Raw genomic sequence first — 60,948 nt, 5'->3', positions numbered from 1 at the left:
GGCAATGAGCAGGTGGACTTCTGCACGGTCAGCAGTATATGACCTTTCAGTCTCAGAGGTATTCCATTCTCAGATTATTTAGCTGTAATCTCTGCCTTTGCAACTGTTGGCAACACCGTTGGTCTGATATGACTCGAAAGAAATTATATTCCATCAAGCCAAGTTTGTTTCTGACCTTATCAATGCTGAGAATGGGAGACTGCGCTCTGTCTTAGCATCGGGCACACCAGTCTTACTCATGGGTAATTTGTGGAGAGGCAGAGTCCCACTCTGAGAACTGTCAGGTTCCAATTTCAGTTTCCCCTATTCTGTTTGATTGTCCTGTCTTTCAACGAGCACACAGAATTTACCTCATGTCATCACCCCTCTAGCACCCTTACTTTATCTTCCCTAAATAACAAAAAGGCACAATACCGTGACTGGAACAATACACAAATAACCCGCACATAGAAGAGAGGAGCTTATTTATTTGTTTCCCCCCCCCCTCGGTGTTCTTGCTCATACCCTCTGTGGGCACCTAGCTCCCTTGCAGTGCTTCTCCTTCTTAGTATTTGACTGGCCCCTCCTTCTCTTACCATCTCCCCACTACTACCTTCCACCTCTACTACTACTTCCTTCCATCTCCACTATTACTACCACCTCCTGCCTATATATACCCATCCTGCTCGCCTTTTCGTTAGTGTGACTTTGTAAATGGTCCAAGTCGGACTGAAACGTCGTCGTAAGCCCCTCTCTTCTATGTGCGGGTTATTTGTGTATTTATCTTCCCCCCTTCCTGATGGCCCCACCTTTGACACAGACTCCCTCTTTGACTTTTTGACAGCAACAGATTTATTACACAAACTTTGATCATAATTTAGCTCTCCTCACAGTCCTTTCTAACTCTACCCTGTTATCCTCTTCACCCCCGGCTACTCTGTTCAGCAACACCCCTTCTCCCCTGCCCTGCAGCACTGTATGACCCTAGTGGTTTTGATTATAATTTGCATTTTTGCAAGAGGCTGCCAGGGTATTTTTTCAAAATGGTTGATATACCAATGTGGATAAAATACTTTGACATTTCTTCAACATTCGTGAGCAGGTTCTATGTAGTCGACAATTTTATCACACTAATGCACATAATGATACAATGTGAAAATAGTCCCTCTGGCAAAATTTAAATTTGGTTTTCATGCTGGTGATGTGACGCAACTTCCCATATATTATATTTGTAACCCAGCCAAGCCGAGCGGTAGTGATATCAGGGTCGGCTTATTTTGTTGGATGCACCATAGACATGGTAAGTGGATTGACTGGGTGTTAATCTCCCTCAGTCTCCAGTCTAAGTTCAGTCAGCATCACAAACTTACCCTCAAATTTGTGTAATATCATTGGCCAGAAAATGAATGTTGACCAGTGAGCTAAATCTGTGATGTGACGTAAATCCGGTGACTTGCATTTTAACAACAGCTATTGTACACCTGTTCTTCTATAGGGGGCCTTGATCAGTGGTATGTTGAAATGAGCGCTCTATGACCCTTGTGAATTTAGCGCTTGGTTATGATTATAATATAATAATGGAATATGAAGTATAATTACCTTTTCTGTTTTCATAATTCAATTTTGAAGTGTGTGAACATACTGGAGTACTCATTTGTTCTAATTTTTCATATTAATAGCGTCCCTTTAAAGGGGAGGGGGATCCTTGATGGCAGTGAAGGGCTCTTGATCCAAGGGAAACGTGGCTATCCTCTCCTTATATCGAGCCTCCCTTATTTATTTGCCATTTTCAAGGCACTACGTTCCCTATAAGTTTAGCAGTCTCATGAATATAACAGGAATGTCTGCCTGTTTTTAATGTCACGGGTAAAGCCACAAAAAAAAAAAGAAAAAATCCCACGCCTCAGAGGCCCCCTCAGTACAATAAAGATAAATGGAGTATAGGATATACTTTATCAGCGAATGTAGAAATCACAGATGGTAAAAAATACACTTAAGTTATAATTATCGTACCTTAATAAGCCATCTTGTGTTGAGCGCGTGATGTGATGTAGTGTGAGAGGTGACATCATACGAGTAGGTTTGTATTACACCGTGTCTTGTAGATGTAGCTGTGTATTGCACTGCCTCTAGCAGTGTAGCTTTGTATACTCTACACAGTGAGTGTAGGTCTTCTGCTCAGCCTCTACACATTACATAACTTCGTGTTCTCCGCCTCAACACGTCTGTCACCTAGCTTCTACAACTTGGTGCTCCTGGTAACATTATTCTTAAAGGTAAGTATGAATCTTGTTTTTCTTGTCATCATGTCAAGCGTATTAGTTATGCTGAGAGAGACTGTGCGTTTATGATACTGTATCTGACTTAACACGAAAGCGATAGGAATTTCCTTGTGTGCAAAATTGCGTGAAGAATCTGAACTTGAATTACGGTACTGTTGTTTGGAAATATGGCATTTCAAAATAGAGGGGTCCTCGCTGTTGTTTGATGAAGACACAAAAACAAACAAACACGGGCCAAGAGCTATGAATTGACTCCTGCAACGACAATTAGGCGAGGGGAGGGGCAAAGAAGACCGCAGACAGTATAGGCTAGGTGGACAAAGACTACAGACCTCACTCAGGGAGAAAGATCTTGGGGTGACCATAACACCGAGCACGTCACCGGAGGCACACATCAACCAAATAACTGCTGCAGCATATGGGCGCCTGGCAAACCTGAGAATAGCGTTTCGACACCTTAATAAGGAATCGTACAAGACACTGTACACTGTGTATGTTAGGCCCATACTGGAGTATGCAGCACCAGTCTGGAACCCACACCTGGTCAAGCACGTCAAGAAGTTAGGGAAAGTACAAAGGTCTGCAACAAGGCTAGTCCCAGAGCTCAAGGGAATGTCCTACGATGAAAGGTTGAGGGAAATCGGACTGACGACACTGGAGGACAGAAGGGTCAGGGGAGACATGATAACGACATACAAGATACTGCGGGGAATAGACAAGGTGGACAGAGACAGGATGTTCCAGAGAGGGGACACAGAAACAAGGGGTCACAATTGGAAGCTGAAGACTCGGACGAGTCACAGGGACGTTAGGAAGTCATAGAGTCGTCAGGAAGTGGAATAGCCTAGCAAGTGAAGTAGTGGAGGCAGGAACCATACATAGTTTTAAGAAGAGGTATGGCAAAGCTCAGGAAGCAAAGAGGGAGAGGACCTAGTAGCGATCAGTGAAGAGGCGGGGTCAGGAGCTGAGTATCGACCCCTGCAACCACAATTAGGTGAGTACACCCCTGCAACCACAATTAGGCGAGTACTACACACACCCCTGCAACCACAATTAGGTGAGTACACACACACACACACACACACACAGCACGCGTGCGTACGTACGTACGTGTTTCATTTGGAGACTGATAATTTTTGATACTGACAAAAACACTGGGTCTGCTGCTTCCTTCAATACTTTTTTTTTCCTCGCTACTTTTACGTCAAGATCATTTTGTAGTTTTAATTTTTTTTTCTTGTGTTGATGGTGTCCAGGTTCTGTTTGTACTGGCTTCCCTGGTTTTAGGCAGAATAGCTTCCCTCTCCTGTGAAGACCTCGAATATTTTGCAGAGGTCTTTGTCAGTCAGTCCGCCACCGTTACTTCCCTTCCCATATTATTCAGCCTTTAACCCAGTACTTTACTGCAGTTTTCATTTTTACTGGATTGGATTAACTTTGGTTATCTTACCTCTGAAACGATAATATTTTCAAGGTCTTCTTTCATTCCTGTTTTCCTGCATTCGATCCTAGCTCTTCTGCTTATTTCCCATTTTTTTTTTGTATTTTTCTTGTGCTTTGTATTTCTTGCAAGTCCTCTTGTATTTCCCCATAACTTTGTACTTCTCCTTGTCACGTGCTCATTTTTTCCTTGGCAGTTTATATCTGTTAATAGTTCCCTTCTCTGTGTTCTGATATGCTGCTGCTTATTTCCATCTCCATCTCCCTTAAGGGAGATGATTCTGGTGAAGAGCTTTTGATCTAAGAAATTGGATCTGTCTTTTCGGATCGAACTCGATTGCCTCCAATTCGCCAAGTGTTGTATGGCGCCCTCCAGGTACAGCGCTTCTCTATAAACAATTCTTTCCAGCTCCGTTTTCATTTAAGTATTCAAAATTTAGGATGTCAGGATCACTGGTTCACACTACTAGATTTTTTTTTTTTTTTGTGTGTGTACAGTATTAGTTATTGTCAAAGGCCTTTGTTAGAGACTTGGTCTGTTAAATGTGTGTGTTTGTCGGTCTCACTCTCACCCTTCTTCCTCAGGTAGCAGACTGCGTACCCCTTAAGAGTCAGTCAGGATGAGTGACTCACCCCCACGTGAAGCTTACTGCTGGGACGCTCTCATCAGGCAGGTGAGTCAAGGTCCGTTAACACACTGGTCATCAGCTGACCTCTGAGGTGTCTACCGCGATGAAGAGTGATGAAGGTGTGGTGGTGGTGATGCATCTCCCACTTTCCAGCACCTGATGAGGCACACCATTTTCTTAGGCGAACTTTTCTTCCCCTCACGTCTCAGGAAATTTCGCTCCTTTAATGTCGCCTTTTATTTACACTGTTCAAGTTTTTGTTAGGTAGTTGACAGTCAGTACGCAGTGATCACTACCCCAGTAGCTGTAATACAATATTATTTCTTTGACACGGGTAGTAAATGATCCTGTGTATTTGATGTATGCTGCCTTGCGTGCAGGTGTTTCATCACCAATATATGGTTACATATATGTAACTAGCGAACAGACTTATGCTCGTTGTGTCCTGCATTCATCGTTTAATCTATTAAATAATCAAAGTTTTCACTGATATATGCGCTTGCTACTTTCTCCTGTCTCCCATTTCATTGTTCTATCACTGTGGAAACAGTTGCGTAGAGGTAAATGATGCCTGGGGACAAAAATTTGAACAATATTCATCACCATCCTTGATGATATTGCACCAGTTAGAGGTTAGGATAACTGGAGATATTGGAAAAGATTTAGGGCAAACAAACAGGATGTTGCAGTGCTTAATGAATTTCACAGGGGGTAAGGAACAGAACGCGGAAGCTTATAATAGGGGCAAAGACATAGCATTATTGCTCAAAAATAGAAGAATACAAGAAAAATCATAGAAAGCTATGACAACAACTAAAAGCATTGGGGAATAACTCTCAACCTGTATTTCAATTGTACAAGGTGCTAAATACTGATAGCGAAGTATGCCACGAAACAACTAATGTGGCAAGTTGTGTCAGTTCATTGTACACAGTTACTGCATCATCAGTCAGTAAACTGCTACATCAAGTACCTTCAGTACAGACTCCAATAATTTTAAACCTTACTACAGTAATAAAACCGTGACCCTCAAAAACAGTTTCCAATTATTAGGTATATCTTATGACTTCTTACGGAAAGAAGTTAGTTTAGTTTAATATGTTTATTATGCACCCGATACCCATCCTGTGGGCGGTAGTCAAAAGATTACAGAGGTACATAATGGGTCCAGGGACTGGACCCCAAAGTTTTGATAGCTGAGCAAGTTACAAAGGTAATGAACTCCAGGTAGAGAAGTTAAACTAAACATCGGACCAGCCAGATTCCTAAAAGTTGGTGCCTCCGAATTGTCAGTCCACATATCATAATACATTTATCCAATATCACCAGTAGAGTACCGGAAGAGTTAAAGGAGGCCAGAAGCCTCACACCTGCTATCAGCAGGTGTGAGGTCAGCAATTATAGGCTTGTTGGATATTCAGCATGTCCAAGATTCTAGTGAAAGCGGTGTATTGTCAGGTACATAGTTAGGTAGCTTTATTGACAAAATTATACTCCATCGTTACCAGCCAGGTTTCAGGAAATCTTACTCGACTGATACGTCCCTAATTAATCTGATGGAGTACTTTAGAACTCATAGTTTGTTCAGCATTTTTGCAGACTTCCACCAGTCAAGGGAGGTTCCTTGACGCTAGTGAGGGGCTCTTGATCTAGAGAACTGGATCTGTGCTCCAGTTCCCTGAATGGAGCCTGAATACTTTCCATCTCCCATCCCCCACAGGCGCTGTATAATCCCTGCGGGATTATACAGCGTCTGTAGGGGGGGGGATTATGATAAAATAATTTGCAGACTTCCTCGTTATCTTCCGTGGTTTCTCCTCCTCTAGTTGACTTACCTGGTCTTTCACAGTTGTTTTTCTTCTGACGTGACAAGCAGTTTTGGTTCAGACTGAGCCTTGGTTGCTGTCATTCTCAAATTATTGTTCACAGTCTTTCTCCTCAACCTTACATATTCATTTCTGATTAAGCTGCTCACTTTTCTCTTCTCATTTGTCTTTGGCTTCCTTCAGTTTTTCCATGTTCGTACACTTTTTTGTTTGCTATTGCATCTTTGGTTGAACTACGGTCTCTCTTTGTCTTTTCTAAGTATGAAGTTTTCCTGTGCCTCCCGGCACTTTCCAACCATCCACTCCATCTCATCCACTAATTACCCCTCTAGTGTGTGTGTGTCTGTGTGTACTCACTTATTTGTGGTTGCAGGGGTCGATTCATAGCTCCTGGCCTCGTCTCCATGCTGGTTGCTGCTAGGTCCACACATTCCCTGCTCCATGAGCTTTATGGTACTTTTTCGTAACTTTATGTATGGATTCTGTCTAAATAATTCCTAACATCTATGTGACTCATCTGCGTTTTCAACTTCTAGTTGTGACCCCTTGTTGCTGTGTTCCATCTCTGAAACATTGTCCCTATCTATCTTGTCAATTCCTCTCAGTATTTTATATGTCGTTTTCATGCCCTCCCCCCTCCCCATCCCTCTTGTTCTCTAGTGTAGTCAGGTTGATTTTCCTAACCTCTCCTCGTAGGATATACCCCTTAGCGCCGGGACTAGTCTTATTGCAAACCTTTCCACTTTCTCTAATTTTTCAACGTGTTTGGCCAGGCGTGGGTTCCATACTGGTGCTGCATACTCCAATATGGGCCTGACGTACACGGTGTGCAGTGTCTTGAATGACTCCTTACTCAGGTGTACTCACCTATTTGTGGTTGCAGGTGTGTGTGTGTGTGTGTGTGTGTGTGTGTGTGTGTGTGTGTGTGTGTGTGTGTGTGTGTGTGTGTGTGTGTGTGTGGATGGGGTACACCAGCAGTAGCGGTGAGGATAAGAACAGGTCACACAGCCACCGACGCGTTACCCGACACCACCACCATCACCACTACCGTTTCTGCTCATGTTGTACCACCATGTACGCCCAGCCTATTATGCATTACGAACGCGGCTCATACACCACGCATGCCATGTAAACAGCACGCACGTGGTGTATACACATGTATATATCATAACCGTAATGGGGATTACCAATAGACCCCTGGCTGTCTTTAAGCAAGCACTGGACAGGCACCTAAAGTCGGTACCTGACCAGCCGGGCTGTGGCTCGTGCGTTGGATTGCGTGCAGCCAGCAGTAACAGCCTAGTTGATCAGGCCCTGTTCCACCATGAGGCCTGGTCACAGACCGGGCCGCGGGGGCGTTGACCCCCGGAACTCTCTCCAGGTAAACTCCAGGTATACCACGTACCTGTATGCACATGCATTACGTATACACGTAAAGATTAAAAATTTCTCGGATTTTTAACCCGGAGGGGGTTAGCCACCCAGGATAACCCAAGAAAGTCAGTGCGTCATCGAGGACTGTGATCTTTCAATCTTGTCCCCCAGGATGCCACCCACACCAGTCAACTAACACCCAGGTACCAACTTACTACTACGTACCAAGGTACCAACTTCCTTACAGCACGTGTAAGGAAACATGCTCAGCGTTTCCACCCATGACGCGGATTGAACCACGGGACATACATGCCACGTCCCGTGGCGCGGTTGGCAACGCTCTCATGGGGGGTTTAATCTCCGACATGGGTAGAAACGTTGGACATGTTTCCTTACACCTGCTGTTCCTGCTCATGTAGTAAGTAGGTATCTGGGTGTTAGTAGATTGGTGTGGGTGGCATCCTGGGGAGACAAGAATGAAGGACCACAATGGAAATACAGCACAGTCCCTCGATGACGCGCTGACTTTCTTGGGTTGTCCTGGGTGGCTAACACTTTCCTGGGTAAAAAATTCAAACAAATCTTGTCTTACATACGGCAAACAGTAACAGCCTGGTTGATCAGGCTCTGATTCACCACGAGGCCTGGTCACAGACAGGGCCGCGGGGGCGTTGACCCCCGAAACCCTCTCCAGGTATACATGACATAAACTACGTACATGACATATAAACTACGTACATGACGTATACACCACAAACGTGACATACACCACTTACGCGACTTGTATGCAATGTACGCTGCTTATATTACGTACGGTGCTTATATTACGTACGGTGCTTATATTACGTACGGTGCTTATATTACGTACGCTGCTTATATTACGTACGGTGCTTATATTACGTACGGTGCTTATATTCTACGGACACTGCACATATACCGTGTGCAAAATAATAATAATAGAACTTTTCTTTGTCAGAGGAAAGAAAGTCTCCCTGATAACATTGTGTATACATAGTGTATAGTGTATACTACAGTGGCTCCCTAGTATATAGATGATAAAGGCTAAAGTGTCATTTGAAAACAGGTGAATTTGTAAATGAAGTGATAAGCCTATAGAGGCAGGTGCCAGAAGTCGCCAGAATCTTACCACAGGTCAGCTGTTCTGATAATCTTCCTGGCCTGCTAGTGTTCTCGCATATAATCTAGTGATACCAGTGAATAGCAGAATACAGTGTTGTAGTAGCAACTAACCAGTATTATAATGGTACTTTGTGGAGTGGAGTGACTTTCATTAGTTTCTTTTTTCTTGAAATACCAGACGTATACTATGAATCTCATATAACCTGTAGTTACCAGCGGTCGCAATATACACAGCGAGAAGCAATTATTACTACAGAAAAAGCGTCCTTCCTCCAAAATTTCCACCAGTCAACTATAGTGATAATATAGCATTTATTGTGGTGGAGACGAAGAAAAAAACTAGAAAAGCTAGATACAGCGATTGATAAACAAGGGTTGAGGCTCGACCGTTCGTTTAAGGGTGATGGACTGATTACATCGTCTTCAAGTATCTTCTGCTTCTATCAACTTTTCTGTACTCGACTGAAGAAGCCTACTGTGTAGGCGAAACGTTTCGAAATAAAGATACCTAACTGTTGCATATGTGTCTTACCTAACAACCTGTCGGTATTTTATACCATTTTAATGTTCGAAGCTGGAGGTGCTGTCCTGGGAGACAGTAATGGTGAAGCTGGAGGTGCTGTCCTGGGAGACAGTAATGGTGAAACTGGAGGTGCTGTCCTGGGAGACAGTAATGGTGAAGCTGGAGATTTTGTCCAGGTAGTCGGGAATTATACGCAGGAAGGAATACATATAAATGACCTCATAGGGGACAGGAGCCATAGTGGGGAAACAAGTGTAGTCAAAGATAAGATAAAACCAATATTGCAAACTAGAAATACCACAGGAAATAGCAAACAAGAGGACTCCACTAACAATAGTTAGGATATATTACCAAAAACAACTGGTGGGAGCTCCATTGTTGGTGCTAGGGAGGATAGGAATAAGACAGGGAAACATGCACCAACAGAGAATACAGTCACAGAAACCCAAGGCAAACGGAAACCAAGCCTGTGCACATACTATGCACTTGGTATCTGCAGACATGGGAAATCTGGAAAAACAGACGGGACGTGCAACTATGACCACCCTAGAAAATGCCGTGCCCATATGACAACAGGAAAATGCAAACTCCCTTCCTGTAAGCTTTTTCACCCTGAAATGTGTACCTCTTCAGTACAGGAAAGACTGTGCTATAACTTAAATTGCCAGGCACACCATCTAAAGGGGACAAAAAGATACAAAACATCCAGGCCATGGGAAAACCTGGGTAGCCACAGCCACTCAAGAGGGAGAGGTTTTTTAGTGCCAGGAAGGAAAAAAACTGGCAGGAAATGGCAGAAATCGTACACCAAATCCAATCATTCCTGGAGTGGAACCACATTCGATGGCCTCCACTCCAAACCAACAGATACAGATACTAATGCCGGAAAAAAAATCCCCCCAGTACCAACAATACCACCAGTCCGATGACATTCTTCTTTGCAAATATACAGGGTCTAAAGCCAGCAACAAACAACAAAATACCTTTCATCCGTGGACTGCTTGCAGAGGCAAAGGCAATGTTCGTGGCTTTCACTGAGACCCACATAAAGGATCACTTGGACAACGAAATATGGATCCCAGGTTACAACCTATACAGATGTGACAGAGTGAACAGGCAAAAGGGGGGGGGGGGGTTGGCTTGTACATTGCAGAGTCACTTGTTTGCACAGAACTGCTTAATGCCTCAAATGATGTAGTGGAAGTTTTAGCAGTAAAGGTCGAGGACCAAAACCTAGTCATTGTGATAGTCTACAAGCCTCCGGATGCAACATCCCAGCAATTCCAGGAACAGCTGTTAAAAATTGACCACTGTCTGGAAAATCTTCCAGCTCCTGCACCCAACATCTTGCTCCTGGGGGATTTCAACTTAAGGCACCTAAAATGGAGGAATATAGCAAATAATATTGTTGCAGTAATAACACCAGGAGGCAGCTCTGATGAAAACTCACACTCACACGAGCTTTTAAATCTCTGCACAAAATTCAATTTAAACCAGCAAATAATAGAGCCTACTAGACTGGAGAATACACTAGACCTCATCTTCACTAACAATGATGATCTGATAAGAAATGTCACCATATCAAAAACAATATACTCAGATCACAACATAATTGAGGTTCAGACATGTATGCGTGAAGCCCCAGACCGACATAATGAGACTAGTCACGATGGAGCATTCACCAAATTCAACTTCAATAACGAAAACATAAAGTGGGACCAAGTAAACCAAGTCCTAACCGATATAAGCTGGGAAGATATATTAAGCAACACAGACCCCAACTTATGCCTAGAACAGATTAACTTGGTGGCACTCGATGTATGCACAAGGCTTATTCCTCTAAGAAAAAGGAGGAGTAGATGTAAAATAGAAAGAGACAGGCGCTCCCTTTACAGGCGACGGAAAAGAATAACAGAGCGGCTAAAAGAGGTCAATATATCTGAAATGCGTAGGGAGACACTGGTCAGAAAAATAGCAAGCATCGAACTTAAGCTAAAGGAATCTTATAGGAGTCAGGAATCGCGGGAAGAACTAAAAGCCATAAATGAAATCAAAAGAAACCCAAAGTATTTCTTCTCCTATGCCAAATCAAAGTCGAGAACAACGTCCAGTATTGGGCCCCTACTTAAACAAGATGGGTCCTACACAGATGACAGCAAGGAAATGAGTGAGCTACTCAAGTCCCAATATGACTCAGTTTTTAGCAAGCCGCTAACCAGACTGAGAGTCGAAGATCAAAATTAATTTTTTATGAGAGAGCCACAAAATTTGTGGCTCTCTCATAAATTTGTGGCGATAAATGACATGCCCATGCACTCTGCCCCAGGGCCAGACTCATAGAACTCCGTGTTCATCAAGAACTGCAAGAAGCCCCTATCACGAGCCTTTTTCATCCTATGGAGAGGGAGCATGGACACGGGGGTCGTCCCACAGTTACTAAAAACAACAGACATAGCCCCACTCCACAAAGGGGGCAGTAAAGCAACAGCAAAGAACTACAGACCGATAGCACTAACATCCCATATCATAAAAATCTTTGAAAGAGTCCTAAGAAGCAAGATCACCACCCATCTAGAAACCCATCAGTTACACAACCCAGGGCAACATGGGTTTAGAACAGGTCGCTCCTGTCTGTCTAAACTATTGTATCACTACGACAAGGTCCTAAATGCACTAGAAGACAAAAAGACTGCAGATGTAATATATACAGACTTTGCAAAAGCCTTCAACAAGTGTGACCATGGCGTAATAGCGCACAAAACAGAAATTGGTATTGATGAAGACGGGTGTGGATGGAAGAGGAGAGGAGCTGTGGCAGAGACAACAAGAGAAAAAAAGAAACTTATATTGCAGCAAAGAAAGTTGCAAGGTGGGTAAAATAAATAAGAGGAAAAAGCAAAAAGAAAGCAAAGATGAAGAGGTAACTCCTCAAGAAGTGAAGAGCTCTTGATCCAAGGAACTAGACTTAGCCTCCCGTTCTTCGGGTGGAACCCGAAAGCCTCCCAGAGGCTGCATAACCCCCTTGCGGGTTTCGCGCTTCCATATGATTAAAATGATAACAAACGAAGGAAGATGCATTTTTTAAATCTACTTCACTACTAGTTGTAGCTCTAGGAACAAGATAAACAAATTAAGACTAAGTGAGTGTACACAAAACTTATATTGTAATTACGAAAATGTGGTTTAATTTTTGATATCGCGACACTACTGCCAAATGCAGCATAACAGAAGTTAACTCATTGAGCACGTTTCACCACCGATGGATTTTAAAATTACCAGTAGTGAAACGTGTCTGCAACAGTTTTAACAGGAGGGTTGATGTGTTATGTAACTCCTGCAGCAGCCTTGTTAACAGAGGGGTTTTGTTATGCAACTTCCCTAACAGCTTTGCTAACATTAGGGGTTGTGTTATACAACCTCCGTAACAGCCTTGCTAACAAAGGGGTTGTGTGTTACAGGTACTGGTAGCAGTGGTGGTATCAGCAACAATGCTACAAGTGGGGCTGGTGCTGGGCTGGCCAGCAGTTCTTCCTGACCTGCAAGCAGACAACTCTACCTCTTTCAATCTCACCGACAACGACATCAAGTGGCTGGGTAAGTAATCGAAGGTATAGCAGACGAAGTTACTCTCACGCGCTACACTGCAAGAGCATTCCTGGGGCCAGATAAGAGGTAATATTCTGTTCGGATTTTTATCCCTGCAGGGTTATCACTCGAGGTAATTCAAGAGAGGCACCGAAGGACTATCTTATTTCTAGTGGGGTCCTCAATCTTGTCCCCCAGGATGCAACCCATACCAGTCGACTAACACCCAGGTACCTACTTGCTTGCTAGATGAACGGGACAGCAGGTGTAAGGAAACACGCCCAATTTTTCCGCCCGTGTCGGTGATCGAACCTCGGACACAGCGTGTGAAACGAGAGCGCTGCCTACCTGGCCACAGGCCATTGCCTTAACATGTGATGTATCCATTGCTCCCTCATTATAGGGAATAGATGGTGAGGTGGCTCGACCCACCGTAATTCTAATAATGGCCTGGCTGTGAGGTGAGGAGTGTGGGTTTGAGACTTGGATACATTACTTATAAGGGTCCCAATTTTAAATGTTAAAATAAATTAATAAATTTAAATATATTTAAATAAATTTAAACAAATTCAAATTAAATTAAATTTAAATAAATTAAATAATTTTAATAAATTGAAATAAATTAATAAATTTAAATAAATAAATTAAATGAATAAATCAAATCAAATGAAATATAAAAATTAAATGAAATTTTTGAAAAAAATAAAATATAAATTAAATTTTATACTCTGACTATAAAACTTGACGTTAGTTTCTCACCCATACAGGGTGACCCCAAAGAAAACACAATTATCACCATACAAGGGGCTGACAGCACAATTCAAATTACCCCCTACTGTTACATCCTCTCTCATCCTTCAGAGGGAGGCTGTGATGTAGCCTTGTCTAACTGCATTAGTATCACACATAGGAACTACCAGTGGGTTGTATAATTCACCTTGTCATTCCTATAATTATTCTTTTGTGTGTGTGTGTGTGTGTGTGTGTGTGTGTGTGTGTGTGTGTGTGTGTGTGTGTGTGTTGTGTGTGTGTGTGTGTGTGAAGGGATTGTAAGAACACACAAGATTTGCTTGGTCACGTATAATGGGGGTGGGTGGGTGTTTGTGTGTGTGTGTGTGGGTGGGTGTGTGTTTGTGTGTGGGTGGGTGGGTGTGGGCGGGTGTTTGTGTACTCACCTAATTGTGGTTGCAGGGGTCGAGCTCTGCTCCTGGCCCCGCCTCTTCACTGATCGCTACTAGGTCCTCTCTCTCTCTCTCTGCTTCCTGAGCTTTGTCATACCTCGTCTTAAAGCTACGTATGGTTCCTACCTCCACTACGTCACTTGCTAGGCTATTCCATTTCCTGACAATTCTATGACTGAAGAAATACTTCCTAACATCCCTGTGACTCGTCTGAGTCTTCAGCTTTCAATTGTGACCCCTTGTTTCTGTGTCCTCTCTCTGGAACATCCTGTATCTGTCCACCTTATCTATTCCACACAGTATCTTGTATGTCGTTATCATGTCTCCCCTGACCCTTCTGTCTTCCAGTGTCGTCAGTCTGATTTCCCTCAACCTTTCATCGTAGGACATTCCCCTGAGATCTGGAACTAGCCTTGTTGCAAACCTTTGTACTTTCTCTAACTTCTTGACGTGCTTGACCAGGTGTGGGTTCCAGACAGGTGCTGCATACTCCAGCATGGACCTGACGTACACAGTGTACAGTGTCTTGAATGATTCCTCATTAAGGTACCGGAACGCTATTCTCAGGTTTGCCAGGCGTCCATATGCTGCAGCAGCTATCTGGTTGATGTGTGCCTCCGGAGACATGCTCGGTGTTATGGTCACCCCAAGATCTTTCTCCTTGAGTGAGGTTTGCAGCCTTTGTCCACCTAGTCTATACTCTGTCTGCGGTCTTCTTTGCCCTTCCCCAATCTTCATGACTTTGTGTGTGGGTGGGTGTGTGAACTAACACATTTCTAGGCTTCATAGCTGTATATTTAGAATAGCAACTAACATGAACAACATGAAACACTTGAAAGTCTTCGCTTTTTATTACATTGGTCTATTTTTTCCCAAGATTACAGATATTTAATAACAAATTATTATTATAATCAAAAAGAAGCGCTAAGCCACAAGGACTATACAGATTTAATAACAAAGATAAACAAGAGAGGGCAACGAACCTCGTATCTCAGTAACAAATCTTAAGAGACTAAGAAGCGGTGGATTTGTTTATTGTGGTCGAGAGATACTAGTCAACTGAGGCTGGAACTTCTGACATTTTGCTGCGCCTAGTACACTAGGATTTTGCTTTTCACATAAAAGATAAAGTTTATCTGTTATTTTTTAGAAGTAGTAACGAAAGACAACTATTATTTTGAAAGCTTTGTTTCAGTTTTCATAAAAAAGTATTAAAATGTTCCTAAATAAACCCATTTCGACTGTTTGTAATATATTTTGGGTCAAAGGAAAAAAATGCTCCAAATAAGTTTCAGTTTTGTGGAATATTTGGAATTAGAAAAGCAAGTTTATCCAGAAAAATTAGTTTTTTCCAAAACATTTTGGAATTATATTTATAGTGTGCTAAACCCGTAGGGGTTATACAGCACATTTAAGAAAGCAAAGATAAAGAAACATTAACAAAAAAAATTTCTTTAACTGTAGTGTCTGGCATTGACTGTTTTATTCAGATTAAAATTTATAAATGTATTAACTTTCAACAATGGGTCCATTAAGTAGTATTTTTATATACAATGGGAACAAGAAATGCATATTTAAATCAGAGATAAAGAAAAAACTGTAATTTATTTTCATCTTGGTCCTTATGAATCTCAGTTGTGCACATCTATTCCGCAATTATGTTCAAGGCCCATATTCTTACCTCAACTCTTATCCCGACAACGTATTTCCACACACCTGCAATTTCCTCTCACATAAAACCCTCTCACACTCATAGAACTACATACAACTAACTCACAACTTCTCTATTCCTTCCAGTATCTAGCATCGGCCTGGCGGGGATGCTTGGAAACCTATCTGCTGGATCGCTGATGGAGGTTGTGGGTCCCAGACGACTGTTGACACTACTACTGGTACCTGCTTCACTGTTCTGGTTGGTGCAGGCCTTCACACCCCTCCTTCCCGTGGTATACATGAGTCGCCTAGGCGGGGCACTACTCGCTAACGTCATCACAACTATCACCTGTCCCCTTCTAGCAGAGTTACTCGAGCCGGACTATCGCGGCCTGTTCTGCTGCCTGCCGGAACTGATGGTGTCCATAGGCCTGCTTGTGGCCTACGTACAGGCTCATCGCCTCTCCTGGCAACTAGCGACTGCTGTCTGTGCTGTACCTATTTTGCCTCTCTGCTTATTTACGCTGGCAGTTCCAGAGGTGAGTGTATAGGGATGCTGAAGATGTTAACAGCTGCGTATTCACTAGTTACCTACAAACTAGGGACTAAACCAAACGAGCTATTGTTCCGTTGCTAGTGACTTGAAAATATGAGGGCTTGTAACGTCTGATTACATTTCTGATTTGTGGATTACCACAACTACGGTATTTTGACTTAAGAGTATAACAGTGGATAAATGCATATATAAATACATTTCAGCATGGCGGAGGTTAATTGTGAATGTTCATGAACCTATGGGTATATACATGTACCCGTTTGAGTATTACTCAAGCTAATTTGATGGTGTGCCATCCCAAATGCCCCTGCATTTGTTTAACTGATACATCTTAACCTAAGATGACAGAGGACAGAGTTGTATTAATCCCCTCTTATCTCTTTACCGTAAAAATAAAAGCTGGTTTGTGTAAAATATCTCGTATGTAATAGGACAGGTGTTGAAATAGGTATATTCCTGCGTGTGGACAGGAAGGTGTGCACATGAGAGAGACCCTGCTGGAGTGATCAGAAAACTGATGTTGTGTTCACAGTCTCCGTTCTGGCTGGTGCGCCGAGGCCGTCTTCAGGAGGCTGACATGTCCCTGCTAATGCTTAGAGGACCCGAGAGACACAGCCAGAAAGATGAGCTCCCGCACATTCGCAGAAGCATCGAGGAGCATCCCCAGTCCACAGTCAAAGATCAGGTAATGTCGAGGAACTCCCAACAACAGTGTTGTTTTCCCAGATCACTATCACAAGGAGGGAGAGTCAAATACCTCAGACAACCATCAATAAGATATTGTTAAGGACCGCACCCGTACCTCTATCACATTTATTGTTCTGGCCATAATAAATTAATAATTTAGCTTAAAATGGTGTATAATTTTGTAAAGGTGATGAACATCCATTGTCTGACACTGACCCCTAAATATCCCTGACATTTGACGCTGACACACCTCAGCTGCTTTTAGATATGAGAGAGCCCAAAACACATACAAAAAAGTGTAAAATTTACACTAAGAAAGTAATAAGTTCTCGGAGGAAAAAGTACGAGGATTGTCATCACAGAACTGCTGAAGATGCAGTTACTTCTGTGTGTAGTCAAATGTACAGAATAACATTGTTAAACGGAATTATTACATTTATGGGAAGCGCTAAACCGGCAGGAGTCATAGAGCGCCTGGGGAATGTCCAGTTTCTTTGGTCAGAATATTTGTAATTTTTTAAAAGTGAATTGGAGCCTTAATGATGTGCAGTTCATAAGTTTTAAACTTTACAAAGTAAGCAAGCTACAGAAAAGTGTTAATCAGTATTGTATTTTTCAGATGAAACAGCTTCGTATGGTGCAGTACCTGCAGCCAGTAGCAGTACTAGTGGCTGTGTTTGTGCTGCGGGAGCTGGGAGGACAGTACGCCGTCTTCTCCTACACGGTTTACCTCTTCCACCACGCCGGACTCTACCTTAATGCCTTTACCTGCACCATCCTAGTGGGAGTCGCTCGTCTCATTGCTACGTTCGTGTCTTCTGTACTGTTAGATAGAGTCGGGCGACGACCGCTGCTCTTAAGTACCTCCATCGTGAGCGCTGTCGCAGTGGCTTTCGGTGGTTTCTTTCTCCTGGTAGATATCCCAGGCTCTTCTTGGGTGCCGCTAGCTGCTGTTCTGGTGTTTGTTCTTGCTTACGGACTGGGTGTGGGTCCCATACCGTGGGTCCTACTGGGAGAATTTCTTCCTACGCCAGTTAGGTCCATTGGAGCTTCTATCACCACTTCCTTCTTTGCCTTAACTTTATTTGTAGTTGGCTTCGTCTTCCCAGAGCTGATGAGGGTGATTGGCACAGGAGGAAGCCTCCTAATTTTCGCCTTCTTCAACGTGGTCCTGGCGGCAGTGGTATGGGCATTCCTGCCAGAGACGGGGGGTCGAACCCTGCACCAGCTGCAAGAGGTGTTTACCACTAGGCCAGTTGCTCGCCCTCTGCTTGATGTGGCTGCCAACACAGACTCGCAGGAAGATTCACTTGACCAATCTTCTCCTTGCAGCCCGTCTGCATAATACAGCGTTTTTTCTAACGTGTTTACGTATCTCTGGTCACCTGAAGATCCCCTTCCCTTCTAACTCTAGGTAAAACAGTTAAATATACCTATACAAATTCTTAGGTAAACTATGGGATATTTTTCGTAAATTTTAGCTGTCATGTAGTAAATGTGATGCTAAATATTGGGTATAAAAATCTGCACACCAATAATTTAACTATTTTATCTGAGATAGAAGGAAAATGAGACGAATTTTAGGTGTAATCCTTCGTCTATTTGTGAACGATCTATGTAGTGGGACTTTCCTGTAAAGTAACTCGTCCTTATAAAGTTGGTTAAATTTTGTTAGTATTCTTCGCTGGTGGTGAAGAGTTTATATGCAGCCTTAACCCTCAAATATTTTATAGGCTTTAAACCCTATTAACCTAGTGAACCAAGAGCCTGTGTTAAGGCACCTCCTTAGAGAAAGTTTATTGTTGTAAACACCAAACCATTTGTATTTTAGGAGAAAATCTAGCTGGGGTAAACCAGCCGATGCTTCACCATTTATTGGGTCATCGTTTGACATGCTCATTGGAGAAGCCAGATATAGATACTCAAAAATCCAGGAAAAAAGGAATTAATGTATAACTGTTATGGATTCCAACACATTAGATTGCTCCTTCACGATAAAGTTGATAAGTTAAACCAAAAAGAGTACCCTGAAGACAAATGTAGAATATAACTTTGGTGTCTGTCTAGCATTAGGAATAATATTAACAGGCAAGTAAATAATGAAACAATTTTATAAGAATGTAGTTAGAAGCCTGAGCAGATCTATCGTCCATTATGGTAACATGAACGTAGATCAGTATGTTTATGGAGCAACTTGCAATGTGAAGAGATTGATGCTAGTCTTGGCTTAAGGTTCTGGCAGTTTGGCAGACGTATGTAACGTATGCGGCCAGCCTTTTGGTCACTACCTTTAACTCTATTTGCTTTATTAATCATTTATTAAGGAATATAGTATAATCTGTGATATGTCAAGATATTGTTGAAAATAAGATACCAGATATATTATGCAAATTTCCCAAATTTGCTTGCAACAAATAAGTCAACACTAGATATAAATCCAGATGTGCTCCTGTTAACCCTCATGGGACCTAGTTCCTAGGCCTTTTGTGTATCCATATGCTCTTGTGCTACCGTCCACAGGATTGATATGGAGTGCACAGTAAACTAGCCACTTCGGTGGTAAAAACAAAATAAAATCTAACAACCCCTTCCCCCACCCTCCTGGTCAGAAGACACTTGTGAAATAGTACAAGTATCTGCTGACGGGCGTCTTTTTTTCAGACTATGAACCTTTCGATGGTGAAGCACTCGCTGGCTGCTGGCTACCCTAGCTAGGCTTCCGCAACACCCGACCTCCCCCCTCCCCTCCCCATTTCAAACAAGAAGGATCGCCCAAGATGGTGTTGACGGCAGTAAATTTCTCAAGGGAAAGTGCCCTGACACCGATAAAAGGCTCATGCTCCACCAAGTTAATAGGGTTTAAAGTCTATCGACTACCTGAGGGTCATATAATCTGTTCACCACAGGTCAAGAATACTTTACTCCCTAAAATAGGGATTAAGCCTGAAATGATTTCAGTGGCATAGGGCTATATAGAACGAGAGGTGATTGTCTGTATCTATCCTTGTGCCACTAAAGTTAGGTTAGGTTTATCAGAAAACAGAACAAGTGTTTCCTGACGCGGGTCTTAGTCATATATGATAACCCGCAGCTGGAGCTGTTGGTCATTTGACAGAGAGCTTCAGCTGGCTTATCGGCCCACCCTTTCACAAATTATAGTTATAATTATAACTATTTATTACTAAAGTTACCTTTTAAGTCAGTTATTCCCGAGATGCAGCCCTGATATCCTCTGGAAATAAAGCTAATGAAAGTAAACTCAAGCTTGTCACGTCTTTACTGTCTCTAACAAAAACTACTTATTTTTACTTTTAATTTCCAACATAATTTTCCTTCCTTACAAACAGCACTTGTAGCTTTGCAAATAAAGTTCTGTTTTTGTCTTTGTTTTTGTGTAATGTACTTCGCGAGTCATACAACCTGATAAACGTGTGAAGTTGTGATTTTTTTTTTTGGCACCATGTTTTCTTTGACAAAATTGTATTTATGTCTAAATTTTAAGATTCATTCAGCGCTGTATGACCATTGTGGGTTTAGCGCTTAGTTTTGATTGTGGTAATAAATTTGGCCTACAAGATTAATATGACATTATTGGGGCTATTGGAAAATGATCTGAGCTAATGTAATATAATCTGATATACTGTAATATGGCTGGTGTTACTTTAAGATAATCTGAACTTCCTGTGACAATAATCAGAGGCACTGTAATATAGTTTGAGATACTGTCGGATGACTTGTGGTGTTGTCACATGACCTGGGTATGAAAGAAAAGACAAATTCCCTCTAAGAGAAAAACTGTCTGGGTTCATCTTGAGGAGAGGGATTTTCACAGGAGGATTTTTTTTAAAATCCCTGCTGCAACAAGTTGTACCCTCCCACAGAAGAAAAAAAAACTTTTTTATAGGTCTTCCTGCAACGCTGTATGACCCTTATGGGTTTAGCGCTTAGTTATGATTATAATAATAATATAGGTCTTCCTTTATGTCACTGAGGTCGCACAGGAACCTTATTGTATGATTGTGTTATGACGAACAGCAGCGAGCGTCCTCACGAAGGGAAAAAATATAAATGTGGTGTATTAAAGCCGAGCATCAGAAGTGTGGTGGGAGCAGTAAGGATGGAAGACAAAACAGGCAGGTGGAAATAATAGATATCAACGAGATTTATCTTGTATGACCTTTACACGTCATGTCAGGGATCCCAATAGAAAAAGTCAGATTGTTTTACTTTATTGGGTTATCCTGGATTAAATTTACATAATGTACTCATTACATATGTGTACCCTCATAGAAAGTCATTGTAAATTTTGTTTTAACCCCAAATGTAGATAAAAAAATTAATTGCTTCCCAATGAATAATAACTCAGTGTACACGACAACGTCTGTTCACCTACATATGTATTCTGAATATATGCAAAAGGTAATTAGATACGAATTTACCTACACATTTATAAATACTTGTTTATGAAGCTCACGAATAAATAAAAGAAATAGATATTGTATTCTTATCCTAGGTAGCACTGTATGACTTGTAGGTTTAGCGCTTCTTTTTGATTACAATAATAATTATCCTAGGTTATATACTCGTTACTATACGAGATAATTATAAAAATGGAAACTTGTGTAAGGAACCTGAATAAAGTTAACCGATTTAAAAATTCCTTCATAGTAAATAACGAAGATCTACAAGGGATAACTAGTAGTATATATTTAGTAAATGTGAAAGCAATAAAACGAAAATTTAAAGGACGTACACAGAGTTGCAGAGCTTAAATAATTTTGAACATAGAATGAGCTTTTTCAAATAAAATGAAAGGTATACATGATTATATATCGTCACAGCGGGAGATGAGGGACGGTATGACACTCAGAATACACCAGGAGCTAGACGCCTACCTCGTGTTGCTCTGGTGTGACGACCCTAGACGCAAGGTTGCTGGACATAGTTAAGACAGAAGCCACGATTGTTAAGTTCTGGAGGACTGGCGCTTCCCTCAGTGGCATCAGTATGATACACCAGGAAGAACGGCTTCACATAACCTACAGGAGAGGAACAGGCTACAGTCACATAATTTGCAAAACAGATGAAGCGACCTCAGAGAAAAGGACGCCATAAGGACTGGAACAATACACAAATAACCCGGACATAGGAGAGAGAAGCTTACGACGACGTTTCGGTCCAAGTTGGACCATTTACTAGGTCACACTAACAGAAAAGAGGCATGTAGCCAGTATATATAGGACAGCTGGCGGGGACGGGACAAGAGAGGTGGGAGTAGTGGTAGTGGTAAGGCAGGTGATGGAAACAGTAGTAGTAGTGGTGGTAAGGGAAAGACTGGTAGTGGAATTAGTAGTAGAAGTAGTAGTGGTAGTGTAAAGTAGGCAGAGTGGCTGGTGGGACAAGAATAGATAGGGGAAGTGAATGGTGAAGGGAGTCTAAAGCGAAGGTAGGGGACAAAGAAATTAGTAGTGGGGTCAGTCAAAGGTCAAGAAAGAGGAACACTGCAGAACTAAGGGCCCACAAGAAGGGCTAAGTCCAAAAACACAAGAAAGGAGGAAGTGAAGAACAGGACACCCAAGGCAGAAAAAAGGAAACCCAAAACGAGAAAAAGAAAATATGGAAAAAAAAGAGGTAGAGAGAGGAGGAGGAAAAAGAATCAGGTTAAATCACGCATGTTCTGAGTTTGGAGCATTTGACAATGTAATGGGAAAGGAAGGCATCTACAGAGACAAAGCCAGGACTAAGATTTATACAAGGAAAGTTGTTTATAAGGGATGATTTAACAAGACGGCGACTGTGAAAGTTAGAAGCAGAGTAGACAGTTTTAGCAGATCAGTCAGTAGGATGACTGTGATCTCTAACATTATATAAAAGAGCATTATCGGTGTCGGCAAGACTAACACTACTTTTGTGCTCCTTGAGTCTGTCAGAAACAGAGCGGCCAGTTTCTCCAAAGTACTGAAGAGGACAAGAGGAGCATGAAATAGATTAGGCACTAGGGGCACCTAAAGCGGGAGGAGAGGTACGAACTAGATTACTGCGAAGGGTGTTAGTCTGGGAAAAAAGTAAGTTTGTATGAATCTTAATCCTGGCTTTGTCTCTGTAGACAGTGAGAGTGTTTCCTCTTTTTCGGGCCGCTCTGCCTCGATGAGACAGCCATTGCATTAAAATTTAAGGAAAAATAAGTTCATGGGAAACACACACACACACACACACACACACACACACACACACACACACAGGACAAAATGCTAACACACACACACATACAGGCAGTGTTACTACCGGTTGTTATTAGCAGTAAGAATACTTAGGAAGCTAGGAAGTCCTCTCTCAATATGAACAAGGAAAATGATAATAACCAGCAACAATTAATACGTAAATCCAGAAAGGGCAATAAGTGGAGAGAGTAGCATAATTGGGAAAGATTGAACATTAAAATGGTATAAAATACCGACAGGTTGTTAGGTAAGACACATATGCAACAGTTAGGTATCTTTATTTCGAAACGTTTCGCCTACACAGTAGGCTTCTTCAGTCGAGTACAGAAAAGTTGATAGAAGCAGAAGATACTTGAAGACGATGTAATCAGTCCATCACCCTTAAAGTTTTGAGGTGGTCAGTCCCTCAGTCTGGAGAAGAGCATTGTTCCATAGCATGAAACAATATGTAGATGAAGTGACAGGATGGAGCCTTATATAGCGCCAACAGGTGAGACAGATGGAAATTCGAGAAAATGGAAGGCATAGATGAGACGGGAGAAAGGGACTACATAGCAGGTACACTTCAGTCTGGGGAACACAAAGTGGTCATTGCAGTGATGTATAATCCACCACAGAACTGCAGGAGGCCAAGAGAGGAATATGAAGAGAGCAACAGAGCAATGGTGCACACACTTGCTGAGGTGGCAAGAAGAGCTCATTCCAGCAGAGCAAAGTTGCTGGTTATGGGGGATTTCAACCACAGGGAGATCGACTGGGAAAACCTGGAGCCACATGGGGGTCCCGAAACATGGAGAGCCAGGATGCTGGACGTGGTGCTGGAAAACCTCATGCACCAACATGTTAAGGACACTACCAGAGTGAGAGGGGAGGATGAACCAGCAAGATTGGACCTTGTGTTCACCCTGGGCAGCTCAGACATTGAGGACATCAAGTATGAGAGTCCCCTAGGAGCTAGCGACCACGTGGTTCTGTGCTTTGAATACATAGTAGAGCTGCAAGTGGAGAGAATAACAGGAGTTGAATGGGAAAAGCCTGACTATAAAAGAGGGGACTACATAGGGTTGAAGAACTTCCTGTGGGAGGTCCAGTGGGACAGAGAACTGGCAGGAAAGCCAGTAAATGAAATGATGGAATATGTAACAACAAAATGCAAGGAGGCAGTGGAAAAGTTTATTCCCAAGGGCAACGGTAACAACGGGAAGACCAGAACGAGCCCCTGGTTTACCCGACGGTGTAAGGAGGCAAAAACAAAGTGCAATAGAGAATGGAAAAAGTACAGAAGGCAGAGAACACACGAAAATAGGGAGATCAGTCGCAGAGCCAGGAATGAGTATGCACAGGTAAGGAGGGAGGCCCAGCGACAGTATGAAAATGACATAGCATCGAGAATCAAGACTGACCCGAAACTGTTGTATAGCCACATCAGGAGGAAGACAACAGTCAAAGACCAGGTGATCAGATTAAGGACAGAAGGTGGAGAACTCACAAGAAATGATCAGGAGGTATGTGAGGAGCTGAACAGGAGATTTAAGGAAGTTTTTACAGTAGAGACAGGAAGGGCTGTGGGAAGACAGCACAGAAGGGAACATCAAGAGGGAATATACCAACAAGTGTTGGATGACATACGAACAACCGAGGAGGAGGTGAAGAAGCTCTTAAGTGATCTTGACACCTCAAAGGCGATGGGACCAGACAACATCTCCCCATGGGTCCTTAGAGAAGGAGCAGAGATGCTGTGCGTGCCTCTAACCACAATCTTCAACACATCCCTTGAAACTGGGCAACTACCCGAGAAATAGAAGACAGCTAATGTAGTCCCCATATTTAAGAAAGGAAACAGAAACGAGGCATTAAACTACAGACCTGTGTCTCTGACATGTATTGTGTGCAAAGTCATGGAGAAGATTATCAGGAGGAGAGTGGTCGAACACCTGGAAAGGAACAAGATTATAAATGAAAACCAGCATGGGTTCATGGAAGGCAAATCCTGTATCACAAACCTCCTGGAGTTTTATGACAAGGTAACAGAAGTAAGACACGAGAGAGAGGGGTGGGTAGATTGCGTTTTCCTAGACTGCAGGAAGGCCTTTGACACAGTTCCCCACAAGAGATTAGTGCAGAAGCTGGAGGACCAGGCGCATGTAAAAGGGAGGGCACTGCAATGGATAAGGGAATACCTGACAGGGAGGCAGCAATGAGTCATGGTACGTGAAGAGGTATCACAGTGGGCGCCTGTTACGAGCGGGGTCTCACAGGGGTCAGTTCTAGGACCAGTGCTATTTTTGATATATGTGAACGACATGATGGAAGGAATAGACTCTGAAGTGTCCCTGTTCGCAGATGACGTGAAGTTAATGAGAAGAATTAAATCGGATGAGGATGAGGCAGGACTGCAAAGAGACCTGGACAGGCTGGACATGTGGTCCAGTAACTGGCTTCTCGAATTCAATCCAGCCAAATGCAAAGTCATGAAGATTGGGGAGGGGCAAAGAAGACCGCAGACAGAGTATAGGCTAGGTGGACAAAGACTACAGACCTCACTCAGGGAGAAAGACCTTGGGGTGACCATAACACCGAGCACATCACCGGAGGCACACATCAACCAAATAACTGCTGCAGCATACGGGCGCCTGGCAAACCTGAGAATAGCGTTCCGATACCTTAATACGGAATCGTTCAAGACACTGTACACTGTATGTTAGGCCCATACTGGAGTATGCAGCACCAGTCTGGAACCCACACCTGGTCAAGCACGTCAAGAAGTTAGAGAAAGTACAAAGGTTTGCAACAAGGCTAGTCCCAGAGCTCAAGGGAATGTCGTACGAGGAAAGGTTAAGGGAAATCGGACTGACGACACTGGAGGACAGAAGGGTCAGGGGAGACATGATAACGACATACAAGATACTGCGGGGAATAGACAAGGTGGACAGAGATAGGATGTTCCAGAGAGGGGACACAGGGACAAGGGATCACAACTGGAAGCTGAAGACTCGGACGAGTCACAGGGACGTTAGGAAGTATTTCTTCAGTCACAGAGTTGTCAGCAAGTGGAATAGCCTAGTAAGTGAAGTAGTGGAGGCAGGAAGCATACATAGTTTTAAGAAGAGGTATGACAAAGCTCAGGAAGCAGAGAGAGAGAGGACCCAGTAGCGATCAGTGAAGAGGCGGGGCCAGGAGCCGAGTCTCGACCCCTGCAACCACAATTAGGTGAGTACAATTAGGTGAGTACACACACGTGCGTTGCAAGAGTTGGAGGGGCTAAAGTTGTGGTTCGACTCCATCAAATACAATCATGAGAGAACACATGCACACACTTACTGTACACCCTCACGTTGCCTCCGGTGGTGGAGGCGATGACGTTGAGGTTGTCACCACACAAACGGTCCTGGCAGTTGGAAGACGGGTTCCTCGAGTTGTCTGAGACGCATGGGATAGTTAACCAGTCCTTACTGCATTCGGTAGCCCCAACAATACTACCCACAGGTGAGGCAGTGCTGCCGGTGATGGTGAACGACTGCGGGCTTGTGTTCACTGAGAGGAGAAAGTAAATGGGAGTACACGAAAAGGACACGAAGTTATTTTCTAAAGATTAAATTACCATCTTACCATAACTATATCTGTCTAGACAGAAGATATCAGGATAGTAGAATGGATGTCTGTTCACTTCCTATGGTCTGACTACTGGCATATTATTATTATAATCAAAACTCACAAGGGATATTGGCATAAATAATGTAAATTAATTAACTTTGAAGAATTTAAAGCATGTGCATGGACCTTAAACAGAGAAGGAAAAAGTAGATATTGGACTTGAAAATGTTACTACTACGAATACTCCCGCTACCATTACTACCACCACTGCTCATATTTATATTAATATTCCTAATACGACAAATAATTCACCAAAAACCCACACGTTCAACAGCTAATATTATAAATACAATCACTGGGCAGGCTAGTCTGACTTAAGAGCTGAGGAAAGAGCTTCTTACACTCTGGGATTGATCCATATTTCTCGGGGCTCCTACTGAAGCTACTTTGTTTCACAACTAGTAACTCAAAATTTGTAGTGGAAACTTTAGGTGACATTACGTTCCGCCTGGCCAGGACGGGTGAAACGTCGACTAACGCTTTCTCTCCAAATTTAGGGTTAGTTTTGGATTGTTCCAGTCGCGGTATTGTATTTATATAAATCCCCATGTGAGTTGCCCGCAAAATTAGATAAGAACCAAAATACGGTCTAGTATCAACATAAGTTTTGATAATTATCCAAAGCATTGGTTTTATCTACTGCTGTTTTCATTATCACCTCATCTGCCTCGTCATCTCATCTGCCCCATCGCCCCCTTATCTGTCTCATCATCTCACCTGTCCCACTACCCCTTATCTGTCTCATCATCTCACTTGTCCCACTACCCCTTAACTGTCTCATCATCTCACCTGTCCCACTACCCCTTATCTGCCATCATCTCACCTGTCCCACTACCCCTTATCTGTCTCATCATCTCACCTGTCCCACTACCCCTTATCTGTCTCATCATCTCATCTGTCCCACTACCCCTTATCTGTCATCATCTCACCTGTCCCACCACCCCTTACCTGTGTCAGAACAAGCCATGTACTGGATGCCACAGAAGTTCTTCTCTGGTCTGATGCATATCGTGTAATCTTGGTTGGAGAGCTGCAAGCCTGTGCTCACGTCGTAGTTGAAGGACTTGATCTGCCCAGTCACCCCCGTCAGGTACTGCAGGCAGTCCGTAGGTGCTACAAGGAGGAACATTAAGTAAGTTTATTCAGGTAAACACAAATACAGTTACATAAATTATCATACATAGCAGCATATGTGTAAAGTTGTTGAATAAGATGTGAAGATGAGGTCAAGAAGAAAGAGAAGCAGCAGCAGAATGAACAGAAAAAATGAGGATAACAAATAAAAGAAAGACTAGTAGTGTCACTAACATGCCGATGCATGAGGTTTTCCAGTACCTTCATCATCTGAGCTCTCCACGTTTCTGGTCCCTCATGTGCCTCCAGGTTTTCCCAGTCAATCTCCTTGTGACTGAAATCACCAACAACTAGTAACTTTGCCTTGCCCATGTGGGCCCTTCTGGCAACCTCAGCTAGTGTATCAACCATTGTTTTGCTGCCCTCATCGTACTCTTGTTTTGGCCTCCTTCTATTCAGTGGCGGGTTGTACAACACTGCAATCACCATCTAGGGACTCCCAGTCTAAAATGTTCCTACTATGTAGTCCTTTGCTTCCCTTTTGTTCACTTTTTCCAGCTCCTCAATACTCCACTGATTTTTGATGAGCAATGCAACTCCTCCTGTTGTCATTCATATGAGCTTGGTTTCCGTGAGTGCTATGATGTCTGGGGATGCCTCAATGATTCTTTCGTGCCGCTCCTTACACCTATTCGTTATTCCGTCTGCGTTGGTGTACCATACCTTCAGTTTCTTTTCCAAGACTGTATTCTGGGGGTTTGTGGGGGCTGGTAGAATGGGAGACCTGGCAGAATAATATGGGAGGCTGCTGTATAGGCGGAGGTTTATGCTGCGGGAGGGTTTGTTCCATAGTCTGAAACATTGTTCCAGAATATGGAACAAAGCTCTTCTCCACGCTGAGGGACTGACCACCTCAAAACTACATCTTTAAGTGTGATGGACTGATTACATCGTCTTCACATCTCTACTGCTTCTGTAAATTCCTCTGTACTCGACTGAAGAAGCCTACTGTGTAGGCGAAACGTTTCGGAATAAAGATACCTAACGTATCGGTATTGTATACCATTGTTCTATTCAAGAACCAATAAATATGTTTTTTCTCAGAAAATTTAGTTTAAATATTTGGAGTAATGTTAGTGCCTGTGGTTTAGTGTCCCTTGACGCTGCTGTGTGTGTTGTATAAGAAAAGTTTGGTATGGAATGTTTAAGGTCATCTTGAAGTGGCAAAAAAAAAAAAAGCCATGAAATGAAAGAAAAACACATGGAATAAAATAATGTAATTTAGGAATTAGATTGTCCAGCATTGGAATGTTTAAGAGTAAAAAAAGCTAATTCCAGGAATTCTATCAACTCCCTGTCCAGAGTGGGAAGTAACTAAGATGCATGGAATTCTCGCCGTCAAAAACAGGAGAGTCGTTGAAGGCAGCTGTGGAATGAAATCTTTTCAGAGTAAGAGAGTGGGAGAACAGCAACATACGTGGAGAAAGTGGAGGGTCAAAGCAGGGGTGAGCTAAATGGGAAAGTTTCTTTGAGGATAACTGAACGGTAAAGAGCTGGAAAAGAGAAAAAACAATTGGCTGACGAGTAAGATGGATACGATGGTTTTCTCAGACCCCAGGGAAGGTGGTGGTGTGAAGTATACTGAGTTATGTTTTCTGGCTGGCTTTGAATCTCAGTCTCTCTCTCTCTCTCTCTCTCTCTCTCTCAAAGCAGTTAAATCGAAAGTAATCAGACAATACACACACACACACACACACACACACACACACACACACCAAAAAAAAAAAAGAGGAAGGGCCAAGTTTCTACTGGTACGAGCCTTTGGCAAGTGACAATTTATTCACACCTTAACTCACCTGAATAATCAGTATTGCAGGGGATCTGGCTAACCTTCACCTTCCACTTGCGGTCAAAGGCGGGACCCATAGTGATGAAGGTCAACACGGTGGGCGTAGTGGCTCCAGGGCCTAGGTCAACGTACACTGAGGGGGGGGGGTAACAATGGTCAAGCTTAATGACAGGAAGACTTTATTCATATTAGTATCTCCCGGGTGTTAATAACTCAGGACACCAAACAGTGTAACCTATTTCCACAGTGGTCTTCATGTCCTCCCCAGTGTGCGACCAGCAATAGTCAATTAACCCATAGGTTTACTGATAGTCAACAGGATATAATGGCTGTTATGAGACTTAACACTACATCCCACCTCAACCAGGACTCGACCCAAATTTTTTTCATTTTTGAACTTAAATGAGCTACCACCGCGCTACGAGGTCAGTTAATAGCGTCAGTCACGAGATGGTCCATAAGCTAAGAAGGACACGCTAGATATTGGTCCGGTTAAGATAAGGCAAGTAAGGGAAGAGGAGCCACTGTCAAGGGTAAAAGGAAGGAGAGTGAGGTGAGAAGGTTCCTCTCAGAGAAGCAGAGAAAACAGAAGCGTCTCAGGAGTTGGTGTCACCCGGGTGAGAATCTCTGGTGTTACCCGGGGCAGCATCTTTGGTGTCACCCCATGAAATTCAAGGCCGGGGGGGAGGGGGTTAAACTCCAGTTATGTCACTACTGCATGACCAGTGACAAATGTTTAGCAATGAGAACGTTTAAGGGCCATAAACTGAACAGGAGAATACGTTTCTGTCCAAGTCGGACCGAAACGTCGTCGTAAGCTCCTCTCTTCTATGTGCGGGTTATTTGTGTATTGTTCCAGTCACGGTATTGTGCCTTTTTGTTATTTATACAGGAGAATACTTCTTAACTTTATTAATGATAAAATAAATAATCGTAGTAATATTGAGTAAACATAAACTCAAATACCACTTGAAGTACAGTCAACACATCCTACATTTATTAATCTTCAACAATGCCAAAAAAAAAAAGAAAACTTGAAAAATAGAGAAAAACATTGCAATATCAGAGAAACACTAGTTCCGGTTTGACCTTGAGTACAGGTAACATCTCAGTGAATTGGCTCTTACATTTCCTTGCCTTCAGTTATGCAAAATCATCTATCACATCATCAAAATCAATGATTTTTCTCAATATAGGCTTATTTGTACTTTGTTATTATATAAAAGGCTATATAGAAACGAAGGATTCTTCTCTTATGTTGGTGCAGCACTGTTTTGGGCATTAGTGTCACCTTCTTTAGAGGCTCTGTGGTGTCACCCCCTAAATGGTGTCACCCATGGCGGCCCAACCCCCGCCCCCCCTTACGACGCCCCTGAGAGAAAGTAGGGAAGGTAGCCTGGAGAATAGAGTTAGGGGAAGATTCTAACAATGTATATAAGGAAAGATGAATATATTTTCCAAAGGTCTTTAATCCTACAGCCAGAAACATCAGCAGGGAGGATGATTAGACACCTGAGTCTTGTAAATAACAGGAAACAGAGTAAACATACACATACGAGGACGGGAAAGCATATAAATGCAGACGAGGCCCAGGAAACGTATATAAATACAATTCAATGGTGGTATTAAATTTCCATTCCACGTTTTATCAGGTATTGCAGGGTAGCATAAATTACCTCAGGTAAATGCAAGGTAAATGATGCTAATTATAAACAAAACATTAATATCTTGTCCTTAATAATTCACCAGCCGTAGGAATATTAATGTAATTGCTGGGTACTGTGGTGGTGGTTGTAGTGGTGGTGGTGGAAATAGTGGTTTTGGGAGAGGTACCACTACCACCACACTCTCCACTACTTGAGAGAGACGCAACACTTGTTCGCGCACCTCCTACACTTCCACTACTTTCGTTTTCACGAATTTCTTTTGTAGGTGACAGTGTGTTTCCTCGTTGGCAACCCGAGCGTGATGTAGTTCATCTAAGTGTACTGAACACACACACGCATACACGTACGCTCACATGTAACTCACACGCATGCGTACATGAAATTTCTCTCGCTCGCACACTTGCAAATGAGTACGCGTGAGCTACCGTACACACGCATGTACTCACCTATTTGTACTCACCTATTTGTGGTTGCAGGGGTCGAGTCCTAGCTCCTGGCCCCGCCTCTTCACCGGTTGCTACTAGACCCTCTCTCTCCCCGCTCCATGAGCTTTATCAAACCTCGTCTTAAAACTGTGTATGGTTCCTGCCTCCACTACGTCATTTTCTAGGCTATTCCACTGCCTTACAACTCTATGACTGAAGAAATACTTCCTACTATCTCTCTGACTCATTTGTGTCTTCAACTTCCAATTGTGGCCTCTTGTTTCTGTGTCCCCTCCCTGGAACATCCTGTCCTTGTCCACCTTGTCTATTCCACGCAGTATTTTATATGTCGTTATCATATCTCCCCTGACCCTCCTGTCCTCCAGTGTCGTCAGGCCGATTTCCCTTAATCTTTCTTCATAGGACATTCCCCTTAGCTCTGGAACTAACCTTGTTGCAAACCTTTGTACTTTCTCTAGTTTCTTGACGTGCTTTATCAAGTGCGGGTTCCAAACAGGTGCTGCATACTCCAGTATGGGCCTGACATACACGGTGTACAGTGTCTTGAATGATTCCTTACTAAGGTGTCGGAATGCTGTTCTCAGGTTTGCCAGGCGCCCATATGCTGCAGCAGTTATCTGATTGATGTGTGCTTCCGGAGACATGCTCGGTGTTATACTCACCCCAAGATCTTTCTCCTTGAGTGAGGTTTGCAGTCTTTGGCCACCTAGCCTATACTCTGTCTGTGGTCTTCTGTGCCCTTCCCCTATCTTCATGACTTTGCATTTGGCAGGATTAAATTCGAGAAGCCATTTGCTGGACCAGGTGTCCAGTCTGTCCAGGTCTCTTTGAAGTCCTGCCTGGTCCTCATCAGATTTAATTCTCCTCATTAACTTCACATCATCTGCAAACAGGGACACTTCTGAGTCTAACCCTTCCGTCATGTCGTTCACATATACCAAAAATAGCACTGGTCCTAGGACCGACCCCTGTGGGACCCCGCTCGTCACAGGTGCCCACTGTGATACATCATTACGTACCATGACTCGTTGTTGCCTCCCTGTCAGGTATTCTCTGATCCATTGCAGTGCCCTTCCTGTTATATGCGCCTGATGCTCTAGCTTCTGCACTAATCTCTTGTGAGGAACTGTGTCAAAGGCCTTCTTGCAGTCCAAGAAGATGCAATCAACCCACCCCTCTCTCTCTTGTCTTACTTCTGTTATTTTATCATAAAACTCCAGAAGGTTTGTGACACAGGATTTGCCTTCCGTGAATCCGTGCTGGTTGGCATTTATACTCCTGTTCCGTTCCAGGTGCTCCACCACTCTCCTCCTGATAATCTTCTCCATAATTTTGCATACTATACACGTCAATGACACAGGTCTATAGTTTAGTGCCTCTTTTCTGTCTCCTTTTTTGAAAATGGGAACTACATTTGCTGTCTTCCATACCTCAGGTAGTTGCCCAGTTTCCAGGGATGTGTTGAAGATTGTGGTAAGTGGTACGCACAACATATCTGCTCCCTCTCTAAGGACCCATGGAGAGATGTTGTCCGGTCCCATTGCCTTTGAGGTATCGATGTCCCTTAGCAGTTTCTTCACCTCCTCCTCATCTGTATGTATGTCGTCCAACACTTGTTGGTTTATTCCTTGTTGGTGTCCCCATCTGGTCTGTCCCCCCAGAGTCCTTCCTGTCTCTACTGTAAATACTTCCTTAAATCTCGTGTTGAGCTCCTCACATACCTCTTGATCGTTTCTTGTGAGTTCCCCACCTTCTTTCCTCAGCCTTATCACCTGGTCCTTGACTGTTGTCTTCTTCCTAATGTGGCTATACAGCAGTTTCGGGTCAGATTTGACTTTCGATGCTATGTCGTTTTCATACTGTCTCTGGGCCTCCCTCCTTATCTGCGCATACTCGTTTCTGGCTCTTCTACTAATCTCCTTGTTTTCCTGGGTCCTATGCCTCCTGTACCTTTTCCATTCTCTGTTGCACTTAGCTTTTGCCTCCCTACACCTTCGGGTAAACCAAGGACTCGTCTTGGTCTTCCTATTATTTCTGTTTCCCTTGGGAACAAAACTTTCCTCTGCCTCCTTGCACTTTGTTGCCACATATTCCATCATCTCGTTTACTGATTTTCCTACCATTTCTCTGTCCCACTGAACCTCCTGCAGGAAGTTTCTCATACCTGTGTAGTCCCCCCTTTTATAGTTTGGCCTGTCCCCTTCAGTTCCTGTTACCTTCTCCACTTGTAACTCTACTATATAGTCAAAACTCAGAACCACATGATCGCTAGCTCCAAGGGGCCTCTCGTAAGTGATGTCCTCGATGTCTGAACTGCTCAGGGTGAACACAAGATCCAGTCTTGCTGGCTCATCCTCCCCTCTCTCTCTGGTTGTGTCCCTGACATGTTGATGCATGAGGTTTTCAAGTACCACATCCATCATCTTTGCTCTCCATGTTTCGGGACCCCCATGTGGCTCCAGGTTTTCCCAGTCGATCTCCCTGTGGTTGAAATCGCCCATTACCAGTAACTTTGCTCTGCTCGAGTGAGCTCTTCTTGCCACCTCAGCCAGTGTGTCCACCATCACCCTGTTGTTTTCTTCGTACTCCTCTCTTGGCCTCCTGCAGTTCTGTGGTGGGTTATACATCACTCCAATGACTACTTTATGTTCTCCGGACTGAATTGTACCTACAATGTAGTCTCTTTCTCCAATCATGTCCATGCCTTCCATTTCCTCAAATCCCCATTGGTGTTTTATGAGCAGTGCAACCCCTCCTCCCCCTCTACTCCTTCTATCTTTCCTCAGGATCTGATATCCTGTTGGGAAGATTGTGTCTGTTATTATCTCAGCGAGTTTTGTTTCTGTGACTGCTATGATGTCTGGGGATTTTTCACTGATTCTTTCATTCCACTCCTCATGTTTATTCATTATTCCATCCGCATTTGTGTACCAAACCTTTAGTTTCTTTTCTATCATTGTGGTCATGCAAGTATATTGGGGTTGGGGGAGGGAGAGCCTTGGTGGGGGCCTATATGGGGCTGTGGTGTAGGTGGGGTATGTGTTGATGGGGGTGGGGTCAGAATGCCCATAAGGGACAGCTGTTGGGGTGAGGTTTGTGATATGGGGGTTGGTGGCAGAGGGAACAGTGAGTGGGTTGGAGTATAGGTTGCTCAGTTGCGTTGGGAATGTCGCGGGTGGGGTCTTTTGGTGGGAGATTCTGTGGGGTGTGTTTGCCCTTCCTCCTGTGTCTGGGTCCTGCTCATTTTCATTGCTTCTCGTTCCTCCTTGCGTCTCTGTACCCTCTCTTTCAGTGTAGTCCTTTCTTCTTGTGTTCTGTCGCGGTCGAGGTATACTCTCTGGTACCCCTCTTTGTCTCTCAGTCTTGCTTTCTCTTGCAGAATCCTGATTCGAACTGATTCTTCCTTGAAAGTTACTCTGACAGGCCGTATCCTTCCACTCGCAAACCACCCAATTCTCTGAAAATTTGTCACCTGGGTCATATTGCCCTCCCCTATTGTTTTCATGATGCCTTCAATCATTTTTTTCTCCTCCTGTTTTATTTGAGAGACGCAACACTTGTTCGCGCACCTCCTACACTTCCACTACTTTCGTTTTCACGAATTTCTTTTGTAGGTGACAGTGTGTTTCCTCGTTGGCAACCCGAGCGTGATGTAGTTCATCTAAGTGTACTGAACACACACACGCATACACGTACGCTCACATGTAACTCACACGCATGTGTACATGAAATTTCTCTCGCTCGCACACTTGCAAATGAGTACGCGTGAACTACCGTACACACGCATGTGCAAACGCATTCGTGAAAGCACATAAATACAGTAATGTAATTCTGAAATACAATACTGGCAGGTTAATACAGCTTGCAGATGTGGGAGACTGAACTATCAACACAAATTCACAACATACGCAAGGGAGGCTACACTAGTATTTTTAATTTGAAGCGGGAGTGAGGTATCCCATTCCCCCCTAATCCCCTCTCTAAAATAGGTGGTTAAATATGTATAGGTAATTTATAATGTATCCTAGAGTTAAGAATTATGAAAGATTTATATATATATATATATATATATATATATATATATATATATATATATATATATATATATATATATATATATATATATATATAGTGAGACAACCATCTTTTATTGAAAAGAAGATAAAAAGGAGATATAATAATCATATATAAAATAAGGGGATAAAATAAATAAGGCAAAATTCTAAGCATCATCAATAGGCTAAAACAGCTAAATGCTTGAGAAGCGATGTCAAAATGACAAGAAATTATTTCATAAAGACTGGTAGATTGCTGAATCCAAGAGTCGGGAGAGAGTGCTAGAACCACTTGAAAGATCACATAATTATATGACTAAATATTCGGAATAAAGCATCATGGGTGTATCCCTTTTACTGTAACTGCAAATTTGATAATCACACACACACACGCACGCACGCACGCACACGCACCACACACACACACACACACAAGGAAGTAAGCATGAAACTCGAAGGTAGAAGTATTCACGACCGAGGAATGATAGCTAGCACAAAAAAATAAAGGCATTACCACACACTCCTTAGCCATAAAGTATTGACAGCAATATATAATAAACATACATCTGAAGAAGCAGGACACATCAAAGGCGCTGATACCATAAATACTGAGGTAGACAGCAGACACTGTGCAGACCACTGACAAAGATCTACAACAAATTATTCGACTCAAGAGTACTATCAAAAACTCCAGTAAATTCGTTTATAAAGGGAAAATTACAAGGAATCATTACTAACAAGATAAAACTATCAAGAGGTTGAAGATGCAGGTTAACATAATATCCCGATGTTGTTATTTTAACTTGCTAACCCATACGGATAATTCAACACTGTAATTGTGATAATAGCCTTTAGGAATCTGAAGAAGACGCTTAGAATGTACCTGGTATACGTTGGTTCAGTAGTGGAGGACCTGGGACCAGTGTAAAATCTTGGCTTACTCAGCCAGAAAAAATCTTTAGACAGATCCTGGATTTGCTGCAAGAACGAACCCAAAGCTGAGAGGTCTGAGCTAAGAAGAAAAGCTAACAAAAGCTTGATCTTTCATTGCTAGAATACAGGAGACCCAGAGGAGGTTTAATTAGAAATTATAATATACTCAGAGTCGGACAGAAATAGGGACAAAAACCGAAAGAGGATACAACTTGAGACTACGTTTAAATAAGCCTACGGTACAAATAGTTATTTCGGTGTGAGGGTGGCCAACTAATGGAATATATAAAAATGGGTTTCGAAAAAAAAGATACGAGAAAATCAAGAGTTGTGATAGACACATTTAATCGTTGTTCAACGGTGGAGGCCAAGTGATTAAAACTCCGCAGAGACAAATGGGTAACTACATATTAACTTTCTTCCTTAGTGTACTCACTCTGGTTGCCCGTGTTGGTACCGCAAATAGATGGGACAGGTGTACCACCTGATACTGTGAATCTGTCGTTGATACACTGATGGTCCACTGTTTCTGGCTGTGATATCATGAAGGTGTCGAAGTCTAGCCTGAGGAAGAAGTTAGTTGTGGGTCATTATTATTGATATATGTGCCACAGGTGGTGGTTCGTGGGTAACAGGATGCAGTGTGGGGCGGCAAGAGGAAATTTGTGGGCAATATAATGGGGTTTGTTAGTAGGATGGGATTCATGGGTAGCAGAAAGTTGTTTGTGAGTATTAGGATGTAATATGTGTGTAGTACAATACGGTTTTGGGATTTGTCAGTATTAAAATATGGTTTGTGGGTATCAGGTTGTGATGTGTTGTTTGTAGAAGGATGTGCTCTGTTGGCCATGGTTTTTGTTTATGGGTCGTACATTGTAGTTTAATAAATGGAAATGGCTTGCAGATCCAATTTGTCATTTAATTATTTTGACTAGACAGTTTTGGGTTGTTAGGAGTTTTGTTTTGGTTGTGGAATTTTGAGTGTGTCCGTCGTTTCAGACAGAGCGAAAGAGAGACACACAGACAGACAGACAGAGACTCGTCAAGAAAACTTTACTTCAGAAAGTTGTATTTTCCAATTTCACCCGCGATTGGGGGTATTGACCGAAGTCTTTTTTTTTTATAACGCATACTGAAAACCCTTCCACAATGTTTTATTTCTTTGAAACTTGACGTTTGTAAGTAAAAGAGACGAGGAATGGTTTTAAGAATATATTCGACCATATATATGTAAGGACACATCTCCATACTGGGACGAATCCTACCCTCCTTCCGACTTATTCTGCAATATTCTTTCTGTATGACCAGACTGTCTCAGTTCTACTTCTGACTTCTGAATGTATCTCTCAACCTCTCACACGGCCTTCTGATTTTTACGCTTTTTATTCTGTGGACTATATCATCGCTGCATATTGCTCTCAAACATTACATCTCTGCTGCTTCAAGCCTCTCCATCCTTGCAACCTTCAATGCCCATGCCTCACACCCATGCCTCACGCCCATGCCCCACGCCCATGTGAAAGTGCTGATATCAAAATACTCTGATTTGTATTCTCTTTTGCTCCCTTGTGACTTTTTTACGCAGACACTTCAACACTCCACCCAGCTCTCTCCCCTCGTCTATTCTATAGTTCACTTAGTCTTTCATAGACTCATCTGTCAGCATTTTCACTCCAAAATATTAAAGTACATCCACTACCAGCATACTCCCTCAAAACGCAGTATGTCACAGACTATTTTCTAAATTAACTTTTGCTCCAATCATCACTTTCTTTTATGTTCACTTTTAATTTCTTTTTTTACACATCCTCTCAAACTCCACCAAAAGCTTGCAACTTCTCTTCACCAGAAACAAAACGAGAAAATTAAATATGGAAGGAGGGAAATATGGAAGGATAGAAATAGGAAAGGAAGGGAATAAGGAAGAAAGGGTAAGGGGAACTTAAGAAATGAAGAGGACGAATATTGCCCATAATGCATTCTCATATACTAGTGGCTTTCTTTTGTGTTAACGATGTATTATTACCTATAAACTACATTATCCTTGTGCAACACAAAAAATGTATAAAAATTTGAATATGATAAACAGAGATTGTAAAAAAAGAAGAGTCCACTCACCTGAGTTGACAAATGTTGTTGCTGATCTTGTTGACGGTGAGTTGACAGGAACCGACGTCGTTGTAGGATTTTGGGTAGTTTGTGTTAACGAAGTAAGTGCAGTTCTGTGAGGTCATCCCTCCACACGATTGTTGAACTGTGGAGGAATGGATGAGAAACTAAGAAGAATGTTCAGAAGGGAAGTTTGTAGAAGGGGAAGTTGAGATACCAGAGGTGAAAGAGAAAGTTAAGGGTTTACTTATGCCACGTGAACCAAATTTTATATCGCTGAGTACAAATAACGCAACTTATTCCCACTACTGTAACACATAACAGCCTTGAACATAAAGCAACTTAAAGACTTACTGAACCTAGCTTAAAGACTTACTGAGCCTAGCTTAAAGACTTACTGAGCCTAGCTTAAAGACTTACTGAGCCTAGCTTAAAGACTTACTGAGCCTAGCTTAAAGACTTACTGAGCCTAGCTTAAAGACTTACTGAGCCTAGCTTAAAGACTTACTGCGCCTAACTTAAAGATTTACTGAGCCTAGCTTGAAGACATACTGCGCCTAGCTTAAAGACTTACTGCGCCTAGCCTAAAGACTTACTGAACCTAGCTTAAAGACTTACTGAGCCTAGCTTAAAGACTTACTGAGCCTAGATTAAAGACTTACTGAGCCTAGCTTAAAGACTTACTGAGCCTAGATTAAAGACTTACTGAGCCTAGATTAAAGACTTCCTGAGCCAGCTTAAAGACTCTCAGGCGTCCCAGATCGAGAGTACAAATTTTTATCGAAGACAGTAAAATATACCAAAGGGGTTTTAAAATTATGAAAAAATATTGAGATAATTTAATTGGCAAATTGCAAGTACTGAGTGTGAGATTATCAACTCACTCATTATCATGTAGAGCAGGCTACAAGAACATTGCGTATGTGTCCTGTGTTTTAAAATTACCCTTGACGCACTAGTACCCTCACACTCACGTATACAACATATACAGCAGGAGCCTGACCCATTCGTGCCCACACACTCACAGACACAGCAGGAGCCTGGCCTGCTGGTGCCCGCACACTTACAGACACAGCAGGAGCCTGGCCTGCTGGTGCCCACACACTTACAGACACAGCAGGTGCCGGAGCCACCAGAACAGGTACCGGAAGCAGCTCCTCCAAGATTCTTGCAGATGTTAGAAGAGTAACAAGTACCATTGTCCCCTGAAGAAGCAGTACAGGGGCCAGTGACGATCCGAGCCGCGGAGAAGAGATTGAATAGCGGTGACACTGAGAGTTTGAAGACTGCGGGAAGGGAGTTATCATGGTTAATAATTTACAAGAGTAAATATATTAATATATATCTGGATACAGTAGTTTGTTGGATTATGTATTGGTAGATAAAAGACTGTTGAGTAGACTTCAGGATGTACATGTTTATAGAGGGGCCACAGATAGATCACTTTCTAGTTGTAGCTACACTGAGAGTAAAAGGTAGATGGGATACAAGGAGAATAGAAGCATCAGGGAAGAGAGAGGTGAAGGTTTATAAACTAAAGGAGGAGGCAGTTAGGGTAAGATATAAACAGCTATTGGAGGATAGATGGGCTAATGAGAGCATAGGCAATGGGGTCGAAGAGGTATGGGGTAGGTTTAAAAATGTAGTGTTAGAGTGTTCAGCAGAAGTTTGTGGTTACAGGAAAGTGGGTGCGGGAGGGAAGAGGAGCGATTGATGGAAGAAAAAGTTAGCATATGAGAAGTTTTTACAAAGTAGAAGTGATGCAAGGAGGGAAGAGTATATGGAGAAAAAGAGAGAGGTTAAGAGAGTGGTGAAGCAATGTAAAAGAGAGCAAATGAGAGAGTGGGTGAGATGTTATCAACAAATTTTGTTGAAAATAAGAAAAAGTTTTGGAGTGAGATTAACAAGTTAAGAAAGCCTAGAGAACAAATGGATTTGTCAGTTAAAAATAGGAGAGGAGAGTTATTAAATGGAGAGTTAGAGGTATTGGGAAGATGGAGGGAATATTTTGAGGAATTGTTAAATGTTGATGAAGATAGGGAAGCTGTGATTTCGTGTATAGGACAAGGAGGAATAACATCTTGTAGGAGTGAGGAAGAGCCAGTTGTGAGTGTGGGGGAAGTTCGTGAGGCAGTAGGTAAAATGAAAGGGGGTAAGGCAGCCGGGATTGATGGGATAAAGATAGAAATGTTAAAAGCAGGTGGGGATATAGTTTTGGAGTGGTTGGTGCAATTATTTAATAAATGTATGGAAGAGGGTAAGGTACCTAGGGATTGGCAGAGAGCATGCATAGTTCCTTTGTATAAAGGCAAAGGGGATAAAAGAGAGTGCAAAAATTATAGGGGGATAAGTCTGCTGAGTATACCTGGTAAAGTGTATGGTAGAGTTATTATTGAAAGAATTAAGAGTAAGACGGAGAATAGGATAGCAGATGAACAAGGAGGCTTTAGGAAAGGTAGGGGGTGTGTGGACCAGGTGTTTACAGTGAAACATATAAGTGAACAGTATTTAGATAAGGCTAAAGAGGTCTTTGTGGCATTTATGGATTTGGAAAAGGCGTATGACAGGGTGGATAGGGGGGCAATGTGGCAGATGTTGCAAGTGTATGGTGTAGGAGGTAGGTTACTGAAAGCAGTGAAGAGTTTTTACGAGGATAGTGAGGCTCAAGTTAGAGTATGTAGGAAAGAGGGAAATTATTTCCCAGTAAAAGTAGGCCTTAGACAAGGATGTGTGATGTCACCGTGGTTGTTTAATATATTTATAGATGGGGTTGTAAGAGAAGTAAATGCGAGGGTCTTGACAAGGGGCGTGGAGTTAAAAGATAAAGAATCACACACAAAGTGGGAGTTGTCACAGCTGCTCTTTGCTGATGACACTGTGCTCTTGGGAGATTCTGAAGAGAAGTTGCAGAGATTGGTGGATGAATTTGGTAGGGTGTGCAAAAGAAGAAAATTAAAGGTGAATACAGGAAAGAGTAAGGTTATGAGGATAACAAAAAGATTAGGTGATGAAAGATTGAATATCAGATTGGAGGGAGAGAGTATGGAGGAGGTGAATGTATTCAGATATTTGGGAGTGGACGTGTCAGCGGATGGGTCTATGAAAGATGAGGTGAATCATAGAATTGATGAGGGAAAAAGAGTGAGTGGTGCACTTAGGAGTCTGTGGAGACAAAGAACTTTGTCCTTGGAGGCAAAGAGGGGAATGTATGAGAGTATAGTTTTACCAACGCTCTTATATGGGTGTGAAGCATGGGTGATGAATGTTGCAGCGAGGAGAAGGCTGGAGGCAGTGGAGATGTCATGTCTGAGGGCAATGTGTGGTGTGAATATAATGCAGAGAATTCGTAGTTTGGAAGTTAGGAGGAGGTGCGGGATTACCAAAACTGTTGTCCAGAGGGCTGAGGAAGGGTTGTTGAGGTGGTTCGGACATGTAGAGAGAATGGAGCGAAACAGAATGACTTCAAGAGTGTATCAGTCTGTAGCGGAAGGAAGACGGGGTAGGGGTCGGCCTAGGAAAGGTTGGAGAGAGGGGGTAAAGGAGGTTTTGTGTGCGAGGGGCTTGGACTTCCAGCAGGTATGCATGAGCGTGTTTGATAGGAGTGAATGGAGACAAATGGTTTTTAATACTTGACGTGCTGTTGGAGTGTGAGCAAAGTAACATTTATGAAGGGGTTCAGGGAAACCGGCAGGCCGGACTTGAGTCCTGGAGATGGGAAGTACAGTGCCTGCACTCTGAAGGAGGGGTGTTAATGTTGCAGTTTAAAAACTGTAGTGTAAAGCACCCTTCTGGCAAGACAGTGATGGAGTGAATGATGGTGAAAGTTTTTCTTTTTCGGGCCACCCTGCCTTGGTGGGAATCGGCCAGTGTGATAATAAAAAAAAAAAAATATCTGGATACAATTTGAATTCTGGAGGTGGGAAGTACAGTGCCTATACTCGGAAGGATAGGCTTGGATGTTGCAGCTCTCAAGGTGAAAAATACAGTCTATGCATTTTCAAGGATGGATCAGGATGTTGCAGTTCTGGAGGTGGGAAGTACAGTGTCCACATCTTTAAGGATGAGTGAGTATATCATAATTAATGACTAAAGAGTAACTTAAACTGTGATGTTCAGCTGTTAAATGAATGATGATTATTAAGTTTCCTTCTTGGGGTCTCCGCACCTTGTAACAAAGGGCCGATGAGTTAAATAAACAAGAAATCTTGCATAATTGTAAGCTCACTCTAAACTATTTCCCGAGATGCTGTAAAACACCGTGTAACTAAACTCTTTAATCAGTTGATTATCATAGTCACAAGAAAACTCTTAAGTCAAATAGGCCAAACATCGCTACAGTAGGTTAACGGTGTGTGGAGGAAAAAGTAAGTGCAAAATGAATTAAGTAAAATATAAGGGCGTAATGACTGTGTTGTTTACGTTCTGGATTTAACAGTCATGTTCAAGGAACACACTGAAGGATATTAGCAAAAAAAGGTCTCATATCAGGCCTGCAGCTCCCGAGTTGTCGATATGTACAGTAGCTTCCAACTAATTTAATATGATCGTAAGAGAATTTTTGACTAGATTTCTCAAGATATCTATACATCTGAAGATATTTCTATAGATAACTATTCAAATTTGGAGGCTGGGCAAAATTATTATACCATTTCAAAAACTAATTATCTTGAAAAAGATGACATGAATTCAAATTCGAAATAAAAAAAAAACATCAAATCAGTGTTTGCTCCTGGTACGTTCAGCTTCACAGCTGAACGTACCTTGTTCTCTTAAATATTCAGTATTCACTCTCAGCTTGACAGTTGAACTTACAATGTTCTCTTAAACGTTCTGGAGAGATCTGCTTACTTTTTTCCTGCCCAGTGTTTGAGATGAAATAAAAAAAATGACCTATAGTGTCCAAACTTTGTTCTTGAAAGTCTGGCTGCGAGAGTAGTTCGTTATTGTTGGACAGAGAATCGAACCTCCACAAGTCATTGCACCGAATGACCCATGCAGGTTTACCGTTTCATACAATAATAATAGTATTATAATTATTAATAATAACCTTTCATTGCTTTCTCTCTCCTTTGCTCTCACCCCTTCTTTCCACATTCCTAGTTTATGTTCTCCCCTCTTTATCGCGTCAACCCCCCCCCTCCCTCCCTCCCTCTCTCTTTTTCTTTCTCTCTCTCTCTATCTCTAGCACAGAAAAGAGCAGACATTCGTACTCCTGCTTCGCTTGTCTACAGAACGCAGAGAATGTGTATACAAAATTTACATAATGTTTTCCAGTGCTCCGAAAGGCCCATTTTAGTGTGAATAATGTTTACAAGCTGCGAAGCCTTCCTCCACAATGGCTGACAAATATGAAGGCCAAGACACGTAATGGAGCCGTCTTTAAGATGCCACGGAGGAGGAGGAGGAGGAGGAGGAGGGAGGAGGAGGAAGAAGAATGAGGAGGAGGAGGAGGAAGAAGAGGAGGAGGAGGAAGAAGAGGAGGAGGAGGAGGAAGAGGAGGAGGAGATAGCATTTTCCAGAGACCCGGGGCAGGCTACCACCCTAATTTTGCATAATATTTATGTTTACCTCATCTACTTTGGTTATATATATATATATATATATATATATATATATATATATATATATATATATATATATATATATATGTATATATATATATATATATGTATATATATATATATATATATGTATATATATATATATATATTATATATATATATATATATATATATATATATATATACACACATATATATATATGAAGGTAGCAGCTCTAGAACTGGACTGGGGACCCTCATATTCAGAGAAGCGAATAAACGTACTTCAGGGAAAACTCAAGGTGCTCCCCTGAGCTGTTGGAATATTTTCTTCTTTTACCACCCCTTATTTTCTATATTTTATGTGAACTTTATTTATAGACAGAATAAACTGACTAAAAAAAAACATGAATATATCAAAGATTATGAATCTCCTGCAGCTCCTCCTAAGCAGACATATACATGTATATATACGTACATGTCTATATACACCTAGAAGTGTATATCTTTGTGTATATGCTCTGAGTTTAATATCTGTTTTATTAATTTCAGTTTACAAATTAATATTCAGCAATAATTAATTGCCCATCAAGATTAGAAAGCCATGTGGTAGTTCCGAGGAAAAAACCACACGAATTAATCCAACAATTAGGACAAAACTCTTCATAATTTTCACAGTAATAGCTTCATGGAGGTGAACATCTGCAACCACAGTTATATGTAGAAAATTAATAATAAAATCACATTTCTTCCAAATCTATCATTCAAGGAAAGATTTATCGCTGGTGCTTGTCATGACACGCATGTCGTGACAAGCTGGCACGACAGTGGTGGTACTAGCCTATTTGTTGCTACTTGGACGTGGGATTGGAAGAGTCGATTCTGTTCCTAGCCCCTCCTATCGCCTATTCACGAAGGCTTACACACTATTCCTGACCTCGTGGGCTCTGTCGTACCTATTCTAAAATTAACGTATTAACTCTGCTTGTACAACTTATCGAGATCGTTGACATTCCTGAGAATCATTTGTGTTTTAACTTCCGTCTATGTTCACGTGTCTCTCGTACCCTCCTTTCAATTTGTCTTATAGTCTTACAGTCCTCCAGTGTCATGATGATTAGCTCCTTCAATCTATTTTATTAGGTCATTTCTTTTTGTAGATAAATGATTAAGAGAACCTACAAGTTGATAAATTAGACACGTGTGCAACACTTGGATATCTTTAACGTTTCGCCACTCAGTGGCTGAGGGAGGGATTACCTCAAACTCCTTCTGATCGTCACTGATGAAGCTACTCCATGACAAAACGTTTCCTCATTAAGGATACCCAAGTGTTGCACATATGTCTAATTTATCATTTTGCTTTGTGTGTAGAATTTTATCCCTGAAATAGGAAAAGTACGCGGATCAGAGATATAATGATTCACTCAGTGGAGTGTCTGGTCATTTGACCGAGGCCACTGACTTACCCATCCACTCAGATAAAAATTAAATATATCACATCAAAAGACGTAGGTGGAGGTCCGTACTTGTGCTGTTACTCTGACTGGTGTGACGTACGTCGGATATGGGGTCCTTAAATATTATTTGTTGAGGTACATGAATGTATCTATAAAGTTTGCCAGGCGCGCTTGCGCTGTTATACGGTTAATGTTATGCCTGGAATTATTATGTCTGGTATAGATCATTTTCATTTTGTGACATTTGTAGCCCCTCTCACCATAGCCTGTACAGTCTTGCGTCGCTTAACAACGTGGATTCGTTATGAGACATGCGTCGTTAGGCGATTTCGTCGTTGTGCGAACGTCAGAGTGTACTTAAACAAGCCTAGATGGTATAGCCAAATACACACCTAGGACATATAGTTTTATCATAGACTTGCTTGTAAGCAGATATCGCTATTAATGAAAACCTTTCGGTATTGGGGTCCATGTTTTTTATTAAACTTTTTTTTTTTTTAAGTAGAAAGAGTGCGCTCGTGAATAACGATAACAAATACAGTAGAGTAAATACATAAACCGGTAACATAGTTGCTTATCATTATCAAGTATTGCATGTGCCATACTTTTATACGACTGGCAACGCAGGAGGTTTGTTTGCACCACCATCGTATATGCAGTCCATCGTTGACCGGAACGTTATGCGACGCAGGATTGTATTTCGTGCTTGGTCTTCTCTGTCTTATGATTTTTTTTTATAATCTTGCTCTGTGTAGCGGTGGATAATCTATCATCTGCTAATATCATGGCTGCAATTCATCTGTAAACTTGTATCACTAATATTTTCTTACCTAGTATAGAGATTAAAATGTAAGTGTATATGTACAGAAATACACTTCGTTGTATACAGCCTGTGATAAAGAAAATACGTGAATTGAAAATTGGTTAAAAGAGAAGCTGTAGGTAGTGCTTACGAAACTAATGATAAGTAAGGATCACCCAGACTGTTGCTACTTACTAAGAGAAGCACACGCTAGCTAGCATTTACCCATCCTCCACCCAGCAACTTTGACAAACAACTCTGTCAGCGGTTACAGTCCAGCTTTATCCTTACTCTTGGCAGCGGTTTTGACTAACACGCAACTGAGTCAACAATCACAAATCAGCTTTTCTGCTTTAGTCAGAAATCCCATTTGCCTAACATAACAACACCCAAAAAAGCAATCTAGACTACCATTTCAAGTGTAAGCCGCGTGGTGATTGGTTGCATTGTTGCTTGTCGGAGTCACTGGAAGCTTTGTGACTGGCCAGGACATTACGTAGAGAAAGAGAGAAAGCAAGAGAGAGAGAGAGAGAGAGAGAGAGAGAGAGAGAGAGAGAGATGAATCATTGAATACTATTATTTTTATAATTATATTTATTACCGTTATATTTATTGTATATAAAATCTTCCTGTCTTCCTGGTACGCATGACAAATATGCGAGTATATATATATATATATATATATATATATATATATATATATATATATATATATATATATATATATATATATATATATATATATATATTAACAAGTCGGCCGTCTCCCACCTTTATATACCAACTAAATGCTATACCTGGAGAATAATAGCAACAATGTAAAATTCAACTGAATTTATAAGTGTATAGCAATTATGTAATATATATGGAAATACAATGTGCAAAAACACTGATTTATAACTTAATAATAATTATAATAATAATAATAAATAAATAAATAAATCAGAATGGTGGGGATTGAACCCACGGCGTATGAGTCCTAAAACTCACAGGTCAGTGCGTTAACCACAGTCACGATGGTGTGGGATTCGTCAGTGGTATATAGAAATATACTTAGATGACTCTTATTAGAGCCAGCTGGTCAATTAGTTAACACACTGGTCTTTAAGTTTTAGGACTTCTTGGCCGTGAGTTCAAGTCCAACCCGTTCTCTGATTTGTCTGCAATCATGTTATTTCAATTTCGTGAGTAATAATAATAATAATAATAATAATAATAATAATAATAATAATAATACAGCATGTGAGCACGGTCAACAATAACTTAGAAATGTGTTACAAAAAAGTATGGCAACTCAGGAAAGCACACAGCAACTAAAATATTTGCATAAAGGAACAAATCACACACAGCAGCAGTACAGGATAAATGGCAGCTGGAGAACCGGGTGAGGTGGCAAAGATTTTAATCTTTCCTTGTAGTACAGGATACTTACACCTGGCGTCACGACCACTGGTACCGTTGGTCAGGGATTCAGGAGGCAGGATTTGCGTGTCCCCGACCGGTAAAGGAAGATGGGAGGAGGCGGTGAAGGAGGCGACGTAGGAGGGCCAGTAGGTAGCGGAAGAGTCCTCAGTAGGTGCCGGAATCTGTTGATTCTCCTCCTCTTGCCTTCTCGAGACCGTCGTGGCCAGAAACTTGGAGTGCGGGGAGTTCCTTGAAGACCATCTGGTCTGGTAATATTGGTCATCGCGGCCCCTGGTCTCTGCCGTGGGTGGCACCACAGCCAACACTGGTGCGGACACCACAGCCATTACTGCCAGCATTACCACCACCATTACCTGCACCAACAGCCTGGCTGGTCAGAGACCAGGCCACAATTAGAGGACAGGAGATTCGAGCCTTCACCACTCGTGCTAAATGACACACACGGGTCTAGAACTTCCTAATATACAATACCACCTTTGAAGGTCAACACGACGATTAAGATTCTAATAATTTATCTTAGAAGAGGAAAGCTTTCTATCCATTTGTAGTCCTTATGGTATTTTACTTATTTATTCCACATGCTTGGTTTAGCCCATTGTTCAGTAGTTATAAGTAATTTCATATTTTTAGAAAAGGGAGTTCACCTTCCTTTCACTCTCTAACAACAGGCTCTTTATTACCCAGCAAGGTAAATGCAATGTCACCAATCTGTATGATGATATATGATCTGGGGTTGATTTCTGGGAATGGGCTTCTTCCGTACTCTTAAACTATGTTAGGTCGATGACACTACTCTTGGTTCACTCACTAAACAAAATAGCTTGAGTGTTTCGTCTCACTTGCCTCACTAGCAAAAAAGTCTCATGAAGGGTCTGTACTCACTGCGGCTCTCACAGAGTCTTGCAAGGCCAATCCTAGTACTCGCAGCACCCTACATAACAAGTTACAGCACTCTTATCGCCTTATGAAACACGTTCCAGCACTTCCAACGCCTTGTAAGACAAGTTCTAGCACTCGAGGAGCTTTGTGAGACAAGTTTTAGCACACGCAGCGCGTTGCGAGACAGGTTCCAGCACTCACAGCAAACTGCCTCAGGCTGTCGTGTCGTGAGTGTGGTTCTTGACAGCAGAATTTGCCTAGGGCCGATGTCACTTGTTTTCAAAAAAGATGATCGGGTAGAGGTGCCTAGTACCTTCTTCAGTGCCTGATATCTGGGGACTTGGAACCTGGGTATTTAGGGCAAGGAGCTAAGAGCTGCGGCCTTGGGTAGATTTCCAGGGATGGTTTCCTCTTGTCACCATAAACTGGACCAAGTCGGCGGGGTCAACCTCTCACTTTCCCCTCTCAACTGCGTCTTCTTCGTTACAGCCTGTTCCGTGCAGCCTTAGCCTGGTCATTATTATTTAACTCGATGTCTGACAGAGATGGCAAGTGGGCAGATGAGCAAGCAGGTGGGAGGGCTTACCGCCAGTTGCGGCTCTGATGGAGATTAAGGAGAGACAGTGTGCGACTGACACTACCGCCCAGGCTTCCATGTATATACTCGTACATATATATATAACCTCAAAGTCACACTGTCGTGAGAGAGATTGAGGGTTAGAGAGAGTGAGAATGCAACCGTGTGTATAGATTTACGCAATGACTGCCTTGTCATCACGAATATACGAGTATATGATGGGGGATAGTGGTGTTTGGTGGGTGCATGATGAATGGATAATAGTGTTTGGTGGGTATGAGAGGGATGGATAGTGGTGGTTGGTGGGTGCATGATGGGTATATTTAGCAGACACTTGGAATGAAATCCAAGAGCAGACAGTGCTGTCGACAACTGTTAATTTAAAAAAATATATATAATTCAAATAAAAATATTAAAGACGAGACGCCATGATAATAATGCTGCCCGTCTCTACAAATATGCAGTTACTATACACAGTTTAACAGAGCATAAACCAAGTTATGAAACTGTGGGACCGGGAAAGGAAAACGAAGATGGAGTACCATAAGGGGCAAATAACTCACGGAAACGATTACAAGAAATACACCAGACATAGCCATTGCTTAAACCTCTCCTCTGAAGCGCAGAAACAGAACAGTCCAGCTTACATTCACATGAAGATAGTCAGGGATATTGATAAAGAACAGGTACGACAGGGACAAGATGAGATAATGAAACAGGCCGCGTGTTTTCAAGGAGAGGGACAAGTGCTGAGGCTGCTAACAACAATAGAGTGCACACACACACACACCTCCTGGCGGGACCAGGAGCTGTAAATTAACCCCTGCAACCACAACTAGATGAGTACCCACCCACCCACACACACACACACACACACAAGGAGAGTGACCTAGTAGCGACCAGTGAAGAGGCGGGGCCAGGAGCTGCAACCTCAACTAGGTGAGTACAACTAGGTGAGTACACACACACACACACACACACACACACACACACACACACACACACACACACACTCTCTGTGTACGTCAGGCCCATACTGGAGTACGCAGCACCAGTTTGGAACCCACACCTGGTCAAACACGTCAAGAAATTGGAGAAAGTGCAAAGGTTTGCAACAAGGCTAGTTCCAGAGCTAAGGGGAATGTCCTATGAAGAAAGCTTAAGGGAAATCGGTCTGACAACACTGGAGGACAGGAGGGTCAGGGGAGACATGATAACGACATACCAAATACTGCGTGGAATAGACAAGGTGGACAGTGACAGGATGCTCCAGAGATGGGACACAGAAACACGGGGCCACAATTGGAAGCTGAAGACTCAGATGAGTCAAACGGATGTTAGGAAGTATTTCTTCAGTCATAGAGCAGTTAGGAAGTGGAATAGTCTGGCAAGTGATGTAGTGGAGGCAGGAACTATACATAGTTTTAAGACGAAGTATGATAAAGCTCATGGAGCAGGGGGAGAGAGGACCTAGTAGCGGTCGGTGAAGAGGCGGGGCCAGTAGCTGAGTCTCGACCCCTGCAACCACAATTAGGTGAGTACACAAAGGGAGGAGAGGGAGAGAGAGGACCTAGTAGCACTCGGTGAAGAGACTGGGCCAGGAGCTGAGTATCGACCCATGCAACCACAATTAGGCGAGTACACGTTAAGAAATTAGAGAAAGTGCAAAGATTTGCAACAAGACTAGTCCCGGAGCTAAGGGGATTGCCCTACCATGAAAGGTTAAGGGAAATTGGCCTGACGACACTAGAAGGCAGGAGGGTCAGGGGAAACATGATATCGACACATAAAATACTGCGCGGAATAGACAAGGTGGACAAAGACAGGATGTTCCAGAGATGGGACACAGAAATAAGGGATCACAATTGGAAATTGAAGACTCAGATGAGGCAAAGGGATGTTAGAAAGTATTTCTTCAGTCGTAGAGTTGTCAGGCAGTGGAATAGCCTAGAAAGTGACGTAGTGGAGGCGGGAACCATACATAGTTTTAAGACGAGGTTTGATAAAGCTCATGGAGCAGGGAGAGAGAGGACCTAGTAGGACTCAGTGAAGAGGCGGGGCCAGGAGCTATGAATCGACCCCTGCAACCATAAATAGGTGAGTATACATATACGGCAGAGTACCTCATGGTGATAGTGAAAGGTAAGGGGAAAGTGTAGGGTTGTTAATCCCTTCCTGGCGGACTGTACGGTGACGCGGGACTAGTGACAGTGTTCCATGACGACGATTTGTCATGGTTTTGTCACGGTATTATCACAGTCTCTCTCTCTTGCCTACCTGGTGTTCCGTGACCATTACTTATCACTATGTGTTTACGGTTTTCGTTCTATGGCGTCTTGGCTTGTCAGAAAATAATTTGGCTTTGGACAAAATTCATACAAGACTCTTGCAAGCATTTACTCTCCCTCTTCCTCACTCACCCTTCGTCTCCCTCTCACTCTCCCTCACTCTCACTCACCCTTGGTCGTTCTTAGCCTCAGTCTTGGGCCATGTCAATCTCAGCCGTGAATTAAGTCACTAGTAAGCGACTCTAGGGTACAATAATTGAAGACGGGGCACCAGGAGCAGAACTCTGCTTCCGTAGTAACAAGTACAAAGAGATTATTACACACGACAATGCCAAGAACCAAAATTCAACCCCTACAACCATAAACAAGCAAATAAGTACGCATGCGTGCGCGCACAAAATTTCTATACAAAATATTTTAAACCCAAAACAAAAGGATAGTTCAAAACAAGAGCAAAATAAATTGTAAAATTACAGCAAAACGGGAAGAAATAAGAGAAATTTAAAACAAAGAGTAAACAGCAGTTTGTAAAAAAAAAAAAATTGATCCCTGTAAGTGGAATATGACTCCTTAACAAGTGGAGATGATTGTCAAGAGCCTCAATCAAGGAGAGTCGAGCTGAAGTTTCAAATTTAATAACCTTCGTATCCTTACGCAAACTACGTCGCACCGCTGCCAAAGGAGCTCGCAAATTAGTCGCAGGAATTCTGCATAAGACTTCATGTGTGTGACTTTCTGCACTAATGACCTCATTATATGACTGTGTCGTTCGTTTCAAGTCTAGCTTGAAGATTTAGCATACAAAGCAATGAACCTTCTGCTAGAAAGTGTGTATATTCACAGTTGTTAACCTTCCAACGAAATCATTCTGGACATCTGGAAAACCTTATGACTTTCTTTTACAGTGGTTTTCCAGAATAATTAATATCACTTGCTTTTGGGATAATCTTCTAGTCATGAAAATTAACATGTGTCGATAAAGGATAAAATCTTTACAATTCACCGAACAACTCACATTTAACAGACGAACCTTATGACGACGCTTCGGTTCGTCCTAGTTCACAGTCTTGTCACACCTGTGACTTGATAATGCTTCGGGACGGATCGAAAAGTCTTGAGGTTCCTCTTTCAAATGCGGGTTTTTGGTGAATATTTGTCGATGTTAAAAATAAAAAAAATATTTTAAGCAAACGTAAAATAGGTGTGGTTACAAATGGGATATAATATATTAATTTTAACAAGGTTGGATGAGTTAGATAATTAAGTTTTTGTGCAAAAAAAATCATGTACATTCACAAAAACGTATCAACTGCACGTCGTCATAAAAACACCTGTTTCCATATACTCAAATCTAACGCTCTCACACAAGCTTATTAGATCTCCAATCCCCTAGCACTCAAACACTCCTTTACCCCCGTCCATCCTTTTCTAGAAAGACCCTTGTCCCACATTTCCTCCACCTCGGATTTATATATCATATTTGACATCATATGCTGCTCCAGCCTCTCTAAATCCCTAACAACAACTCTTCAGCCCTCTGAATTATACTTTTGGTAACTCCACATCGCTCTTTAATGCCAACGCTCCTAATTTTCTGCTTAATATTTGAACCAATCATTGCCCTCAGACGTGATATCTCCACTACCTCCAGTCTTCAGTGTCGGTATTACGACTACAGGTGGTAGATTACAGGCCTGTAGCACCTAGTCGTAAAACTAAGTCGGCAAAATAAGACAATCAGTAGGACAGAATGAAGGTAAGACAAACACGGCAGGGGTAGATTTTTTTACCCCCCCCCATGTATTCCTACATGTATACGTACATACACTAACATGAGCGTCACTATCCACATAAGACCTCTATACATTATCTGACATATGAATGAGCAACTGAGCTAATACACCTTCCATAACAAGATCAGGTTTAGATATATGCAAAATTACCAGTGATAAAATAGTGAAATTCCAAGCTGTATTCTTTGATAATGTGAGAAATCACGAAAGAACTTGGAATTTCATTATTTTTTCGTTATGGTTATTTTGCATATTGCGAGATCACCTGTTTACTCTGATCTTATTGCACTTAAATATATATACATCAAGAAATATATATCTCAGTGTATATACACTGTTTAATATCTTTGAAATGGATTGCTATGTAAGACAATTGTGCAATATATATACCTGTTTATTGAATCTGACTAAAAATTTAGCCAAGACAACCTTCCTGGTTAATCCGAATTCCCGAGTTGACCATGGCACTTCATGGCTCTTCTTGTTTTCTCTAGATAATAGAAAACGACATATGCTGCACATACTATTAATTATTAACGATTATTATTTAAATAAGTATTCACAAACCATAATCCAGCCACATACACCCGCCCCCACACACCCACCCTGAGAGGACAGAAGGACTAGGGGTGACATGATAACGACGTACAAAATACTGAGAGGAATTAATAGAATGAACAGGGACAGTGATCAAGAGAAGAGAAACAGGAACACCAGGTTACAGATAAAGTTAAACACATAGACGAGACAGAGGGATGCTAGGAAATATTTCTTCAGCCTGAGAAAGGTCACTAAGTTAAACGACCTAGAGTCCTAGACAGTAAAGTGATTTAGGCAGGATCCATTCAGTTTTAAGAATAGGTGGGATAAGATAAAATAGGGTTTACGCAGATAGAAAAAAGAGAACCCATTAGCGGCCTGCGGTGAGGCTGGTGGCCATGAGCTGAGACTAGACCCCTGTAACCACAAATAGGCGTGTACACCCCCTCTCCCTCACACAACTTTCCACTCATGCCCGCCAAACACCCACACCCGAACAACCGTTCACACACACACGCACACACACACACATACACACCTACTGGAGTTTTACGACAAGGTCACAGAAGTAAGACAAGAGAGAGAGAGAGAGAGAGAGGTAGACTGCATTTTCTTTCACTGTAAGAAGCCGTTCGACACAGTTCCACACAAAAGATTAGTGCAAAGGCTAGACGAACAGGCAGGAATAACAGGAAAGGCACTACAGTGGATCAGAGAATTCTTGACAGGAAGGAAACGAGTCATGGTACTAGACGAGGTGCCCGAATGGGCACCTGTGACGAGCGGGGTTCCACAAGAGTCAGTCCTAGAGCCGGTGCTATTTCTGGTATATGTGAATAACATGACGGAAAAGATAGATTCAGAGGTGTCCCTGTTTGCAGACGACTTGAAGCTAATGCGAAGAATTAAATCGGATGAGCATCAGGTAGGACTACAAAAGGATCTGGACAGGATGCAAGCCTGGGTCAACAACTGGATCCTGGAGATTAACCCCACCAAGTGCAAATCATGAAGAGTGGGGAAGGTCAAAGAAGACTGCAGAGTCCAGGCTAGGAGGGCAAAGACTACAGATTTAACTCAAGGAAAAGGATCTTGGGGTGAGTATAATACTGAGCACATGTCCTGAGGCGCACATCAACCAAATAACTACTGCAGCATATGGGAGCCTGGCAAATCTAAGAATAGCGTTTCGACACCTTAGTAAGAAGTCATTCTAGACTCTGCACACCGTGTACGTCAGACCCATATTGGAGTATGCAGCGCCAGCATGGAACCCACACCTGGTCAAGCACGTCAAGAAATTAGAGAAAGTGCAAAGGTCTGCAACAAGACTTAGTCCCGCAGCTAAGGGAAATGTCCTACGAGGAGAGGTTAAGGAAAATCGACCTGACGACACTGGAGAACAAGATGGATAGAGGAGACATGATAACGACATATAAAATACTGAAAGGAATTGACAAGTTGAATAGGGACAGGATATTCCAGAGATGGGACACAGCAACAAGTGGTCACAACTGAAAGTTGAAGACTTAGATGAGCCACAGGGATGTTAGGAAGTATTTCTTCAGTCATAGAGTTGTCAGGATGAGAAACAATCTGGAGAATGATGTAGTGGAGGCAGGATCCATCCATCGGTTTAAGAAGAGGTATGATAAAGCTCATGGAGCAGGGAGAGAGAGGACCTAGTAGTGACCAGTGAAGAGGCGGGGCCAGGAGCTGTGAATCGACCCCTGCAACCACAAACAGGTGAGTACAAATAGGTGACTACACACAAAGCTACCCTCACTTTATTCATCCTCTGTTTTGCTTCCATACTCATCTTTAAACAAAAAAAAAAAAAAACTCAAAAAAAACGAAAATTGGGTCTCGGAGGAGTGTGCATTTAACAGATTAAATCAAGAGCACCAACAAGGCCAGTTAGGAACCAGTTTTACCCTCACCAGCCACAAGACTTGGTGACACTGATGCTCCCTCGGTAAGAGGGACATAAGGGTGAAGCTCCTCCGGCTGCCCCAGCAACCCGTGTCCTTTAAACATTTTTTGTTGCATTTATGCGCTAATTAATTTTTGCGTTGACTGTCCACTGCGTTGAAATTGTTTTGGTGAATGTGAAGGTGTGAGGAGGTAGTGGGAAGAATAGTGGATGGTGGAAGAGGTAGGTGTTGGTGGTGGTAGTGATAGTAGTGGGTGGTGTAGGTAACAGTATTGGGTGATGGTAGTAATAGCAGTGGGTGGTGGTAGTAATGGTGGTAGTAGTGGGTGGTATATTAATAGTAGTGGTGGGGTGGTGGTAGTAGTAGTAGTAGTAGTTGGTGGTGGTAGTAGTAGTGCTTGTGTTAGCAGTGGGTGAAAGTAGTAGTGGTGGTGTTTGTTGTGGATGGATGTTTTAAACCAATATTTTTAAATGTCAAATGTTACGGGATAGCACCAGTGTTGCTTGACCGCACGAGGGTTGCATGGTAGCACTATTGTTGCATGGTAGCACCAGTGTTGCTGCATAGCACCAGTGTTGCTTGACCGCACGAGGGTTGCATGGTAGCACCAGTGTTGCTGCATAGCACCAGTGTTGCATAGCAGCACCAGTGTTGCATGGTAGTACTAGTGTTGCATGACAGCACCAGTGTCACAATACTAATACTGCCTCAGCAACATAACGCAGCAGTCATGCTTCACGTGAGGCCTAATTGTAATCTTAATTTTATACATACCTTTGTTTTGCAGTATGAGTACAGTTTGACTTCAGCTTGTTGCTAGGCCTCAGGGAATACACAGTTTGATTCTCTTATTGAAACAGACAGGTCTTGGATGGGCAGTCTAGATTCTATATCACCTGTGCTACTAACAATAATGGAGATGACAATGGAAGATCTCTTCACTCAAGCACCCTCCATGAATTACACTTGTGTAAATGTTGACAAGTAGGTGGGTGCTGATGGGAAGGTGGGAGTTGTTAATGCTCAGGGAGGTGGTTGTGTAGGTGGTGGTAATGGTGTGGTGGCAGTGATAATGGTGATGAGGGTGGTGGTGATGATAATGGTGGAGTTTTAGAACTGGTGGTAGTGGTGCTGGTAGTAGTAGTAATGGATGGATAGTATTACTGGTGGCGGAGAACTGTAGTATTCTGCTCAGTTTTTTCCATGTGAAACATATGTTCATTAAATACTATATATATATATAATAATAAAGTTATATAAAATTAATAAATATATTGTAAATATTTTTTTTATTATATATCATTATAAGGGACTCTGGAAGATACATTTGGCGCACTGGGCTAGGAATTATTGCCACCTAAATCGCTAATACATCTACCCAGGATTCATTACGCAGGGCGGACGTGCAACTAAATTATACACGTCCAGAAACACAAGCGCATCTTGCTTTAAGTTAACTATGAAAATAAATGAGGAATTAATTTCCATTGCACATGAATAGTGGATACTTTACTGTGACTTGTCTTCGTGTGTATTGAAGATAACAATCCCCTCGTAAGGTTGTCAGAAATTCTGGCGAAGAGCTCTTGATTCAAGGAACTGTAATATTCTCTTCGTCCTACTGCAGTCTCCCAGCTCCCACCGACTGATTTGTGATAATATATGAATGAAAGGGTCACATAGCTGGCGCATGTTCCCTCAGAGTAACTCGTATAGAACAGCTAAGAGCATATTGCCAGGGTAAATAATTTATTAAGAAATTCACTTGAACAAGGAGAAGGTTTAAGATGGTTTCCATCTGGAGTGGGCTGACTATCACCAAAACCTTTCCTCTCTTTTCATATTAAATAGCGTTAATATTTTACCCTTCATCTAAATTTGTCTCCAAAGGAACGTGAAAAGCACTCCGGGAAAATCCGCCTATAAATAACTCGTGCCTGAATTTACTGCTGTTCATTCACATGTCAGTGGTTGTTGATGGTCACCTCCACACTTCCGCTCCAACAATATCCTGCCTCACACATTATACCCCACACGGTCACCAACCTTGCCAGAATTATTATGACATTAGTGATTATATGAATGTTAGTGGGCTTGACGATGGACCTCGGGGATAAGAAACAAGCAAATTTACTGTTGAAATTGCCTTAGCTAAATTAAATTTACACTAGGGAATTCTAGTGTTTATAGATGCACTAACGACCTCTGGTTCTTTTAAGGTGATTCGACTTTTAGAGGATATTAGCACCGGCCGTGGATAAATTGAACACTCTCAGTCAAGAAAACCTCAATCGATAAAACTTTGACCTAAGTAAATTCTCAGAGTATACTTTCTAGGTGACTCATAAACTAACCTGTACTCGTGGCACCATCTAGTAGTATACAAATGAACCAGCCAGTATCCTCGTCAGCACCACCCGCTTTGAAATGAGACAACGAAATACCCTTTGGTTACGACAGAATAACATGAAGCCGTAAAGACCTCCCCGGCACAGAAATATTTAGGTGAATGTTTATGCTAATAAATGAGTATCGAACCATAATCTTATTCTTTTTCTTCCAGCTTTTCTGGCAGAGCTGTAGTCTACTAATCAGAGTTCCCAGGTTTCTATTTTTTTGGCTTCCTCGCCTGCCAGCGCCATCTGTATGCCTGAGAGATGCACTTTCAATTTAGTTCCTGCTTATTACAGTTTAATTTATTTTCTTTCCCTGTGTTGCAAGGAGAGCCTCTTCCTTCACTTCTGAGCTCCTCCCGTCCACGAATGTATCTTGGTATTGTACTTCAGTGTTCTATTAGTGATATAAGGGCATTCAGTTGTTATAGGGTAAGTGCTTGTCTCCATTTGTCTTAGTTATCCCAGGTGATGGTATTATTGCCTTACCGTAATTCTAATAATTTGTCATCCGTTAGATACAGCTTTATACTTAAATTTATCCCAGCCATAAGAAAGTATGATTTCCCAGACGTGTTGGTGTTGTCATTAATACCGGTGACTTTCAAGTGGAGAGAGTGTAATTAGGGCTACCGAGTGGTGAAGTCAGCCGTCACTCGAGACTTCACCCATCTTTTTCTTCAATCAAGCCCATCTATGAGGAATAACCCCTTCCTCTATAAAGCCCCATCTATGAGGAATAATCCCCCTTTAGGATTCATCGAGTGTGGCACCATTATAGTGGCACTAGTCTACTACGTACTTCAGAACACTAGTTCTCGACACCCCCTTCCCGTCTCGTAAGCTGGAAGCTTCAACGCTGTTGCTTGAGACAGCAACCTAGAAACCGACCTCACCTGTCAGCTTGTTACCACCTCCATCACTCCCCTCCATTCTTTCACAGGGTCGGACATCAATCCATGACTTCTCACATCCGCTGGTTTTGGCAGTATATACATGTGAATATCCTGAGATTCATGTTATTCCTATATTAATAAATAATTACTTTTTACTTTTTTTATCTTGAAGCTAATTATTCCTGTTTTTTCTTTTTTCCTTTTGTTCTTTGTGTAATAAAGGTATGTGTATTTATTCGATCTCTCTATCCTGTTTATCTTATGGTAATATTTTTTTAATTTTCTCCTGAGCAGGGGAGGTTACCCCCTTCCTTTCCATGACAATAGGTATCATGAATATGTTATTTTCATTATAATAATAGGATAAGCCCTCGTATACAATCCTAGATGATTAAACAAGAAAGAAAAACCTTTCAGAGGCATGATAGTCAAACCTTTGTGTTTATGATAGGACAGCTATTTTATGATGGATCGTGACAGGATAACCCATACTCTGTGACAGCAGTATTAGATAACATAGATCTTCCTCTAACTTTGTAAAATTAAGCAGCACATTGCGGTTATATTAACTGTGCAAATCTGTGTTGGTGCTTGAAGGATACTAATGTTCAGAATGGAGGCCATCGACCGTGAGATCACTGAGGGACGAATGATTGCCAATGTGACAACCGGCTTCACATTTATTGCCATAAAAATACAATTAGAAGTAAATTGCAGAGCCAGTCCTCGTTCCAATAGTCACCAGATTACTAAGGGCAATCTGAGACCTAGGGAAAAATTTTAAGGGAGTATTTTAATATTAAAAATACAATATCTTTATTAATGGATGCTTCTGTTAACTTCGTGTGATTGTATTAATGTTACGTGCTTGTTAGTGTTACTGGTTTTTATTTGTGTGTTAGTTTTAGCTTGTGAGCGTTCATGCATATGAGTATATATAACCTTTTATTGACAAAAACGCTGAATGACCTCGCTGGGACAAGTGCTTCATATATATATTACAAAGAAAGTTTCCTTCACTCAAAGGGTAATGTGTTGAGAGACTCCCTTGGAACAAGCATGCACGTTTCTGTCACAATGAGATGGTCCACGTGAGTGTTCAGGACATCGTGACTGAACACTATATGCCGTCTGAACAAAGACATTCTTTTTATCCTTCGAATTAGAGTGAACGGTGTTCTCGTGAACACATTTCCACATTCTTACATTTAAAAGCGCAAGACTTCACTTAAACTATTGATCTAAATTAGAGGAATCTTGATGTTAATTAAGCTTTACATTTCTTTCCCACTATTTGCCTATAGTAGGTGTAATTACCTATTTGTAGCTACAGGAACCCAGTTATACTTTTAATGCCCGTATTCATTACCATGTTTATCATAGTTTCTTTAATTTTCCGCTGGTAGTAGCACTAACTACCAACTCTTTCAATTCTTTCCATTCGATCACTGTTTGTAAAAAAAAAAAAAAGACCCAACATCTATTCGACTCCTTTTTTTCTGTATGTGTGGCTTCGTGTTGTCTCTGTTGAAGATACTAAAAATATTATCTATCAGTT

General features: G+C 42.1%; 2 protein-coding genes across 3 annotated transcripts; one reads left to right on the top strand and one right to left on the bottom strand.

Annotated features, from left to right (window-relative positions):
- Positions 1 to 765: 765 nt before the first annotated feature.
- Positions 766 to 21,034, top strand: LOC128693211 (facilitated trehalose transporter Tret1). 2 transcript variants are annotated; one of them, XM_053782711.2, is made up of 6 exons: positions 766 to 2,059; positions 4,287 to 4,375; positions 12,652 to 12,787; positions 15,757 to 16,151; positions 16,701 to 16,853; positions 17,475 to 21,034. In XM_053782711.2, the coding sequence occupies exons 2-6, from the start codon at positions 4,322 to 4,324 to the stop codon at positions 18,198 to 18,200; spliced, it is 1,464 nt and encodes a 487-aa protein (XP_053638686.2). In that variant the 5' UTR covers positions 766 to 2,059; positions 4,287 to 4,321; the 3' UTR covers positions 18,201 to 21,034. The 2 variants fall into 2 exon arrangements, with proteins under 2 accessions (XP_053638686.2, XP_053638687.2); XM_053782712.2 differs by lacking the exon at positions 766 to 2,059 and adding an exon at positions 2,066 to 2,255.
- Positions 21,035 to 21,068: 34 nt separating this feature from the next.
- Positions 21,069 to 55,413, bottom strand: LOC128693142 (uncharacterized). The gene is made up of 9 exons (XM_070089559.1): positions 55,396 to 55,413; positions 52,489 to 52,618; positions 39,973 to 40,149; positions 38,873 to 39,008; positions 37,191 to 37,318; positions 29,661 to 29,786; positions 27,679 to 27,843; positions 26,398 to 26,610; positions 21,069 to 21,894 (listed from the first exon to the last, which is right to left on the bottom strand). The coding sequence occupies exons 1-9, from the start codon at positions 55,411 to 55,413 to the stop codon at positions 21,776 to 21,778; spliced, it is 1,212 nt and encodes a 403-aa protein (XP_069945660.1). The 3' UTR covers positions 21,069 to 21,775.
- Positions 55,414 to 60,948: the final 5,535 nt, after the last annotated feature.

Source organism: Cherax quadricarinatus, chromosome 28 (assembly GCF_038502225.1).
Source record: "Cherax quadricarinatus isolate ZL_2023a chromosome 28, ASM3850222v1, whole genome shotgun sequence".
Classification (NCBI taxonomy): Eukaryota; Metazoa; Arthropoda; class Malacostraca; order Decapoda; family Parastacidae; genus Cherax; species Cherax quadricarinatus.
Note: the sequence above shows the minus strand (reverse complement) of the source record. Positions and strands in the feature narration are given on the sequence as shown.

Bases quoted from the DNA above. Each gene is read 5' to 3' on its own strand.
- LOC128693211 (XM_053782711.2), top strand. From the start codon at position 4,322: ATGAGTGACTCACCCCCACGTGAAGCTTACTGCTGGGACGCTCTCATC. The intron at 16,152-16,700 runs GTGAGTGTATAG...TTGTGTTCACAG, and splicing joins TTACGCTGGCAGTTCCAGAG to TCTCCGTTCTGGCTGGTGCG. The intron at 16,854-17,474 runs GTAATGTCGAGG...TGTATTTTTCAG, and splicing joins AGTCCACAGTCAAAGATCAG to ATGAAACAGCTTCGTATGGT.
- LOC128693142 (XM_070089559.1), bottom strand. The intron at 40,150-52,488 runs GTAAGGATACGA...CCCTTCCCGCAG, and splicing joins AGCGGTGCGACGTAGTTTGC to TCTTCAAACTCTCAGTGTCA. The intron at 27,844-29,660 runs GTGAGTTAAGGT...TCCTCCTTGTAG, and splicing joins CTGCAATACTGATTATTCAG to CACCTACGGACTGCCTGCAG.